This window comes from Pteropus medius, unplaced genomic scaffold (genome assembly GCF_902729225.1).
Source record: "Pteropus medius unplaced genomic scaffold, Ma_sr-lr_union100, whole genome shotgun sequence".
Lineage (NCBI taxonomy): Eukaryota > Metazoa > Chordata > Mammalia > Chiroptera > Pteropodidae > Pteropus > Pteropus medius.
Genome location: NW_024341894.1, coordinates 4,024,665 through 4,096,753, shown reverse-complemented (window position 1 = coordinate 4,096,753; position 72,089 = coordinate 4,024,665). Strand labels below are relative to the sequence as shown.

Sequence of the window (72,089 nt, the reverse complement as noted above, 5' to 3'; positions counted from 1 at the left end):
TAGTTTAAAAAAAAAAACAAAAAACAAAAAAAAAACCTCATTTGCTTGTGACTACCTCTTACAAGACTGACCACATTCCACAGGAACCTGTGGTCCGGGGATGGCCATTATGAGCTGGCTGTCCAAGGAAGTCTTTGGAACGGACAGGGTCTGGTGACAGAACACCTGGCCATTTTACAAATGGAGACAATGTGGCCCAGAGAGGGAATGGGACTTGTCCAAAGTCACCCAGCCATGAAATCTCAAGGTTCGATTCATCCAGAGCAGCTACAGAGTTCCAGGTTCCAAGCTGGGAGCTGTGGGGGTAAATTAAAAATGAGTATATGTCCTCTAGGAGCTGAGTGAGTCTCTGGCATCCAAAAAGATGGTAATGTCAAAACATACACACACACGGAGGTTTGACAGGTGTTGGCCATGTCTCCTGGCCTGAAAAACGTACAGTATCTTCCTTGCAGAGGGTTACCAGGAGGTGATGTACCTAAAGCACCCAGCAGAGTATAGCATACAATGGATGCTCAATAAAAAGTAGCTCATACTCACGTGTGAGGGCGAGATATTTTCTAGTGGCAATATTCCATTATCCTTACTCACATATGCACACTTACACATACACCCTTCCATATAGAAGGAGATTCTTCAAGACAGCAAGGCTTCACTGGGCACCTGTCATGTGCAAGGTGCATTCTGCCTGCTTCCTACAGGGAAGTTAACAGAGAGGAAAAACTGCAAGCTGCCTATGGAGCAGCCAAATTCTCAGCCTGAGGGAACAGTCCCCTCTCCTCCTGACTAACTCCTTTATCAGAACCAAGAAATAGAAGCAGATGAAAAGCAGGTTGCTCTGGCTTTTGGAGGCAGCCAGGATAGATTTCTTCCAAAGAGACAAGGGAAAATCCCCACACCTTCCGGGAATAAGGCCAGTAAAGCCCTCCACACTCTGGCCTTTCTCCTTTCATGGAATAAGCAAACGTGCCAGTGGGAGTTCAATGAGAGGGCGTGAGTTGCGTCTTCCTGTGCCTGGCTGCGCAGTTCCGATAATAGGTCCCTGCCTCAGCTAAGGCTGTGACAGACAGATGATCTCCTGACCAAGTACCAAGGGCCAGAGCTGGCACCGATGAGCAAGCCTGGTGAGCTTATATAACAAAGGGCTTGTCACCACTTCCTGTGATCCTCATCACCCACATTCCAACACAATGAGACACTCCCTCTAGCCCTGGCTTTGAAGTTCAATAACTCATCTGCATGGCAGGGCAGAGCTCAGCTGGGAGGCAGAATGCCTGCACTGGCTCACCTTCTCATTCCCCTTTGCACTTAACATATCACTAGTTTGTTAAAAAAAAAAAAAAGAAAAGAAAAAGAAAAAAAGCACCTTTTTGTGATTACAGAATGTTTGTTTTTAAAAACAGAAAAATCCACTTTCCAGTGACAACCTACTGTTCACATGGGTCTATTTACTTCCAGCCTTTTTTCTGTATATGTATATGTGGGAATGGGGTAGGAAGACAATATGAACATTCGTGGTTTTTTATATCCTACTTTTTGAAAGAATTGCCTTCTCCCTCTTGACTATTCTGCAGTTGAGTTACTCAATTCAGCTTTGGTTGGCTGCTTGCTTTTTTATCATATGCATGTGCCACACATTAAACATTTCCCATGGCTGGACATTTAGGTGATTTCCAGTTTTTTGTTTTTCCAAATGCTATAAGGTTACCAGTAACTAAATCATTGTGACTCTCTTCCCTTTATCCTTAGGATAAATTCCTGGTAGGGGAACCACTGGGTCACAGAGCAACAGCTTTTAAGCTTCTCAGTGCTGTTCCCTCACTGTTTCCTGTACTCGTTCTGACCTGGAAATGAGTCTATAACATTTTTAGGGCAACTTTGATTTATAAAGTCCTTTCAAAGTGGCCTTATTGGCTCACCTAGTGCTCAGACAGCTATGATGAACACCCTCATTGTAAAAAATGGGAAAACAGGCTCAGAGGGGTTAAGTGACTTGTCCAAGGTCACAGATGCTCAACTTGAACCTGGACTAAGCCTGAGCAGTGTCCCTTTCATTGTCCCATACCGCTTCTCTCATAGGCCGCTAAGCCAGGGTTTGAGCAGGTACTGTGCGGGTATTTTGAAATCGAGTGCAGGATGATCTACAACACACACAGCTTGCTACAAATCCCTAAGACATATCCTGTGATTTTGGGTCCACCTGTTAATGCGTGTCAGTGTTTTGAACCATCCAACCACAGACAAATGCAGGGAAATGCCACAGTCCTTCAACAAAAGGACTCCAGTAGTCCTTTTATTCAGCAAGGGGGATGGTTCTTTTACCCCTAAAGAACTAAGAAGTAGAAAATGTCATGCTCCAGTGGCTAAAGCAATAGACTTTATAACAGACAAACAACCTAACTCACTTGTTTCAGATTTTTAGACTGAATGCAAGATGACCTTAGGTTTCACATTCAAACTAGCCTTTGAAATTCAAACATTCCGATCTTCCAAGGAAGCCAGGCCTCTCTTCCTACAAGGAAGGCCTTAATTTTCCATTCTGAATTAAAAAAAAAAAAGTTTGGGTAAGATAAGAACAAATAAACTTGTTTCATTTTGGTACCCTTCACAGATGTAAAGTCCCTTTCCCATCCATAACTATAAGGTGGCCATCAAAAATGTCCAAGATAAAATGACTCCCTTAAGGAAAGTGTAAAATTGAAACTTATTTTCAGAATAAGAAATATTTGAGGACAACAGAACTACAAACCTCTGAACTTGAAGGAATCCAATACTGAGAAGTGCTTGCAAGGTTGTAGAGAATAGGTAAAACCAGAAGAAGCCATCAAAAGCAAAGGGGTATGATATTTTCTGGGATAACCATTCCCCCAAAGGATCAGATAGGTATTAAAAAAAAAAAAAAAAGAAAGAAAGAAAAGAAAAGAAAGAAAAGAAAAAAGCATTTCTAATTTAGGGGGAAAGAAATTGAATAGCATAAAAAATAATCAAGGATGTGCGCCCTTCCTCCATCCACTGAATACAACTTCTTATTTCTAAACTGCCAGCAATTTCAGCTTCTTCTGGAAGCTCCATGTCTAATAAAAATCCTTAAGGACTCCTTCAAAGCAAAGTGTTTGCCTGGATAGAGAAATTTCTTCCATTTCTGCAAAACCAGGCCTCCTTCTGCCCTAGTCTGCAGGTGATAAAGAATCAAAACCAAGGGTGCAGACAAAAATTGAGGAGGGGTGGGACATGGGGAAGGAAGGCAAGACCCCAGATGCATGCCCACGTTTGGTGTCTGCACTTTGACAACGTTTAAGCCAAGGCCTGCACATGTGATCTGGGCCTTGATGACAGCGACATCCACCACTTTGCAGTCACACCACAGATGTCTTTCAGACCTATCCCAACCCCCACAGAAGCTAGGCAAGGAGCAATCCGACAGCAAATTCCCCAGCATGTGTCCCAAGCATGGGGCAAGAGCCCCCTGAGCTGCACTGATGGCACATTATTCCTGGATCTTTATTTACGAAACACTCTGATGGCCAGAGAGGCCTGTCTGATCAGCAATGAATGTGGAAGAAATTGGCCAAGGAGCCTCAGGGGGCCCTTCGATTGAGCCCAGCAAACATCTCTTCATCAAGGCTAATGTTTCTTTCCCTCTGGGGACCTGAAGTTTCCTGAGCACTTAGTGCTTCTTACAGAGCTTGTCCCTGTAAAGGAAAGGACATCCTCTAAAGGTCAGCATCCCAGCATCTGCCACAGCCCCACTGGTCCCTTCTCCCTTCTGCGTTCCCTTGTAAAAGCTCCAGCTACACTATCAGCGGCTTTACTATACCTTTCTTCTACCTCCCTGGACATCAGTCTGCCTGGACATCCTGGAATGCCTACAGCTGAACCATCAAATGGCAGAGCTGAGCCCTGGTCTCAAAATCAGATGACTAGCTAGCTCTGTTGGCCCCCAGAACAAACACTGCCTGTTCCCCCATCTTCTTCCCATGTAGCTTTCCCTCACGGATAGGCTGCTTGGTGGCTTTGCCCTATCCTGCTGTGTTTCTGAAGAAACAAGTAGCTGAGGTGCTGTCTGGTTCATACAAGGCATCCTCCTGACCAAATAGCCAAACCACTGGTGGAGACATATCTCCGTTCTTGACTCAGAATCTGGGACCCCAGGGACACGATCCGTTTGACTCTGAAGAATGTGGACAAATGCTCTGATGGCCTGGATAACTTACAAACTCCCAAAGAGGGCATCTCAGCTATTGACAACAGCCATCCAGAAAAATCTATCCCCTTGACAAGTGCTCAGTCAATTTCTCTCCATTGACCAGTGCTGTCTGAAAGCTGCCTGAGCAGTCAGTTGCAGTATTTCATTGCTTAAGGATGCAGACTGGGGTCAAGCCCTCACTGCCTCTGTCTAAAGCATATGCTGTCCTCCTACCTGGGGTTCCCGCCTCTGGATTCAGCTTAGGCCTCCCCTACCCTCTCCAACCCATTCTCTTAGGCTGCAAACAGGCCTGACCCTGTCACTCCCTTGCTCTGCCATCTTTCATTACCCACAGAAAAAAGATCAAACTTTGTGGCCTGGCCCTTCGGGCCTTCCGACACCTGGCCTCATCTTTCATTACAGCATTTCTTCCTGAGTGTCTTTTCACAGACTGTCCCTTCAGTTACATGGGACCATTCGCAGGGCCCCTTCCTAGGATGCCCTCTTCACATTCACCAATCTCTAAATATCTAAATCCTTCCTATCCATGAAGGCTCAGCTCCTGTGCCACCTCCTCCATCAAGCCTTCCTGATGTTCTTCCGGCGGAATTGTCCTAAGAATACATATAGAGTACCTGGCTCAAACCAGATGCTTTCTCAACAGTAGAGAACTGTAGTTTTCAAATGGCTTTGGCCTCACGGTTTGGGGACCACCAGGTGATACAGAACTAACCTCTGTCACTGTTCCCTATAGCTGTGTAGCATAGGGGTTAATGGCAGACAGAGGTCAGACCGACTGCCTGGGCCCAACCCCCTCTATCTACAGCTCTGCCCATTATCAGCCATGTCACTCACAAGGGACCAAATACAAAACAAAACAAAAAAACCCTGTTTGCCTGTTTCCTCATCTGTAAAATGGGTTTCTTCATAGAGCATACTTCCTATAGAGTGTTGTGGGGTTCTGTGAATTAATATTCATAAAGCCCTTAGAACAGAACAGTGTTCCAGGTAGAGTTTTTACGTCCACTCTCCAGCTGCAGGGAATCATGGGTGAATTACAAACTGACTATTAAGATAAGGACAGTCACTTTTTGAGGATGACCTCACTGGGCCAGAAAGGACAGCCCCACTGGCTTGATTGTGGCTATAGAAAGCCCAGAGATCTAGGCTAGGCTGAGGCCCAAGACAGACTGTGGCCAAAAGAATATTAAAAATTTCATAAAGCTCTTCCTAGATGCCAGGCTTTGTGCTCACCCATTTAAACATATTGTTTTATGGCATCCTCACAATGACCCTCTGTACTGCCCCTGAACCTCACCTCTGAATGTTTCATCATCTGTTAAAGCGGGATTCTAACAGGACCACCTCAAAGACCTGCCATAGGATCATACAAGAAAAGTGTCATGTAGATTCAGGCACAGAGTAAGCGGTCAGGGAATGCTACCTATTATTATTTCACCCACTTTAGGACAGACGGGGCATTCCAGGCCCAGAAGTTAATCACTTGCCCCAAGTTACTACCTATTCCAAGCACCAGGGCCAGGTCTGAGTCCAGACTTCTGACTCCCAATCTAGTGCTCATTTGACATCACTACAATGGATACCAGTAAGGTCTGGTTATGTTGAATCAACAGCTCTGGGCACCTGTGGCACATGGCCTTGCTGACTGTCCCCCACAAAAGGCAAAGAACCAGGAGAGTGAATTCCTCGCCCCCAACATCATGCCACTCTCAGCTGGGTAAATTCTGTTCTACTTGCTACCTGCTCAGGGATAAAGATCCCACCTGCTCCCTTGGAATCTACTCCTGACTACTCCCCTACTCTCTTGGCCCTGAGACCCCCAAAAGCCACCTGGGAATCCGACCTTGCTCTTCACCTAGTCTCATATTGGTACAGTTAACTCCTCAGTGCCAACCTTAGCCAACCCACTCAGAACCTGTTCAGGCCTACCACCTCCTGTCCAGGAAGCTCCTGGACTGGGGGTCCGTCAACGCCCTCCACTCTGGTGATATTAGAGGGTCCTTGACCTTAGCAGTTGGTGTCCTGGCTGGGAATCTGGCTCCATCAGGAAATGTTACAGCCTGCAGCTTCTCTCTGCCTTTGAAGATGTGATCACATATCTGAGGGTCGTTATGTGCAACAAGTAAGGTTAGACTGGTTCTACTTGACCTAAAAGAGTCCAGCTAAAATAGTAGAAGCTACAGAGAAATACGTCAGCCAGCAGAGCTCCTGTAAACACCAGGCACTCAACAAACCTATGCTGAATTGGAGCGAACAGCAGAAAAAACTTGCAAGCCCAGCTATACAAAGAAGGGTTATGAAGGGTTATGAAGCCTGGGATGTGGTGACAAATCAAGGGTTATGAAGCCTGGGAGGTGGTGACAAATCAAGACTGGAAGTTTTCAAACACTGATGCAGGAGAGTTGGACTGGGAGATTCCCAGGCTCCCCTGAAGCCCTAACTAAGGCCCCAGACAGCAGCTTTCAACCTTGGCTATGTATCAGAATCATCTGGGGACCTCCTAAAAATGCTGATGTCCAGGTTTTACCCCCATAAACCATGATGTGACTAGTCTGGGGTACAGCCCAGGTAACTGAAAATTTTGAAAAATGCTCTCCAGGTGATTCTAATGTACTACCAGGGCTGGTCTAGGATTCAATGACATGGTGTGTCATACAGCATACTGAATTAGGTAGACACGCTCAGTCTCTTAGAACCATAGAAATGTCCATCAGTGTTCAAAAATCTGCATTTTTTTTTTCTTGATTTATTCCATATGAATACTCCTAGGCTTAATCTGTTCCATTAACACCAATTCATCAGTGTTAGAAACCTCGCAGCAGACACTGCAGGATGAATTATCCTGATACTGGCCTGAGCCAGAAAAAGAACACAGAACAAGGGTTCAGAAAGGGTCTCTCATTGATTGAAGACACAGGACACCTGGGTTGAAGGGGGCAGAAGAGGTTGGGGGCAGGGGAAGAATTCCGTGAATTCATATCACTTGGACTTTGGTGGGTGTGAAGAGAATTTAAGTGACCAAATTAATGTAGTCCCCATATGCCACACTTTCAAGTCTTACCCGTCCTTTAAGTCTGAACTCTCCAACCCACCAGTCTGCTTCACTGATGCCCGTATCCACCTCAGGCTCCTTCTCTTCTCTTCTCTACTCAGTCATTTACCTGCCTCTCTCTAACCTGGAGTCGAACTCTTTCTGTCTTGTGTTAGAGATACTACAGGTCCTAGAATAACCTCCTTTTGTTCAACATGGTTTCATTGTAACAATGAAATGCCTAGAAACTTAACTCTTCACCTAAAGTCCACTGTACTACATTCCTGGGCCTTTCCGATATCCCCACCTAGGTGCTGAGTTTGAGTGTGGGGGCTCACTCACCTTGATAGCCCGATAGTCTGCAAGATTTAACTAGTGCGGGAACATGATAGGTTTCTAAAAAATGTTTGCTGCACAGATGAATGAATGTTGTATCCCTTTTCCCCACAAAAGTCACTGTATGAAAGCTGAAACTGACATACCCAGATAGGGCCACACAGTGAGGGCAGACCAGTTTAGTGGTAGCCCCATATATATCTAGACAGCTGGCCCCTGGTCTGGGATGGGGAAGCCAACCCCACCAGAAGTGAGCAGAGGCTTTCCTGGCCTCATCCCGCCCACAGCCTCGGGTCTGGCATCCAAAGATGAAGCGCTAATACCTTGTTACTTCCCTCAGGTATTACATGTTAAACGTGTAATAAGCACATGGGTATCTGCAGACGAAAGGTTTCATTTTATAATGACAAGGAGAAGTCATCATTATCATAATATCTGATAAGACCTAAACGCAGTCAGGACAAGACGGAGTCAAAATATTTAAGTCTAAAAAGGCACCTGAAGAAATACAGACAGATCATACATTGAACAAGCAAGGAGGGGAGAGTGTCCAGACAGACTGGTCATCCAGAAAAATAAAATTAAAACCCTACCTCATACCCTGAAAAAATCAAACTCCAGACACTAACATTTCAATGTTAAAAAAAAAAAGAAAGAAACCATCAAAGTATTAGAAGGAAGGAAAATATTGGAGTAAGGATGACTTTTTTAAGCAGCACATTCAAAAAATCATAAAAAACATTGAGACTGATTTGACAGCAGAAAACAATTCACTGTGAGCAACAGCAGTCACCTGACACAAAATCTAAAGGCAAATTGCAAACTTGTAAAAAATATTCTGCAACCCAAATGGCAGGCAAAGGGCAGCCATCCTAAATCCACAAAGAGCTCTTACAAATGAACAAGATTTGTAAGAAGATTCCTGCAGTAGGAAGGGTGGAAAGATAAAAGTACAGAATTTTAGAAAAGAAACACAAATGGTCAATATACGTAGTCACTAGTAACTCAAGATTTTGCAAATTAAACTAAACTGCTCTAGAGTAACGCAGGAATAAACTTGTGAAGTCTTTCTAAAGTATGATTTGAAAGTCTATCAAAATTTTTACCTTCAGTACCCAACAATTCTCTCTCTGGGAATCAATCCAAGGGAAGTCATCACAGACTTATGCAAAGAATTAAGTTACAAAGATGTTCATTACAGCACTGTTCAATTAGTGGAAATTAGAGGAACCTAAATATGCGAAAAAGAATGATACACAGACATTAAATTACTGTTGTTGAATGCTTAAGATAATGTAGATATCTTTCCATGTCTTTAAGCAAAAAGAAAATAGGCACAATATTAGTTAATTTTTGTGGGGAAACACACACACACACACACACACACACACACACAGAAACTAGAAAAAGGCTAGGAGTGGACAGTGAAGGAAGCAGTAGGGTAGTTTCTTTGTTCACTCAAATTCAGGGTTGATTCTGCCATAGTTTGCTTATCTGCATTTTCTGCAACCCTGTCTTGATTTTCCAAAAGGAAAAGTTAAACACAGAGAAACTGAAATGCATTCAGCTTGCAGTTTTCACGAGGCCTCAGCCGCCACTGCCCACATGGAGAGGCAGGGTAGGAATCTGCATTCAGAAATGCCGCACCGGACTTCGTCGTGTCGGCGGCTTTGAATTCCTTTGAGGAGGGGATATAATGGGTGCAATCTGGCTTTCTGCAAGGTGCATAACTACCTCAAAACAGTGAAGTTCACTGTGAAAAACTTTCTTCATGTTTTCATTTTAAATTTATCAGGACTGGAGAACCAGAAAGTTCCACTCTCCTTCTGTGTTGCCTCCATCCCGTGTGCCCATCTTGATGGGAGCCCCATATAAGGAGAACTTTCCCAACAGTCTACAGAAATTAACAATGTGGAACCTTCCTGCTTAACAGAGCAAGGCAGCTAGCCCTGTCCTAGAGACTTAACTTGTGGCACTCATGTCTTCACCTAATGAAAAGCCCCAGGTCAAGATCATGCTGGCAACATGCAAGCTCAGAAAGTGGCACATCTTTTGAGCCTGGAGGGGTAATTTCAGAATCAGGAGGCTTCCTTCATCAATCACCTGCCCTCATCACTTTGAGTTAAGGCCGGGCTCCCGGCTGATCATTGTTGATTATGGACCGGTGGGTCCAGCGTCTGGGTGCTTACATTCTCCACGTCTTCCTCCCATACTGTTCTTCCCTTCTGGTTGTTTTCTCTAACTGAACTACGAGACCACCGGCGCACACCTCAAGACTCCGGGACTCCCCAGCCTGGGCGAGCCTTTCTGAATTCAGAACCGGTTCTTTGAATCAGCCGCTAAACTGCTCCTTTGGAGTCCTCTCCATCTCAGCTAATGGCCACTCATTGACTCCACTGCGAAGGCCAAAACCTTGGAGTCATCCTTGACTCTCTTCCTGCTCTCACACCTCACATTTCATCTGTCAGGAAGTCCTGCAGCTCTACCTTCACATCCTGAATCCAATCTCATCTCATTATCCACCTCCAAGTTTGTGACTGCAGGTCCCCCAGGCCAGTCTCTCTGCTTGTCCCCTCCAATCCATTCTCCACTAGGCAGCCAGAGTGATCTTCTCAAAACCCAAGTCAGATCACCTCAGAACCCTCCACTGACTTCCCATCTCACCCTGGGTTTAAAGTGAGAGACTCTTTTATGCCTCCAGGGCTTGACACACTCAGCCTGCCCGTACCTCCTCCCCACCAGCTTGGCTCAGTCATGCTGCAGATCGCAGATCTCCCTGAAGCACCCTGAAGGCATGCTCTTGCCTCAGGCTTTTGCCCTGACTGTTCCCTCTGCCTGGAATGCTCTTCTCTGGGAGAGGCTGTGAATCACACCACAACATCCTTCAGCAAAACACCCATCTAATAATACAGCAACCCACCCCAAACTCTGGCCCACCTAGCCTCTTAATCCTGCTTTACTTTTCTCCACACTCTCTATCCGACATGTTATATTTGCTCGACTCCTCTCCAGAGAGAGCAAACTCAGGGAGCAGGAATTTTTATCTGTTTTGTTCACTGCTGTATCCTCAGCACATAGCAAGCTCTCGACAATGTCTGTTGAATGAATGAATGAGGAGAAAAAAACTTGGTATTGCACTCTCATGGCCCGGCTGAGGACTCGGGGTCCAGCCTTTAGGTGAAGGCCCAGAAGTGGGCCAGCAATATCCACCTTCCCCCACCCTGCCCACCTGTCAAGTCACTTCTCCCCTCATGGGCCTCGGGAAGCCCCTTTCTGACCCTTAGTCTTAGGTAGTGCCTGGAAAACACAGGGCCTGAGTCATCCCTCAGGCCATGACTAATTCTCTCTCCATCCCTTGGCCTCAGCTCCGAGATCCTTCCTCTGTGGCATGATGGGAAATCCAGGGAGCACCTCATGGAGAAAATGGAAAGGAACTGAATGATTTAAAGGAAAATTCAATTCTTCCTGGCTCAGCAGTTGAGAAAGCACAAACTCTCAGGAAGCTAGTGCCTCTGAAAGTGAAACATTAATAGAAATATTACTGGAAAATACCAAACAGGAAGAGAAAAAAAATTCCATTGTGAGAGCAAGGTCCTCTGTCGATCCTCCTTAATGGTCTTGGTAAAGCTTTTCAGAATCAAAACATGGAAAGAACCGGGAATCAATCAGGCTGTCACCCTTCCTGTGGACTAGAGTTTTGGCCAAGCCATCTCCACATCACCCTGACACAAAGGGCACTGGGCTCAAAACACAAGGTCAAGAGCCTGGCCACTGGCTCAGCTGATACCCGCTGTGAGGCAGGGAAGGCTCCACTCCTTCCCCGAGCCTCGGTTTCTCCGTCTATAAAATGGGGATTACAGCACCTTTCTCACAGAGTGACTCTGAGAATCAAACTAATTATGGGTGGGAAATGCCGTTTAAGCTATGGAATACTTACATAAATGTAGGAATCAGTCACTCCTACAATGCTAACAGGGGGATTCATATAAAGAGTAGATCTGGCCACAAATCAAGCATGAGATTGTGTAAACTGAGGTGCAGCGGCACAGTGGTTAAGGACAAAGACTGGATCTTCAGATCTCATCTCTGCCACTTACTGGTGGTGTGACCTTAGGCAAGTTACTTAACCTGTCTATGCCTCAGTTTTCTCATATGTAAAATGTGAATGACAGACAGTAGCACCTAAGTCTGGTAAGGTGTAAGAGTTAAGGCATATAAAGCACATAGAACAATGCCTGTCTCACAGTATGTGAGTACCACGGAAGTACTGGCTAATATTACTACTGTGGAAAGCTCCCTCAATTCGAGTGATACTCTTTCTTTACTCAAATGCCTCCTCCAAGGAGCCTTCCCTGATTCCCTCCAATGAAATAAATCTCCTCCTCACCCTGCTTCCCTTTTGGTTCCATGGAATCAAGGCTCCGCCTAGAACAGCCTCTGTGCAAGGGTGGCTCTTAGCTCACTCACACCACTTTGCTTATTGATAAATTTAAATTCTGCCATACAGATCTGTTCCAATCTTGGTTCTTGTATCCTCACCAGAAGATAACCTCCTTATGGACAGGCACTACCTAACCCCTAGCTCATCCTTATAGTCACACAGCTCCTGATAGTGCCCTGCATATGGCAATTCCTCAGTCAACACAGATCAAACGGAAGTTATGAGGCCGAGGTGGCAGAGACCACGGCAGCCTCTGTCTCCATCCTGCAGGAAACCCACCACTGCCTCCACCCAACCTCAGAAAGCCGGCGGGTACTGCCATCAGCCAGCCAGCATCCCAGCTCTCTGCTTCAAAGCCACACATTCCCATTTATTTTCCATGGCCAAGCCTGACCTACCTCCTCTTCCCCACAGGCCACTACCTTTTGGCTCTCCCAGCACAAGATATGAAAGTCAGCTCCAAGCGAAACTGCCCAGGGGAGCACTTGACCACAGACAAGTTCAGCTTTGTTAAATGACCAGAGGAAGCCACACCTGTTTCAGATTTGCTATTTAATGCCTATTTTATGGGTCAGCAATGCTTTGGGGGCAGGGAGAGGATGGGGTCAAGCCTGGGGGGTCAAGTCGGGGGAAATCAGTCATGTTCTGAGAGTGTCAGATTAGAAAATGGTCCTCTGATCTCCTTTAAGGAAACATAGGTTCCTTGTTGATAAGGGCCAAGGTACCACTAGTTTTTGTCTTAAAACAGCACACACAGATTCGTCAATCTTTGGAGAGAGGGAATGCTTGGTGTTAGAATAAGAAGACATGACAGTTACATGTTTTTTGTGGCTGTCCCTTGAGAACCACCAACTCTGTGCACAGAATTTCCTATAAAATAACTCAAGTACTGCATTAACATTTCATTTACAGAACTCAGAGGCAGATAGGGGAGGGAGAGAAAAAAGCCAGATCTTGGGACTCTTCTGGGGACCACCAAAGCCCAGACGGAATAGGATGGGAATTATGGCAGAGGGGTTGTACAAGAGGAGCATTAAGTAAAGGGGAAGAGGGGACACATACCACACATTTCAGTAAATATCAGACTTATTATCTCCATTTAAATTGTGGAAAATAGTGGAACGAATTGATAAAAAGCATAGAGGCTTTGAATTCAGACTGCACAGGTGTGATCCTGGTTCCATCACTTGGTAGCTGTGTGACATTAGGCAAGTCATTACCCTCTAAGCTTAAGTTTCTTATCCATAAAATGGGGGTGATACTACTTGTGGTAGATAAATGGCATTGAAGGCCCTGATTGATGGCTTGCCTGTATCCCTGCCCTTTCCCGTGGGACTTTGCGGCTCCTCCTCTGACTTGCTTTGGTCAACAGAATGCAGACAGGACAGTGTGCCAGTTTCCAACCTCAAGAAACTTTATAGGCTTCTGTTCTTCTTTGGAACCCAGCCACCATCATATGAATAAGACTAGCCTGCTGGAGGATGAGAGACCACATGGAACAGAGCTGAACTGTCACAGCCAAGGCCGTCCTAAACCAGTCGACCCTCAAACATGTATGTAAGAGTCCAGCTAGGATCTGCAGGGCTGCACACCCACTCCACAGATGCCTGAGCGAGCCCAGCTGAGACCAGAAACACTACTCGTTGACATGTGGGCTCATGGACAATAATAAAAGCTTATTATGGTTTAAAGCAGGGGTTGGAAACTACAGACCACCGGCCGGCTGCCTATTTTTATAAATAAAGTTTTATTGGAACACAGCTATGCCCTTTAACTTATATATTGTCGATGGCTGCTTTCAAGCTACAACGGCAGAGCTGAATAGTTGTGATGGCGACTGACTGGCCTGCAAGCCTAAAAATATTTACTATCTAGCCCTTTATGAAAAGTTTGCTAACCCTTGGTTTAAATCCACTGAGTTTGGGGTGATTTGTTATGCAGCAATAGCTAACTGACACAGTACTTAAACCTCTTCCAGGGTGATCGTGAGGATTAAATCATCAATTAAGTGGTTAGAATGAAGCCTGGAGAATATATTTCTCTCCTGGGAAATCAACGGGAAAAAATGGAGTTGATATGCAGCATTTCTCTTACTCTGTTTTCAAGAAATGGGACTTCAAAGGAGACAGTGTCACAAGCCAAACCATAGGTACCAAATGTGGCCCTTACCTTTTTAAATCAATTACTTAACTGGAGAATGTTAACCAAATGCAAATGACTGACAATACACGTTTGACCTGAGGATCAATCAAGCTACATATCAATGATTTTATGTTTAAAGGACAAAAAGACAAGTCACAACTCCCCAGCAAGGCACATGAGACATTCTCTTCACTTTGTGGTTCCAACCCCCCTCTACCATCCCCTACCACACCTGCCCTGCTGAGCCTCCAACAATTCTCTCCCCAGCCTCCAGACCATGGCACAGCTGTTCTAGCCCTTCTTCATGGAGAGATCTCCTTCCCATTTCCCGCCTGGAGAATTCCCACTCATCCTTCCAGAGTCAGCTCAAATGACACCTCCTCCTCTGTGACTTTCCAGAAGGAGGTGAGGCCCTCCCAGCTCTTTGCATACACTTACATTCTGGCATCCATCAGGTCGCAATATTGTCTCATTAGCTGTTATCTGTCTCTCAGATTGGACCTTGAGAAGCTGGTATTCAACTGCAAACTAAGAAGCTTCCTTCTTGGAAAGCTGGCCATCACTTATTCTTTCTGAATTCCCCCTGCCTAGCAGGCTGCTCAGAAATTGTTCGCTAAATGTTTTTTCAAAGAAAAAAAGAGTTAGACATATTATTTATTCCTTAGAAAACATGTTATTTAATCCAAGTCTGTGGATGCTGACAAAATATAAAGTGTTGGTACACATTAGCATGTATTTAAAACTTGGGAAACTGATGTCATGATGCATCTTGACTTTCTCAGCTGTGGTGGAAACATTTACTTAACGATAAAAGAAACAAGACTTCAGCAGAAACCATAACTGGATGAGACTTGTTTGGCTGCACCAGAGGAGAACTACCAAGCCATTGGCCTCTTTTGACAACATTATTTTTTTTATAAAGACGGCCTGAGGGATACTATTTCTACTCTGAAAATTTCATTCTCTTCCCAGCTCAGGCTCTCACAGTCTCTGCCTTGTACTACACTTCTAGGGTGATCGTGAGGATTAAATCATTAAAGCAGTTGTCCCCTAACTCTGATCCCATCTCCCCAAAATGTGGCAGCTGTTTATAGCCTGGGATGCTCCTCATCCCTGGCTCTGAGTCCATTCTTCTCCTGGCTCAACAGTCTTCAAGGACTCCCTGGGGTGGTGGTGGGGGGGGGATGGTCCAAACACAGGCCCCTACCTATCTCACGCTGTCATCTCTCATTCCCCAAGTGAGACCCACTACAAGAAAGCTCTGGTTTTCAAGAACACACTCCATGTTGAAATTTCATATACACACATATACCCACACGCATACATATGGACACACATATTCACGTGTACACACACAGCACTGACACATAAGTGCTCCTACAGTCCCTTTTTTTGCATCGAAATTCCATTTCCATCTCTAGATCCAGCTCAAAGCCACCACCTAGGTGAAGACCTCATTAAATTCCTCAAGACAAAAAACACTAGGAGACAAATGATGAACAGGCAATGTATGTCGGTCTCCTCCAGCGGCTTAGGCCAGAGATTACCGACAAGTCTTCTGCAGCTTTTCTTCCCTCCTCTCCTGGCTCACCCTGGTACTAAGGAAATCACTGAGCACAAAATAAGTACTGAGTAAAAGCTGGCCACAATGAAAACACAGTCCCTCTTACACATGATTCAAAATGGGAAAATGCCCAAGACTGGATGTGAGCAGTGGCAGGGGAAATGTGACCAGGTGTGTATATGCCCCAGGACTCACCTGGGAGAACAGGAAGATGTCAAAGCATATGACAGTTACTGAAGGAGGCAAGAGGGAGGTTCCCAAAGATAAACCATGGTGTGGGGGGGTGCTGGAGGCATTGAAAGGATCTGTGGACCAACAGTTTCTACTCTATGCCACACTCTCAACTCAGGGCCAATGTTAAAAATAAACACAGGGCCTGGCAGACAGTGGGGAATTCAATGGCCCTGTGGGGTTCTTGTCCTATCCCCTAACAACTGATAAAAGGAAGCTGGGCCTGAGATTAAGTGGGATGCTAGAAGTGGGTGTTCCTGGATCCACGGGGGAGGGGCAGAAAGAAGGCTTCGGTGTTGGGAGCTGGATCTACAGCATGCCTGGCCTTCCAAAAGCTGTCTGGCTGGAAATAATGTGAAAACCAGGCTGCCTCCTGACGGACTGCCTGATCAGGAAGCGGGGAGCGGGGGCAGGTGCTGGCCCCGGATTAGGAGGCAACCCCACACTGAGGGTCTCCGGAGTCTCTGCATCCCAAAAACAGCTCCGAACAGAAGATCCAGAGGGAGGGTTATGGAGAGGCCACTGTTGCATTAGTGGTTCTCAAAGTATGGTCCTAGGATCAGCAGCAAAAGATCACCTGAGAACGTGCCAAAAAAGCACATTCTCAGGCCCCACACCAGGCTTGGTGACCCTGGCACTGTTGGGGGTGGGTCCCTGCAATCTGTGTTTTAACCAGCCCTCCAAATGTTGGTTTGAGGACTGAGGCCTAGTGTGACCCTCCCTAACTGCCTCCCCTCCTCCCCCTTAGAAAGAACATGTGGTAGTGGCAATCCCTCAGTCTCTGGAATGGAAACAACTTCTCAAAATATCAAAGGGCTCAAAGTCACAACCTAGTTAAGTGAAATACAGCCCAGAGGCCTTTTCCAAAAAATCATATCTGTTCATATCACTTAGCAGCTAAATCTCTTTATTTGGCCCTCACTGTGCTTAGCTTACAAGGTCCTCCCTGACCCAAAACCTGCTGCTCCTCTGGGGCCCTTCCCAAATCTCACCTCTCAACTTCAGCCACAGGGAATTCACCTACAGCCCCCTAAAGTACCAGGCTCTCTTCTGCAGCCATCCACAATCAGCACCCCTCCTGGACAACGGCCCTCCCTGGCAATGGCCTTCCCCGACTCGCCTCTCCCTCTGCCCTCCTATAACACAAGGCTCCATCATGCATCTGCGTCCTGGGCCACAGCATTTGACAAGGGGCCGGTCCAGCACCCAGCAGGGAAGGGCACAGAGAAGACCAATAAGAAATACTCAATGGCAGAACAAAGCCAAGTCTTAAACACACTTGGCATTCCAGCTATAAAACATTATTCCTCAGTATCTGGAGTAGTCTTAATTATAATTAGAAGAAATGTTTACTAAAGTTTCGAAAGCCATAAACGACTTTAGTGAGCAGATAGAACCACAGGTGATGGGAGAGAAAGATTTGCCCACCTGGGAGCTGATCATGGAGTAACTGTTGGCTGTGACTCTCTCCGGATAGCTAGGCAGGGCTTTCCTTACACCTCTATACCCAGGAACTTCAGGTTCTCCCAGGCCAGCACCTAGCCAAGCCTGGGCCATGCAGTAAGGTGCAGGGAGTCTCTTTGGTGTTCCCTTCACAGATCAATCATAAGCCCATGATTGGGGCGGGCGCTTCCAGAGAAATCTCCCCCTCCCCAAGGCAGCACCCAGGTGTGGCACCCTGGGTGCTTAGGAAAAGCCTAGAAGTCCATGCTTTCAAGGTGTGCCCCAAATTGGCCCAAAGGGAAGGTGGGATCTGCCATGGACTGTTCCTGCTGCTTTTAGAGACTCAGCAAGGAGGGGATACTTGGGCGACTTGGGCAGAAAAATTAAAGGAGGGGCATCCCCTTACTCCTCCTGCCAGAAAAAAAAAAAAAAAGATTCCTTTCCCAGCACCAGCTGGCAGGTAGGAGCTCGTCTCCCACCTGTTTGGACATACAGTCCTAAAAAGAACTCAAACTCCATCAGTCTTCCCCTGCCCACGCAAAAGTTTACCTTTGGGAGGGAAGGGGGAAGAACAAGAGACAGCAGCAGCCTGACAGCCATTGCAGTGCACTGGGCCTCAGATATAATCAAAACACTGCCTTCCATCAGAAGTAGACAGGATAAGTATTATTTTATGGAGAAAGGGAGGGTGTCACAGGAGTGTGAAGGGGGAGGAGAGGGCCCAGCCTGGCTGTAATTAACTGGCCGGCTTCAAAGGGAATCAGATGGCCTGATATGTAGGGAGAGGGGTTGACAAGTCGTCCCCCTCATCCCTGAGACAGTATGGGGGTGGGGGTGAGGTCAGGAAGAAAGGTGAGGATTGGAGAGGTGAGTCTCCTTTCAGACTGGCCGATTGGCGGACCCCCGCCCGCGCGTCGCAGGGGGAATTGACTGGTAGATGTGGAGCGCTCTCAGTGGCAGCGCATTTCAACCGGAAAAGCACGCGTGAACGTTCCAGGGGCAGCTCCAGTACAAAAGGCCGCCCGGATTTGGAAACCTGGTGCGGAGGGGTGGGGCAACGAAAGGCGTTTAGAAGGATTTACATATGCACATTTAGGTACAGCCGATCTAGATTTGCCACCCAGAATGCTGTGTAATATGGGGCGAGTCCCTCCCCAGCTCTTGACCTCAGTTTCCCATCTATCGAGTGGGGGGAGTGGGAGAAGAGGGGTAGACAAGAGTAAACGCTTTCAGGTCCGTGACAGCTGACTCTGACTTTACTCCTCGGGGGCCGGAAGGGCTGGCTAGGTGTCTTGGGCAAGGCTGGGGCGCTCTCATCAGGCTACTTCCGAAGCGGGCACCTGGATGTGGGCTCAGAGAGGGGACGTTTGCGGTGCAGCAGATTAAGACACTGTGCCAGGAGGTCGACGATCCGGGGGAAAGAGCATGTGAGGGAGGTAGAATCCGGAAGGAGCGTGGGAGCCCTGACTCCAAGGTCTTAGCAAAAAGTTGATATAGGGACTTGGAATGGAGGCGATGCCTGTTTCCCTGTGCGAAGTAGCTCTGTAACCTCGGGTGAGGCTACGGAGCGCCGCCTTACCTTGTCCTTCTTGCCGACCCCGGTCTCCTCCGCGGCCGAGCCAGTACACTTGTTGAGCAGTTTCTTGCTTCCGCAGGCCGTGGGGCTCCAGGTGCGGCCGCCGGAGCAGGCGCCCCCCGGGAGCTCTCCTGCACCGCCCGCGGCGCTCTCCACCTTGATCAGGCGGTGTTTGGGGGAGATGTAGCGCACCTCCGCCGGCGTGGCGGGGCGCCGCTCGCTGCTGCTGCGGTAGAGGTGCGGGGAGCCCGAGGACGAGGACGAAGACGCGGCTGCACCCGCGCCGGAGGAGGCGCAGCAGCAGCCCGCAGCGCCCGACGCGGACGAGGCGGAGAAGGCGCGCTGGCCTCCGCCGGGCTCTCCGCCACCGCCGCAGTAGTCTAGGCGGCACATGGCACGCAGTTTGCGCAGCGACGAGCCCGGCCCGTTGTAGGGGTCCTCGAAGTCGCGCTCCTTCTGTGCGCGGTAGGCGCGGATGAGGTCGCTCGTGCTGCCACTGTCGTCGGGCAGGGACCCCGACGAAGCTGAGAAGCAGGAGGCGGCGGCCGGACCGCAAGACGCCGAGGCGGCCGCGGGGGCCTGCGGTACGGCCTGGGGGGGCTGCGAGGGCCGCTCTCCCCGGCGCCGCTGCTCACGGTAGTCCGGCCGCGGCGGTTGCGGGGGGCTCTTGGTCTTGCTGTTGCCCAAGCTGAAGTACTTGTTCAGCCACTTGGCCATGGCGAGAGGCCGCCTACGGCCGCGGCGCGGGAGCCAGGTCCGCCGCCGCAGCCATTCGGGGGGCAGCGCTGCCGCCCAGGTCCCTCGGCGCCCCGGCCCCGGCGGGGGGCGTCCGGGGCGCCTGCTCCCGACGCCAAGTTCAAGTTCTCTCCGCCGCCTCCTGCCGGCCGCTCCCCGGCTCCGGCAGCTGCAGCACCGCCCTCCGCCTCCGCCGCGCGCCGCCTGGGCTTCGGATCTCGCGCCCCTCACGGGCGCGTCTCATGGGATCCCGGCCCACGGCCTGGCCGAGAGCAAAAGGCCCGGGCGACCCCGCCTCGGACGCTCTGGCCGTGCGCTCCGCAGCGCAGCGCGCTGCTGCCCCGTCGGAGCCGCAACCTCCGCCTTGGCGGGGATCTGCGGCTGCTGAGAGAACTTGTCGGCGTCCTCCGGCCCCCGTCTTCCTTTCCGAGAGCGCTGGGGCGATCCTGGCGAGGCAGCGAGCGAGCAAGCGACAGAGGGAGGCAGCCGGCGCCCGCCCGAGCCCGCGCGCCCGTGCCCGTCCCGGCGGCGCCTGCCTCTACAGATGCCGCCGCCTCCCGAACCGCCGCGTGTGTGACTCTGTGGCCGCCAGAGCCCGCCCCGCGCCACGGCCCCGCCCTCCTCGGGCCCGCGCCCGCGCCCCGCCCCCAGCCCGCCCCAGAAGGCCCCGCCCCGCCCACCCCCACGAGCGGTGCCGCTAGACCTCTCCTCAAGCCCCGCCCTCCTTGCGCCCCGATCTTCCGCAGGCGCACCTCTCCCCATCAGCACGCGCCACCTCCCGCGGCCGCCTCGGCGCCAGCCCGCGAGTAGTGCCTGAGGGCGCCGGTGTCCCGCGGCGCAGCCAGCCCCGCCTCTCGCAGCCCGTCGCCGCCTAAGGCGAGAGGTTGCCAGCCTGAGCCTGCAGCGCGCAGAAACCAAACCCATCCGCATCCCTAGGGACCCGCGCGCTGTGCACCCCAGATATCCCCACTGTTGGGTGGGGTGCTGAGGTGGATTTACAGGGTATGTTTCTAGTTTACAACGTGACCCGAGCGGAGGAAAAGCGGTGCAGAGACCCCTTAGGGACATGATGCCTGTCTCCTTCTTAAAGGGACGGGGACTCCGGTTCAGCCCCGGTTTGCCAGATCTTCGGAGGAATCTTTCTGCGAATGAGTGTATTAGCCATCCAGATGACGGATGCAGCCAGGATTGGTGGCAGGGCCCCTGACCTGCACCAATCCGAGAGCCAGGTTAAGGGGAGGTTGGAATGTTTACCTACCTTTTCACCTCTGAGGAAGTCGTGGGTTTAACCTCGTTCATGGCCAACCTGAAGAGCAAGCTGTGGAAAAGCTTAATGCCAAAGATTGTAGGAGCTGGCGAGACTCGGTTTAATCCAGAGCCCTCATTTTGCAGATGGAGAAACTGAGGCCCAGAGAAATTCACCAACCTGCGCCTGGGTGCCAGTTCTCCGGTCTGGTGGGCCCAAAATGATGTCATTTACACTAGTCTCTATTTTTCAACTTAAGATCGTCTTTTGATTATTAACCAAAAAGAGGAAATTGAGGCCGAAGGAAGGGTACAACATGCTTTTCCTAGCAGTGACATGCTCCCGGTAGAGTCAGAAGAGCTGCCTGGAGATGACTTAACTGCCACAGAGCTGTCGCTCCTCTGCATGTGGCCGGGCAAGCCCAAGAACGTGACTTACCTTAAAGTGTAAGAATTGAGGCCTGAGAAATTCTCTAAGAATGCCGATTTACTAGGACGATAGCCCCAAATTTTAATAATTTCCATTTGCTACCTGTATATTATAGATGGGCTTTGGGGGAGTCTATTTTTCCTATATCCTGTAGGAAAAGTGAGACCTGTTAAGGCAGGCAGCAAGTCCAGAGGCTCTTTTGGCCAGGGTGAGACAGCTGTTGCCTCTTCCTCTGCCTGAGGCCACAGTTGCCAAGTGGCAGAATCATGACTCCAAACTGGGTCTTACTCTAAAGCCTGTGCTCTGTCCACCCAACCACACAGCGATGTCATGGAATTGACTGCAAGTTGTCCCTTAAGGATCAAGTTATTTGCTCTTTCTCTCTTTGATCAGACAGGACTGTCATCCTCTATGAGCCAGTTAAATTTTCCAGACCCACTATATAACCCCACACTCACAGACACCATCACCGAATTCGCAGCTCCTTCATTGCCTGAAATATGTTTATTTAACATTTCACAGGGAAAAAAAACGTGTGTGTGTGTGTGTGTGTGTGTGTGTGTGTGATGTGGCTAGGGGACAGTGGGAGGACCCAGAAGTCGACCTGGGCTAAGATGTTTATTTTGGGTATCCCTAGACTTAAATATCTCAAATTACCCTTTAAGTCATTCATTTGCTCTGTAAGCACTTAATTGGTCTGCAAGTAAAGGAGGCCCAAATAGAAAAACTGAAAAGCAAGGACATCCTCATTGTAAGCCCCACCTTTCAACCAACCACCAATCCTGTCAGGCTACCTTACCTCCCTTCCCATCTCTGCTTCTAGGCTCAGGAAGAAGGATCAGCCAGATCCTGGCAGCAGGCCAGGTGACCTAGGACAAGAAAATCCTCTCCAGGATCTGAAAATTTGTTCCCTACATGTGGGTTGCACATGGAAGAATTATCTCTGCCTTTTTCAAAGGTTTAGGAAGAGAAGTTATATTTCACAACTTATTTTTTCCATTTTCAGCAGGCCATGGGGTCAGACCCACTTTTCCATGTGATACCTCTGCTGGGCTATAATTTGCAAGCCAAAATTATTGTAATGCTATACTATTATGCCAAGAACTTCCAGAGCACTTGTATATCTGCTCAACCCCTACATGGTCTGTATATAATTAACCCTATTCAATTCCAGCAATCGTGTCATTCCCAGTTTACAGATGGGGTAACTGGCTTAAGGTGGTATTTACTTCAAGCAGGCAGAAAACACACGGGTATTTTCCTTTGGGAACTAGTAGAAACATATCTTACAAGACTCAGAGTCAGAAATTATCATTCTGAAAGGAAATAGAAAAGTTTCCTAAGGTCGATGTTGGAGAAACAGCGTGTCAAATGATTTGAGGAGACAGGGACTTGCAGGAAAAGGATCAGAACACTGTAAGAGTTAGAGAAGCAGCCTCCCCATTTCCCAGAGGGAAAACTGGCACCAGTGAAGGGAAGAGATTGAGTCAAGAGGCACAGCTGGGATTGGTACCCAGTCTCTTGACATCAAAACTCAACACTATGCCCATCGTTCTTGGCATTTTTTACTTTTGTGTGCCCCTCCTGCCCTCCCCTCATCCCCTCCCCAATTTTCTTGTTGCAAAGATTAGGTGTGGCTCTGTTTCTGTTTCTGCCCTCTCTCAACTGCTCACTCTAGACCAAAGTGGGGACATGGCAGCTCTTTTTTCTATACCTCCTTCCAGTATCTCAAGGTAGACTATATCATTGGTAGAGGAGGCCTGGAAAAATGATGCCACCAACCCAACAGACTCATCTACTTCTTTTGTTTTGATCCTTCATATGTTCACAGTCAGTCCCCTGCTGTGTGCCAGGCCCAGGGCAGGAGTCTGGGCCAGAAGCATAGATTGGGAGTTATTAGTGCTCGGTGAAGATCTAAAACAAAACTCTCGGTCATCATTTACACCTTCTTTTATTCCTACTCTATCCTACCCATCAGCAAGGAATATGAAGAATCTTACTAATTCTCATACCTCCACTGCTTCCACCCCATCTAACAATCATTACAGTACTCTCTTACCCATTCTCCTGCTTCTGTCTCAACACAGCAGCCAGTGATCAAAAAAATAAATGATCTGTTTAGGCCCTCTGCTCAAATACCCCAATAGGTCCCTATTTCTCTAATAGTACATGAGAAAATCCTTACAGTGGTCCATAAGGCCTTACTTACATGATCTAGTTCCCTTAAATTCCTGCCCTCATCTTCTTCTGTCCTCACTCCTGCTCCAGCCAGGCTGCCTCTTCCTGTTTCTTGAACACTCACCTTGGGGCCTTTGTACTACATCACGGAATGCTTTCCTCCACCTGTCTCCATGGCTCACCCTTCACTCCTCTCAGGTCTTATTTAAATGTCACTACTCAGTGAGGCCCCTCCTTGGGCAACATATCTAGAATTGTTGACCCCACTCAACACTTCCTATCCATCTTCCCTGCTTCTGTTTCCCGAGTATCACTCAACTCCATTATACACACAGCATATATTACTTATTTTTCTTGTTTATTCTTTGTGTTGCCCCACAATGAGAAAGGGATCTTTCCTCTTTGTTCACGGCATATCTCCAGAGTCCAGAGCAGTGGCTGACACCTGGTAGGCACGCAATAAATATTTGTTGAATGAATGAGTGAATGTGAGTGGTTGATCATGGGGTAGGATGGCAGAGGGCTAAAGCCTGACATTTCTGTCTGCCTCGGAACTGGTGCTAGTGGCTATTAGTTTTGGTCTAGAGGTAGGCATGTCAGATTTGCTGTATTCTGGGGTTCTATTCCCAGACTGTAGTCTCTTAAGTCTGGGAAAGCAGAATGAGATTCATCCCCATCTTCGCAGCATCGGGAGGGGGCTCCAGGAAGGTCATAGCTTCCAGGTACCACACAAGTCTCAGTCATGCTGACATGCAAGCCTGTCCGTGGTATTGCTGAGCCAGCTGTTGTTCTCTCCTCCTCAAGTACAACTAATCTTAGGAATCTCATTACTGGTCAAAAGATAATCCTCTGTATCTAGATTAAAGGCTTTGTTTTGACCATTACTGCTCATTGAGCATTGAGCCGACAGTTTAATTGAGCTGTTTATGCTGCTGCCTTGATCTCTTCCCAGAGAATTTACAACTAATTCCTAGTGTCTCTGTGAATTAAGTGGGCCTCTCCCAACATGCTTTGCCTATAGTTTGCCTGTGCCAAATCCCACTTGTTCTTGTGTTACCCAATTATGGGCTCTCGCTCACAGCTGTCTCTGGCTGGTACCACTTCCAGTCCACTTCCTCCTTGAGGTGGCCTTAGGATATGGCCCTGAGAATAGCCATACCTCAGGACAGCCTCTGTGATACCTGCAGCAGTAGAAAGGTGAGTGGAGGTGAGGACTGGGGAGGGACCAGAGGACACATAAATTGTACTGACCCCTTTGAAGTCACCTCCAGGTAACTGACAATAATAGCCCCCTAACAAGAGGAGGGTACAAGTGTCATTAGCACAGTTAAGTGTGACAGAAGGAAAAAAGTTCTGGACTGAGGTCAAGGCTCCTGAGTTCCTATCCTGGCTCTCTTCTAACTTTCTATGTGACCTTTGGGGCCTCGGTGTTACTATTTATAAAATGGGACCTGGCAGATCATTTCTCATTCTGGGTTATGGAAATGTCTAAGGCCAGGGTTGCCAGGACATCCATGAGATATCTGAGACATATTTACAGTAAAATGTTATTTGTTGTTTATTGAAATTCAAATTTAATTGCCTCTCTATTTTATCTAGGGATCTCACTCGAAGGTCTCTGTGGGAGATAAAGAGGGGTCCCCGTCCCTAGCCTAGCCCTCTGCTGATGAAATGAGCAAGAGCAGATGTTCTCAATCCCTGCTGAACATTAGAATCACCTACAGAGCTTATACAAAGTCCAATGACCAGTCTGTATTCCAGATCAATGAAATCAGAATTTCCGAGAGTGGATTCAGGCATTGTATTAAAACAAACAAACACCTCCCCAGGTGAGTTCAACATGCAGCCAAGTTTGAAAACCACTGGATCTGTCTATGGCATGCTACCCTGAACAAGCCAGATCCCGGCTGATCTCGGAAGCTAAGCAGGGTTGGGCCTGGTTAGTACTTGGATGGGAGACCATCTAGGAAGACCAGGTGCTGTAGGCATAAAAAATAAATACATAAGTAAATAAATATAAATAAAGGATTGTAAGCTGACAAGGTCCTTGCAATTTGTGAGGTCAACCAAGGGTTGCCTCACCTAAAAAAAAGAAAGAAAAAGAAAACCACTGGACCAGAGCAGAGATATTCAAGATTTTCAAAGTGAGGTCTCTGGGCCAGAGCATCAGCCTGTTAGAAATACAAATTGTCTTTCTGACTGGGGGGTTGTGGCTCAGAAAGCCCTCCAGATGATTCTGCTGTAGCTAAAGTTCTAGAGCCAGTTTGAAAGTCCCTTTGATGACAATAGGGCTCTGTCTTTTGGGGCCTGAGGCTCTGTCTTTTGGGGCCTGATCTGCAACTGGGTACTAGGAAAGACAATTGGTTGAATTGCTTTGCAGTGATGCATCTTAATGGTCAAGTTGCCTGTCCTCTGGCAATTGCAGCATCAATTATGGAGGTTGCAAACTGAGTGCGATGGCTTTTTCAGTGCCATACATCAGTCTGATGGCACTCTTGAAAGTCACCATTGGCACCTAGAGTTTATTGGCAGGAGAAGTCAGGCCAGGAAGAAACAGAAGTAGACCAGAGGGATCTGAGGGCATAAAGTTCTCTCTGGTCAGGAGGCCTGAAGGCCCGGTAGAAAGGGCTTGGAGCTCATACGTATGGTGGAGTGGAAAGTGTGGCAGAAAGGGACCAGACAGGGTCAGGGCAGCTGTAGGTCATCCCAAGTCCCAGAGAGGCTGAGGCTATGAGAATCCCAGATCTCGCCAGAGCTGGTTAGGTAGAGTCAGATACTGCCTCTGGAGGAGGCAGGCTAGAGCTGAGACAGACTAGAAGAGGCAGGTATCAGAGGCAGGAAAGGGAAGCTGTGCTTATTTTGCTATGCTTTGTTTTGTGTTAAGAAACAAGTGGTGATTAAGAATAGAGCAGCATATTTTCTGCAGCCCAGGAGGACTTAAATACAAGCCCACTAGCACCAGCAGGTTTTCTTCTACGGGAGTCCCACAATCACAGGTTGATTAGTTTCACGGATGCCAGGTGCCCAGGATGTGTGACTCTCCTGTCCTTGAGAGACATCTGGAGGGCAGGCAGTAGGGGCTGTGCATTATTCATTTCAGTCCAGCCCCAGGATTTGCTCGGTGCCTGCCAAATGCTAGGCCCTGAGTTACCGTGTGTGTGGAATTGAATCCAGAAGAGATCCAACAAATCATAGCTCTTAAATATGAGTTATCACCTCAAGCCTTAATGAACCACATTACTGAGAAACCAGAGACGTTCCCCACGCAAAAGGGCACTTGTCACCCTTGTAGAATCATTGCAGACTCTTTTTCTTGCTGCCCCCCTTCCTCCCTTCCTGCCACTGAGCACTTCTCCTGTGCAAAGTTAGATGTTAGACCGGCCCAGCTCCGTCACGAGGGCTTTGCACATTGCAGGGAACAATCAAAAAAGAAGGCATAAAGGCAGCAAATATTGACACCTCCAAAATTACACTTACCTGGGTTCCAATGTGAATGACTTTATGTGTGTGCTAGGGTATAAAATTATAAATCTAAAGACTTTAATCTGATTCTCCTCATCTCCAAAATAAACTTAAGAGTTTCTGAAAAGGTGAAATGTTACTTTAAGTCCTACAGTTGGGAAATGATTTATTTATTCAATGTTAAACCACACAAAAAAATGTTCTTCTGATGCAATTTCCATACTTTCATTTTGGCTGTAATACTTAAAGACGATTTTTAAAAGTTGCTTTTCATGCATAATTTTTTCCTGATATACTTTGTTATTTTTTTTTTTTTCTTGCATTGAAATGGTTGCCATGCTGCCATCTGAGTTTCTTCTAAGTAGGATGCGTTGGTCTTAGCCAGAGCCAAGAAAGAGTTAAAGTTGCAAATGGCTTTCAGTTTTTTATTCAGTTTGAGGGTGGACTGGGGGTGGAGACTGCCCAATTGTCTGTCCTGCTGCTTCCCCTCTGTAAGGCTGAGTGTAGGACAATTGAGTCTCTCAGAATAATTCAGACCCTGTGGGTAAATACCTGCAGAGAAGGAGCTGGTTTGGCATAGAGGATTCTCAGGATCAGAGGGGAACTTGCCTGGCCAAATGATCTGATATCCTGTTTGGAAGAGAGAATCCCAGCCACCTTCTAAACCAAACATCCACTGACAAGCCCTCAGTGGGTTACAGGGAAACCAGGTGAACATTGTCAGCTCCTTTCACCCAGGTGGCATCCAACACAGTGACCTTTTCCAAAGAGAGTCCTGTAAGGCCAGTGGGCATGGCTTGGAAGGCTCGGCAGATCTGGGCAGAATCTAAGTGGGCCTCTCAGTCATTAGAATTTCTGGAGCTCTTGGAGTTTGTGAAATGCTTTATAGAATCAACACTTACTGCTCACATCCAGAGGAGGAAACTGTTGGTTTTTTCGGCTCCCCAGAGTCATGGCAAGTGGAGGGGCTCTTTCTGACTGGGCCTCAGAACCAACACTGATCCCTTTAGTACCAATGTGCAGATCATGATGGATTTGGGGGCTCTAGACTGCAGATTCCCCTCATCTCCAAGGCTGGGCAGCATTTTATGCATATGCATTGAGTGTGGAGCTAGCAAAACCCAGAGAGAAACATTATTTTCTTCCTAAATCTCCCACTTTTATCTCTGTATACGACATGATTCGTATTTCCGTTTGTTCCCATTTGTGGACATTTCTGTGGTGGTTAATACTTTTTTATGTTCTATTCAGTTCTAACTACAAGAATTCACTTCTCCAGTGGACCAATTTTGCTATAAAGTAGCACATGCACGATGGCCACAGTGTGGCTCAGAGGCACTCAAACTTGAGTGTGCCTCAGAATCGCCTGGATAACGGTGTTAGAATGTACACGCCCAACACCACTGCTGAGAAGCCAACTCAGATCCTAGTAGGGCCCAGGAATCTGAAGTTTTACATGAGCCACAGCTGATTCTGCTCAGATGGGCCAATGACCCCACTTTGAAAAGCTCTGGCTAGTCTCGAGCTCCAATCCATAGCACAAGCCAGGATGTCGTGGGTGGATGCATTTCTGACTTTTGTCTCTGTGGTCCCATATTCAGAGGGTCAGCCAGCCTGCATTCTAGGGTCCTTGCAGGGTGTCATGTTGCGTCAACTATACACTCTACATAATTGTTCTTATTTATCCTGAGAAAATCTTCCTCAGTGGCCAGTTTAATGAACTCTGAGATGAAATGGGGATGAGGCAGGAGGAAGGGAGGAGAACAAATGTGAACACTGAGAACATAAGAGAACAATGTGCTGGCCACTGTGCTCCAGGTGTCACATCAATGATATCCACCATTGTCGATAAGCATTAACAAAGCCATTTTCCAGCTGGGCAAATGAGGCTCAGAGGTCACACAGCTAGTAAGTGGAAAATTCAGGTATGTTCGACCTGAAAGCCTTCCTCTTTTTTTTTTTCCTTGTCTTTTTTTGGGCGGGTGGGGCAGATGGGGATGGATGCACTTAAAATTTTTTCCCTCAACTTGTTATTTTGAAAATTTCTAACTGGAGAAAAATTGCAAGAATAATACAATTAATCCCACAGATCCTTTAATTATTAGCATTTTGCCACATCTGTGCCCTATCTATCTATCATCTATCTAATTTTGCTAATTTATTTGAGAATTACTTGGAAACATTGTAGTGAACTACTCCTAAATATTTCAACTCCAAAGAACAGGGCATTCTTCCACAAAACCACAATAAAATTGTCACACTTAAGAAGTATAACGCTAACACATTACAATTTAATATCTGGTTTACTTTATCAATTGTTAATAAAATGTCTTTGCTAGCATTTTTTTTTTTTTGATTCAGCATCCAATCCAGGATTACTCATTACACTTAGTTGTCATATATCTTTAGTCTCTTTTATCTAGAATGGTATTTCATCTTTATTTTTTTGTCTTTCATAAGTGACATTTTTTTTAAGAAACCAGGACAGTTGTTTTGCAGAATATCCCTCAATTTGCATTTGTCAGATGATTTCCTTATAATGGTATTCTTCCCAGGGCTTCATGTCAGAGAGATAAAGGTTTTGCCCTTTTGGTTGTCCTCCACTGGCTCTTGCCAAGTGAGGATCAAGAGTGACCCTTAGAATTGCTAAAAGGACCAGTAATAGGAAGAAAAGCAGCACAGCTTGGCAGAATGAGTTCAGGCCTTGAAGAGCAATATAGGCTAGTGCAAGTCTTGGCCTTGATCTCTAGCTGACTGACCTTGAGCATATTAACTAACATCCCTAAAATTTGTAAACATAGATGATTTTTGCTTTGCAGGATTACGACTAACATAAGAACATAGCAGCTTATCTGATGTATAATTAATTGTAACTTCATAAATGGCAGCTATTACTATTAAGTCCATTACAATATACAAAAATATCCTATTTATTCTTCTAACACATCTCTCAGATGCACCCGTTTCTGTGTTTTCACATCTTTCTCATTCTAGAGCAATGCTGTTGTCACTGCCTCCTTCCTGTTGCCCACACAGTAATCTGTCCCAAATATACTGCTTGCCCTAAAATGTGGCTCTTGCCATCATATTCACCTGGCTTCCTTCTTCCTCAGTACATCAAGTCCAAATGCCTGGCATTTAACAGCTTCCATAGTCTTATCTCATCCCACCTACCTGAATGTACTTGCCACTATTCTCTAGGAGGACTTGTGATTGCTCTTAATTTGGCTGCTAGCACCTTCTTCTTCCTCTTTCCTCGTGTTAGAGTGACAGACCCTTCCCCCTCCTCCACCACTGGGATGTATGCATGTATTGGTTAGGGTATGGTCACAAACAAGAACTGCTTGAGTTGTTTCTAGTAGGAAGGAATTTAATAAAGGGAATACGTTTCTTACAAAAACATTGGAAAGTCTGGACAGGTAAAGGTCAAGGAAGACCACCAGTTTTGCCAACAGCTTCATAGGAATTTGAAGGAACTTTAGAAACCAGAAGGGTTGATCACAGCTGCCTCCAATCTTGAGGCCCGAGATTTTTAGGAAAATCCTTAGACAGCAAAGTGTCTCTGTCTGCCTAAACCTAAAAGTTTGACATTGCCAGAGAAGCAAAATTTGGCTTCTGTCTTTCTCCTGCCTTTCACATCCTGGCAAGTGCTTCTCATTGATGTATTTTACTCTAGGTCTGTAGGGAGGGATTTGAGACATATATTTCCCAGACTTCCAGCCCCTGTGACATAGGGAAGAGCATAAAAGGGGTGCTGAGCCAATGAAGTTCTTCTGCTGGGACTCTTCTGATGAAACTAGTGGGGAAGACTTTTTTTGGCTTCTTGAGTCACAGCTGGAAGTACAAGAAACTGGTTACCTTGGAGGCCATCTTCCCTGATTTCTGGAGGAAGCCCAGCTGTAGGAGAGAATGTGGTCCTCAAAGGCTGAAAACTGAAAAACAGAGTTAGGTGATGTTATGTCATCCCTGGATTTGGTCACATCTTTTGCCAGTGCTATCCGTGCCCTTCTCAATTATTTCAATCCATAAATTTATTTTTTGCCTAAGCTAATTTAGGTTGGATTTCTGTTCATTGCAACTAAAAAGGTCCTAATGAATGGAATGGAGACATGCAAACATTGCAGAATCAGAGTGTGTTAAGTGCTATCAAGAGGACTCACAAAGTGGTATGAGCACCCAGAGAAGATAATAAGAAAGGAGTTCATCTCCATTTTATCTTTTATCTTGGAAAAATTATCTTAGCCATAATTTTTATCTTACTTGTTATTTCTCATGGCCTTTGCTTCCTTCTAGACTACTCTCTTCCTTTCCTTCTTGTGATATTGTGATTTATGATAAATATATATTTGGTCTTCATCTTGTTGCTTGTTTACAGCTCCTAAAACTCTTGGACTTTCTTAAGTATTAAAAGCATAAAAGTGAATTGGGTGTCTTTTGTTATTCATAACAAGCCCCTTTCAACCATATATGAGTTTATGTTAATGAGGTGACTTTTGGAAAACCCTTAAGGAAGGGGGGTTGGTTGCCAGGGGAAGCAACCTTGTGATTAAAGGGTTGAAACTTTTAGCCACCTCTCACTCTCCTCACTCCAAGAAGGGGAAAGGGGCTGGAGGTTGAACTAATCACCAACGACCAATGATTTAATCAATCATATCTAAATAATGAAGCCCCACAAGATGGAGTTCAAAGAACTTCCCAGTTGGTGAACATGTAGAGATGTGGGAAGAATGACCCACCTGGAAACAGCATGGAAGCTCTGCACCCATTCCCACAGACTTTGCCCTATGCATCTCTTCCATCTGGCTGTTCCTGAGTTACATCCTTTTATAATAAATAAGTAGTCTAGTAAGTTAAGTTTTCCTGAGTTCTGTGAGCTACTCTTGCAAATTAGTCAAACTTGAGGAGGGACTTTTGAGAAGCTCTAAGTTATAACTGGTCAGTCAGAAGCACAGGTAACTTGGATCTGCAATTGGCATCTGAAGTGGGGGGCAGTCTGGTGGGATCGACCCCTTAACCTGTGGGATCTGATGCTATCTCCAGGCAGACAGTGTCACAATTGAGTTAAATTGCAGGAGACCCAGGTAGTGTGGCAGAAGTGCTTGATGTGTGGAAAACCCCACATCTGGTGTCAGAAGTAGTGAGTCAGTAGTGTGAAAGTAAAAGAGACTCATAAGGGTATTTTTACTTTACTTCTGTTTTCAAAATACTTCTTATCTTCCAAACATCAGTTCAAATCTCTCTCTCAAGGAGCCTCCCTAACTACTTCACCCCATTTCTGAATTCTTGAAGTTCTTGGCACAGAACATCAAATTGTTTTTTAATTTTTGGTGTGTTTTTACTCCCCTTATTGACTGGGAACTCCTCAAGGTCATGGACTACATCTTACATCCTCTTTGTACTGCTCCCCATCTCCCCCCCGCCCCGCCCCATTGCCAGATTTATCACTATTGACTGGTACTCAATGAATATTTGAGAGCTGATGGGCTGATTGCTAAGTGGGGAGGCAGATGTTGCCATGGACAATTGATTGGAAGAGTGAGTGAAGGAGAGGAATTCTGTCCAGGTAACAGCCATTCAGGAATAAGGAGCCTTTCCAGAAAGAGTAATTAAGCTGGCCCAAATATGCTTGGCACACAGGGACCCTGAGTCCCAAACAGTAAACCTCTCCTAGTGGCCACAAGGGGGCGGCAGAGGGCATGGTCCAAGTATCTAGTTGTCCACGTGGCGGCTGCATTGGCCAGTCAGCTAACTAAGCCCCCTGCTAGAAAGGAGATCTTGGATAAAGGTGATTTGCATAAGATAAGATGGGCCTCCAGTTAGAAGGCCTGGAAAACAGGGTAACTGGACCAAGGTTGGAAAGCCACGGGATAAACAAGTGGTGGTGGACATCAACAGGCATTTAAGACTATGAGCTGAACCCTCCAAAATTGGAACAGTAAGTGAACTTAAGAGATCTAGATGTTTTGCTAAAGACCTTAGTGCCTGTGCAAAGGAAACAGAACATACAGGCATGGAATCATGGCCAGGGAAGGCAGGAGTCTTGGAGTTCCACCTCTAAGCTTTTAGGTTCTCAGCCCTTTGTCTCTGGCATTTGATAAATGTTTTTGCTGTGTGACCTGGGGAACGACCTTCCCCTCTCTGAGCCTCAAGTGTCTTGTCCTATACAAGGAGAATTGGCATCTGGAGACTCAGAGAGCAGCCATATCTTTGTACTGGGATACATAATGACCAGGGATCCTTCTAGCTTTAATGATTATGTGAACAAGCAGTTCAGTTGTCTACAAAGACATTTCTTCATTACTCCTGCCTGTGTATACCTGGTTTCTTTAAAATTTTTGATGGGCCCTGACCCACAGAACCAGGGTTGGAGCTAAGCAGTCTAACTTTTAGATGCACTGTACACACCAAAATGCCCCTATATCTCACTATAAATGGAATTATTTTTGTTTTAAAATAGTCTCGAGGGCATTTTTATAATTTTGCTTTGAAGATTATTTTGCTAATTTAATTTTTAGTGGCTATGGTTTCTCAGAAAGCATCATACATAGGAATTCCTTGAAGTGAAAGAATCCACTAATCGTTTTCAAATATAAGATGGATACAAAATTGAACAATTTAGGGAGTTGATATTATACTGTATTATACTGTATTTTGTAGACAGACAAATTTTGATTTTGGATTTTTTTTTTATTGGTATCTTGGAATCAACAAGAATGTTCGTGGTGTGCAGTTTTTGAGGCTTTTGAAAAGATTCTATGTCCTCGGTTCTGTGTCTATGGCACCTGATGAATAAAATCTTCCTGCCCGAGGCAGATGAGACAGGGTTGGGGTGGGGGCATCATTTCTTTCAGTTATTACAGTTTGTCTCTTGTCTTCTGGCCTGGGAGCTGGAGCTGGCTTCGAGTGCATAAACAAGAAAAGGAACCCGTCTCCCATTTCCTTTTAATCTCGGAGACTTCATCATAACCGTCTTTCAGCCCAGTCACATAGGCAGGTACCCAGGTGGCAGAATTCCCCTGCTCTGGGATTTTTGTAACAACAGGTTCCTCCCAGGTCTCAGGCACATTCTAGCCAGACATCATCCCCATTGTCAGTGTTTCCACAGAAATTGATATCGCACAAAGGGCAATCCCTCACCAGAGAATTTGTTTTCTCTCGCTGATAATTTCTCTCCACAAACATTTTTGAGAGAGATGAATAGGTGTACCTTTCCGGAACAGCAGGCAGATGCTGGAGTGTGAAATGACTTTGTGTGGCATGTTTTATGGATGAGAGGAGGGTCTCGAGGACTGCCTTTCATTTCCCCAGCCTCCGACTAGTTGAAGATCACCAGGTTCCTCTTCTGCAGGTGATGGCGAGGCAGCTGCTTTGCTCACTGCTGCTCACCTGAAGTTTTAAAGGCCCATCTTGGGTGGAAGCTCCAGAGAGGCTCCCAGAGTTGGTGCAAAATGCCAGCCTGTAACACGCAAGGTCCAACGTCAAGTCTTCGGTCCCTTCGGTCACAGTGTCATAGTCTTCAGATACTTCATTGGACTGATATTTTTTTATTTCCCTCTCTCTGTTTATAACAGCAATGAAGGGAATAAATTTCTTCCCATCCTGGTGTTAATGAATCTCAAAGGAAAAAAAAAAAGAGATGTGATCTCAGAAAAATAAAGAAGCTAACATAAAAATGGCAGACACAGTGACCTTCAACAAAATGAACAAATAAAGGATTTTCCCATTCATCTCTCTCTGGGGGATGAGGAGGGTGATGTTAATAACAAAGCGGGATGGAATAATTTGCAGACAGTTCATCAGGGTCTCTCTGAAGCACAGAGTCAACAAAACTAAATGACTCCTGAAGGTGACAAACCACAAATGGGTGGGTGGGGACACAAGCTCAAGGCCCCCCCCCACCCCCCACCCCCCCGCTTCAAAAAGAGTTTATTCTTACTCCAGGGTAGGGATGCCAAATTTAGCAAATAAAAACACAGGATGCCCAGTTATACAGTTGACTCCTGACAACAGGGCTTTGAACTGTGTGGGTCCACTTACAGGTGGATTTTTTTTCCAATAAATACAGTTGGCCTTTCGATATTGGCTGGTTTCGCATCTGGGGGTTCAACATCGCCTATCAAAAACAGTATTTTTCCATTCCGAACCCCGGATTCCCAGTCAGGAATGGAAAATACTGTTTTCCATTGGCAGGTGGTTGAATCTGCCTCAGGAAGCTCCATCTGTAGAATCAATTGTTATACGCAGATTTTTGACTGAGTGGGGTGTTGGCACCCCTAAATCTGCTCCCCTGTGTTGAGGGTCAACTGTAATTGTACTTCAGGTAAGCAGTGAATAATTTTTTAGTATATTTGAGACATGTACTGAAAATGTATATGTTGTTTATTTGAAACTCCAATTCATCTGGGAGTCCTGTAGTTTCTCCGGCAAGCCGACCTCAGAAACACATCTCTTCTCTTCATTTCCCACGTTCTTACACAGTTCTAGGTTCAAGGCCCAGTCTCAGCTTCTTGAATTTTATACTGTCTTACAGGAGCAGCTTGAGTGCTACATTTTTTTGTGAAGAATCCCCCCTAAATCAGTTTCTCCTTCCTCTCTGTCACTTTCCCCACAGCATTTCATTTTCCTGTATTTCAGTCATATTTAGTTGTTTGTAAGTCTGTTGCCTCCACTAAACTGGGAGCAACTCAAGGGCAAAGACTATATCTAGATTCTTTTCCCCATTGTCTCCAGTTTAGATTCACCTGTGCCTGATGTGTAGTAGAAACTCCGAATGTTTGCTAAATGAATGAATGAATGAATGATCATAGTTAACATACTTTTGAGTGCTATGTGCCAGGCATGGTTCTAAGCATTTTACATGAATTTAAGTCCTTTAATCTTTGAGTAACTCTTTGAGGTAGGCACTGTTTTTATTTCCATTTTAGAGATGGTGAAATAGAAGCACAGAGAAGCTCAGTAACTTGCCCACAGTCACACAGCTAGTAAGAGGCAAAGCTGGCATTTGAACCCAGGCACCATGGCTCCAGAGTTTTTGCTCTAGGCTTCTGTAACATACTGAATGAATGGATGAACAGAAGAAAGAGTGAAAGAACGAATGAAGGAATGCACAAGCACGGGCAGCCAACAGGTATTGAGATCAGAACACAAGAGGTGGAGCCAAGGTTGGTGTTAGGTGTTAGGAGAGCGGAGGCTGGAGGAGTCAGGGAGACTCAAGACAAGCTGAGGGACGAACTTCGGTGAAGCAGAAGGGACTGATCTGGTTTCTGCTTTGGAAGTCAATCCTCGTGTCCCAAACCCTCTATATCTCAGCAGGGCCCTGGCTGTAACTTTCTTCCTAGCTTCCCGCCCCCACAGCCCTCCTCTTCCTGGAGCATAAGCCACCATCTTTCTTTAGAGGCTCAGGCCAGCGGAGCTGTGAGGCTCGTTCTGTCTTTCCCTGGGTTCTTCTTGGCTAGGAGTCAACAGGCTTGGAGCCAGCGCCCTCTTTTCTTGGGATCCAGTCCCCCTGTGTCTCATGCACCTTTGCCTGGCTTCTGCCCGGGTGTTACACAAAGGAACGGAGAGTGATGGTGGATTCCAGTCAGAGCACCGCCCTGGTAATTATAGCTATGTCATAATAACCCCTTCTCTAAGCTTATGGAAGCAATAGACAGTGGATGGCGCATGCTTAGCTTTCTCTATTTTTAAAAAAGTATGGTAAAAAAGCACATAACATGAAATTTACCATCTTAGCCATTTTTAAGTGTATACATTTCAGTAGTATTAAGTATATTTACATTGTTGTGAAACAGATCTCCAGAACTTTGCATCTTGTACAACTGAAACTCCATATCCATTAAACAACAATTCCTCTTCCTCTCTCACCCCTAGGCCCTGGTAACCACCATTCTACTTTCTATGTCTATGAATTTGACTACTCAAGGTATCATATAAATGGGATCATACAGCATTTATCTTTTTGTGACTGGCTTATTTCACTTAACATAATGTCTACGAGGTTCATCCATGTTGTAGTAGGTCAGAATTTCCTTCCTTTTTAAGGCTGAAGAATATTTTGTTGTATGTATATACCACATCTTGTTTAATGCATTCATCTGTTGGTGGAGATTTAGGTTGTTTCCATATTTTAGCTTTTGTGAATAATGTGGCCATGAACATGGTTATACAAATGTCTCTTCAAATCCCTGCGTTCAGTTCTTTTAGATATATATCCAGAAGTGGAATTGCTGGATCATATGGTAGTTCTGTTTTTAATTTTTTGAGGAACCTCCATACTATTGTCTATATCCATTGCCTCATTTTGCATTCCCACCAGCAGTGCACAAGGGCTCCAATTTTAACATGTCCTTGTCCACACTTATTTTCTGTTTTGTTTTGTTTTGTTTTGTTTCATTTTGTTTTTGTCTTTATAGTAGCCATCCTAATGGGTGTAAGGTTGCCTTGAACCTATTCTTTATTAAGAGGCTGTATTTCTGGAATGGATTAGAGCGATCTCTAGTTATTCACTGGAACTGAGCAATGGGGAAAATATAGCGCCTTGCTGTGGGCCGGTAACCTGATAACCTAGACAAAGAACCATCCTAATTCTGTCCATGACTTTGTGACTCTGGGCAAGTTGTGCAACTTCTGAGTTTCCATCTGCTCACTGGGGACCAGGCTTTCTTGATGATAATCTCCTCCCTCCTCTGCCCTAATGTTTCCTCCAGGAAAAGACAGGAAGTGCGAGATGGGAAATGACTTGTTAGGTATGCATCTTAATCTCAGCAGCCATCACCCTGAGTGCATTTTTTCCCTTCTTTTTTGTTATAAAAATAATTCATCCTAATTTTTTAAAATTAGAAAGCTCAGAAAAGCATTAGAAGCAAGGAAGTGTTTATCATTTCATCGCTTGGAGGTAACCACTGATAACATTTTGGTATGTTTCTTGTAGTTTTTTCCCCCCTAAGTGAGGCAAAGTTCTTTATTTCTTGAGAATCCTACTTCTTCTTAAGAAGAACTACTCTTTTTCATGACAATCAGTAACAAAGTTAACTGAGCTCTCAATTTCTTAAACATATCTTCCTTTGTGCTAGTTTGCTTCTTAAATGTGTCACTTTGAGTGAAGAGCAATTAATTACAGTGGAAACACTGCTTGGAGACATCTTATGAAATTATGATAGTACGTATTGAGAGAGAGAAAGAAAGGAGAAAGGGAGCTGATGGGCAAAATAACCAGTCTATTTAAATAGATAATTTCCTTTCCTTTCAAGTTTCAGAGTCGAGGGTCGCTATATTTCTGAAAAGACTAGAAAGCTGTTATTGTAGTTTCAATTTGTCAAAATCAGTAAAACTCAACTGAAAAGCAAAGTTGATAAACTGAGCAATGAGAATGACTATGGTAAATGTAATTTTTTTTTTAAACTGCTGTATCAGTTCAGGAAAGAAAAATCTACATGATAATGTGAAGATTAAAAGGTGGAATGTGGAGAGTTCTAAATGTAAAAGGCACCCTCTCAGGAATTTCCGGCCTCAGGAAATGTGCTTGGGGATCTCTGGGGCTTGTGTTGTCTAAAGGGATTGACTGGGCTTTGATGTTGAGGGAGACCCAAAGCTTTCTCTTTATAGCCTGGCTGGGACCCCTGAGGATGGCCTGACCTAGCTTTTGGGCTGGTGGAATAATGAATGCATGAAAGATGTTTAGCACAGCACCTAGTAGAGAGGAAGTGCTCAATAATTTTTAGGTATAATTGCTATTATCCGGGGTGGAGGAGGGAGTGGGATTCTGGGTCTTCTTGGTAGTGTGGTGGGAGGTGAGAAAGAGTCACACTTGGAAAGAGGGAGGTGATGGGAAGTAGATTGGTCCTTTTATCTACTTTCTAATTCCTTAATCTAGGTTTCCAGGGCCCTGGTTGAGAAGAGTGGGTGTGAGAAGCCTGTTAAAGGCATGCGCATGCATGTGTGTGTGTGTGTGTGTGTGTGTGTTGGGGTATATAGAGTGAAGAAGACTCAGGGAAGAGGAAGAGAACTAATATTTATTAAGTGCTTGCTATATACCAGAAACCATGCTAAGCATTAAACAAACAAAAGAACAATCGAACAAACAAAAAACGATCTTGCAAGAGAGTTTAGGTAGCTTGACTGAACATTTGGACCAGGCTTGTTTGCCTGACCCTAAATCTCGAGCAGAGATAGTCCCTTCATTTTCTGGACCTACATAGAGATTTTTTCCCATTAAGTTTCAAGAGTTCAAGTCTATCTTTGTCTCAGGTAAGGTTTCAAGAGGCAGAGTTTCCCCAATTTGTGAAAACCCAGAGATTCTCCTTTTTGGTATATTAAGGTATTTTCTGTCAGTGGTTCCCAGTCAGCAGTCAGGGCCTCTCCTCGAAGGGACAGAGAGTGGTGACCTGAAGGGGTTGGCATGGGCTTGCTGAAAACGTTCTTCCAGGCCACATGGGAACCAGGAGGCCACATGGGAACCAGGAGGCCCCATGGTCCCTGTCTGGTGTGACCCAAGCCTTGGGTAGAAGAGAAGCAAGCTTCAACCTGCAGGGCAAGCCTGACACACAGTGGGGCAGTGGGCAGACTGCCATCCTTGGCACCACTGGGGCCAAATTTCTTGCCTAACAAGCTTCAGTTTCAACACGTTGGGAGAGCACAGGAGGCTGGGAGCATAACTTTGCTGTGGTCCGTGAAGCTGAGCCATAGAAGACCCTAGAGAGTCAGGCAGCACAGCAGCTGGAAGGGGATGGGCAGGGAGGGCACTAAGCTCCCAGGTCCTCCGCCCTCTCAAGGGGAATGTGTGGTGCTATCTAACCCCAAGGGACTGGGCTATGATAGGATTGTGTCACAAACCATCCAAAAATGGAGGTGAGCTTTCTTCAGATATTTTACCTGTGAGATCTTAGAAATTAGACCAGAAAGGTTTTTAGAAATAACCTAGTTTACAGTGACCTCTCATTCTTGTTGAGCCTGAGTCAGGAGAAAAGGTGAACAATGTATGATTGATAGTTACTGTTTAAGAAAGCAAGACATTCATCGTGTGTTTTAGAAAGATTTATATTAAATAATGATTGTGGCTCTTAATTTATGTCCAAAGTAATTATAGTTTTTAACATTTTGGCCAAGGGAAAGCTTCAGCTATCAGTAGATTTTATTTAAGTGGAATGGAGAGTATCAGATTTTGCTGGATAATGATAAGAATAACACTGAACATTTACCATATTTCAGGTCTTATTCTAAGTTTTTTATTTATATTAACTCCTTTGATCCACATAAAAACTCTATGCAATAGTACCAATATTATTCTTGTTTTAATATTCTTAAACACAGAAGGGTTTAATAGCTTATAAAGGTCACATAGCTAACAAGTGGCAAACTTGGATTTGGACCGAGGGGGTTCGGCTTCTAAGAATGCTCTTAAGCACGATGTTCTAAGGTGCCCCAGATAATGAGGACTTAATTTCTTTGGATTCATTCTTCCTTTTTTTCTTCTTCTTTCCTTCCTCCCTTCCTTCCTTCTTCCTTCCTTCCTTCCTTCTTCTTCCTTCCTTCCTTCCTTCCTTCCTTCCTTCCTTCCTCTCTCTCTTTCTGTTTCTTTCTTTCAGTTTTTCAATTTATTTATTTATTTATTTTATGGTGACTTTGGTTAACGAAATCCGGTTTCAGCTATACATTTTAATAGTAAGACATATATATATTTACATTGTGTGTTCACCTCCCATAGTTACATTTCTTTCTGTTACCACATATTTGGCTACTTTTACCCCATCTATCTTCCCCCTCCCCACTCCCCTCTAGTAACCACTAGTCTATCGTCCGTGTCCATGGGTCTCTGTCCTATTCGTTTGTTGCTTCTAGGTTTATATCCCACATATAAGTGATATGTGATTTTCAACTTTTTCTATCTGGCTTATTTTGCTTAGCATGCTTATCTCGAGGTCCATCCATGTTGTCACAAATGGCAGCATTTCATCTCTTCTTATGGCTGAGTTATGTTCCATTGTATATATGCACCACAGCTTCTTTAGCCAGTCATCTATCATAGGACACTTCGGTTGCTTCTATGTCCTAGCCACCATGAATAATGCTGCGGTGAATATCAGTGTGTCTTTAGATACTTTCTAAGTGATCGTTCATGTAAGGTACTTGTGGGAACTGTCACAGTGACAGTTTGGGGGGCAGTCAAAACAAATTGGGAAGACTGGAGCTTGACATCTTGACACCTCCCCACCACCCCCCACCCAGTGCAATATTACGAATATAAAAGTTAAAGCCCTGAAAGGTATAGTGGCTTCCCTAAGGTTACACTGTTAAAATCTGACTATAAGTCAGAATTTAACACCCAAGCTGGTCTTTTCCCAGTATATCATTCTTTGTTCTTAATGAACTCTACAGTAGACTCTTAAAGTTCTGAATTCTCTCCCTCTCTCCCTCTCTTCCTCTCCTTCCATAGACCGAAATCTTCTTCACCAGAAAGTGCTTGCACTTGCCTCTCCAGTACATGTAATCCTGGGTCCTGATTTTATCAAAAAACACTCTCTGGGCTTCCCTGTCCCTGTCCTGCCTGCTTAGCAGGGGCTGTGCATGGAGGGAGAATACAGGATCTGTTTTGCTCTTAATCAGTGTCAGTATTAGAGCAGAGGGGCTAGGAAAGGAATGTGAGCCATGAGATTGAGACCACGAGATTGAGACCACGAGACCAGATCATGTGATAGGGCTGATGGAAACCAGGGCCTAGAGACAGCCAGAGTCATAGGGAGCCAGACCCATCACCCCATCAGCTCCTTTCTCAGCCATTTTTCAAATCACTAACAAGTGCTATAAGACACAAAGAAAGATTTGAGTGTCGTGGTTGGATGTTACAAATACTGAAGGAGCCGTGGATTAGGAATCAGGAGGCCTGGCTTCCAGGCTTGGCTCTTCTACTGACCTGTGGCCTTGGTCAAAATGACACACTTCTCTGGGCCTCTTGTTTCTCACACGTTACATGGGTTAATCAGCTGCTTGCCTATGCTCACAGGATTTCTGTGAGGCTAAAAATAACAAAAGTGAACAAGCTTTGAAAATGACAATGCAATTGTAAAGATGTAAGAGATGACTGTTGTTGCACTGAGCTAGATCCAAACAGACAGCAGCTCTGGGTCCATGCTCTGGTGATAAATGGCAGCATGAAAGACTTTATTCACTTCCTTCTCCCATATCAAGGCTTGTCCCCTGGAAAGGATTTGGGCACTGGGAAAGCAGAGCCCATCCTGGGGTTGCTGCCAACCCCGCTGTGTTGGCGCTTTGGAGTACTATGCTGAGAGTCAGGAGCCTGGGCCCCAGACCCCATCTTACCACAGACAAGCTGTGTGCCCTGGACACCTCTTAGCCTCTCTGCACCTTGGCTGGCTCTAAAATTCTGATGCCACATCATCAGCTTGAATGCAGGGAGTTGGATCAGCTCTGGGATCTGGGGAAAGAGGGAAATAGGAAAAAATGCCTACTAAGTGCCAGGTCCTTTCCATGTCATCTATCCCTTTTCGTTTATTCAGCCCACGATTGTACCAAGCTCTGCGCCAGTTGCTGGGTCCAGCCATAATAGACAGACGTGACTTTCTGGGGAGTCTAGAGAAGCAGGAGAGATAAGCATAAAGCAAATGTTTTCATAAATATAGAATGACGATTGTGGAAAAAGGTAAGAAGGAAAGGAAGAAAGAGCGAGAGAGGGGATACAAAGCCAGCTTATTATGGAGTTGAACTTGACAGATAACAAGATGATGTCTGGCTGGAAGAGGATGAATCTTCCATGCAAAGAAAAACAGGTGGGAAGGTCCTGAGGTTGGAAGGAGAAGGGCATGGCCCAGAGACCAAGAGTGACATCAAGTGCATACAAGGAACGGTGAGCCAGGGAGGACTGTTGGTTCACTGTGCAGAGGTTGGCTGAGCCCTTTCTTACAAGTCATGGTTAGAAGCAGAGGTCTTTTTTTTTCTTTTTAATTTTATTTTATTAGTTTCAAGTAGACAGTACATTGGTTAGACATTTATATAGTTTCTAAAACGATCCCCCTAATTTCTCTTTCCCTCCTCTGGCTCTCCACCTAGCCATTACATTAACGCTAATTGCATTCTCTAGAAGCAGAGGTCTTGATCCTAATCTTGGCATCTTTTTATCTTAGAATATGAGCTCCATTGACCTAGATCTTCAGAATACAATAGAATTTCTTATTTTCTGGACAATCTGATTGATCACGTTCAACAAATTAAATAAGCATTCACTGTACTCAGCCCCAGAAAAACAGAACAAAAAAAAAAAAAGAGAGAGAGAGACTTTGACCCTGCCCTTCTGGTTCTCATCTGGAGGACAGGCTGGGGAGCGGGCAGCAGGTGGGCACTTTATTAAGTAACTCTAAAGCAAAACAGACTGAGACGGTGCTGCAAAAGAAAGTGCAAAGGCTAAAGTTCAATGACCAGATCTGACAGTTTCAGGAACTTGTCACATTAATGGCTACATCTTTTGAAACGCTTGTCACATCCGTTACAAGGGTTTCCAGGAAAAAGTGCAATCTAAGCTGAGCTTTGGACAATGATAGGACTTTTTTTTTTTTTAATATGTTTTTTCCAATTTAAAAGTAATATATGCTCCTAATGGGAAATTTGGGAAATACAGAAAAGGCTAAAGAAGAGAATTATAACCACACGTAATCCAGAGACGCTACTGTAAACCTTTAGTGACTAACCTTTCAGACTTCTTACCTGTGTTTGACAATGTTGAAATCGTTGTATACGTACAATTTGGCAGCACTCTCCTCATTCATTTCATATGTCAAGAGTCTTTCCCCGTGTCATACGATACTCTTCAAAAACATGATATAGCATGGCTGTTAGTATTCTGTTCTTTGAATTTGCGTAAGCTCTTCACTATCATCAGATATTTTGGTTGTTTCCAAATTTGTTGCTACTATGAATAATGCTAAAGTGAGTATCTTAGTGCATAAAACCTATGTCGGCATCTGGCTAGTTAGTCCCTTAGAGTGGATTCCAAGGAGTAGAATTCCTGGGATATAAGAGTGTAAACATTTGCTATGGTTTTGGATACTTGCTGACCCACCAGCAACATAGGAGCACCCCTATCTCACTGCACACTGGCCAACACCATTTTCTTTTTAAAAATCTTGGCCATTTTGATGGGGGAGAGCAGAGCTCTCTTGGTACTTAAGGCTTTTCTTTGATTAAGGATGAGCCCAACTTTGACAAGCAGAACTGAGAGCATGGGGTGGTGGGGAAAGACACAGAGAGAACAGTTTGAGGAAAGGCCTGGCATGGCTTCTCCGCAGGCAGCTCTGTGGGAATGTCTGGAATGTTTAAAGGGCTCGCAGAAAGGCTGTCTCATGTCGTTGGTAACTTCTCCTCTGCTGTCTTGGGCACTTGGGGCAGCCATGACTCTGGGCACTTCCACCTGGAGGGAGGGTGGCCATCTGACACTTGGTTCTGTTTGCCCAAGGGGTACCCAGGATTCGAGAACCCTTCTTGGCCTCATCCGCTCTGCTCCCCTACAGGACAGGCCTCCCTGCCACCAAATTTCCTTAGTGAGAGAGGGAGTCTACTTCCAATCTCCGTGAAAAGTGAAATGTGGTGCAGTAGGATTTGAGAATAAAAAGTTCTTGGGAAATGCTTTCAAAAAACAGGACTTTATATACTGCTTTGGGAGCATAGGTTGGTTCAGTCTTTTTGGAGGGCAACTGAGTAATATGTCTGCGGCTGTAAAGTATGTATATTCTTGAACTCAGTAATTTCACTTTTAAAAAATGTACCTGAGGAAATAAACAGATAAGAATGCAAATGTGTGTGCACAGGGATGTGTATAGAAGGAAGTATTGGCCTTAGTGAAAATAATGGAAACAATCTAAGTGAGCATCTTTTACATGTCTGAGAAATAGAGACATTTGCATGAGAAATTGCATAGAAGTCTGGCTTGAGGAAGGGGCTGATACTAGCTAAGAAAAAACTGTCTATAGAATATCTGGAAGGATCCCCTGACCAACACCCAAGAGGAGCCCTTCCTCCTAGTTTATGTTCGGCAAAGCATGACTTACAGCTAACTTGGGCAGTCACATAATGGGGGGAGGGTGTCAGCCAGGCTCACTTTAGTCGTCCCCAAATAAGGAAAATAAGTCATTCTGCCTGGAAGGTGAGGGCCTTGTCAGGTGGCAGTCTCTCCTGGTGCCTCTTCAGCTACTAAACGTGGCCAGTAGGAGAGCAGATATTTCATCTGGTCGGAGATGTTCCAATAGGGAATTGTTTTCCCATCATCAGACAAGTATCATATCCCCAGCCCTCAACTTCATCGTATATCTTTCACGCAATTCAAGAAATTCTAATCAAGTCTATGGCCATGCCACCCCGAACGTGCCCGATCTCCTCTGATCTTGGAAGCTAAGCAGAGTCGGGCCTTGTTAGTACTTGGATGGGAGACTGCCTAGGAATACCAGGTGCTGTAGGTGGTTAAAAAAAAAATTCTAAGCAAGGGACCAATCAGACTAAATGATGTATTGCAAGGAATAGAATGAAATATTAGAAAGTATTTAATTCTGAATGAAAACAGGCTTTGAGAGGACATGTCACTTATTATTATCAAAAGCATGTGGTGAGTACTCACCCTGCGCTGTGGTGAACAAGGAAGGCAAAATCCCTGTCCTCGTGGAGTTTATCCTCCAGAGAAGGATAACACACAAGGAAGCAAATCGTAAATGGTGGATGTACACTGAACAGAGTGCCGTGGAGTTGATGAACGGGCTGGTAAGGCAGTGACAAGGAGGGAAGGTCTCTCAGAGTAGGAGATTGTGAGCTGAGACTTGGTGGTTGAGAATGTGCAGCCCAGACAGAGGGCACCAACACCGGAACAGAATCCGAGCCAATGTGGCTTCAGTGCACAGCAGGGAGACTGGTGTGGTTGAGGGTCTCCGCAGGCTCCAATTCAATCTAATAACAAGCAGGAATTATTGAAGAATTTTAAACAGGAGAGGAACATATATAGTTTATGTTTTATGCTATTGTTGCTTTTTAGTTTTTGTTGTTTTTATTTTTAGTTTACAGGGTATTTTAAAAAACTGAGATATAATTGATATCCTGTAAAATTCACCTTTCAAATGTATACAAGTTGTTTTGTATTATATTTACAAGGTTATTATGTTTACAAGGTTGTGCGGCCATCACCATTATCTATTTCCAGCAAATTTTCATCACCTTGAAAAGAAACTCTATATCCATTTGCATTAATCCCCATTTCCCACTCCTCTCAGGTCCTAGCAACCACTAATCTACTTTTTGTTCCTATTAATTTGCCTATTTTGGATATTTCATAGAAACGGAATCATACAGTATGTGTCCTTTACGACTGGCTTCCTCGGCTTAACGTGTTTTCCAGTTCACTCATGTCGTAATATGCATAAGCACTTCATTCCTTTTTATGGCCAAATAACATTCCAGTATACGGATTTACCACATTCTATTTATCTTTACACCTGTTAATGGGCATTTGTGTTGTTTTTGTGATTGGGCTTATTATGAAGAATGTTGCTATGTGCCTTCGTGGGCGAGTTTTTAAGGGACATAAGCTTTCTTGAATAAATGTTCTCTGGATTGTTGCAAGCTTTTGATTAATATCCAGAGTTCAGAAAAAGTTGATTCTGACCATTTTTGCTACCGTTTTCATTGCTTGTATGGAAAGGGTTTTTGGAGATCCTTTCTCTGCCATTTTGCCAAAGTCACTTTTGATCACTTCATCTTAAACCCTATATTAGCGTTTGATGAATCAAAACAAATTGAATTTTAAAGGTAAGTGACCCTGAGGTTTGTCTTCTAGATCATTGCTGTGGTCAGCAACATCACCTGCCTAAATTTAAATTTGTTGTTTCCAGTGGACCAAATATTGAATGAAATAAGGGGCCAACTAAGCAAGTTAGACCTTTAATCAGCTTCAAGATATGGCTTTGGGCTGAGAACAGCACAGTGGTGTTTCTTGGAGAGATGGCAAGGTTCCCACGGGGCAAGGATGCGGGATGACTTTGAGGTGCTGAGAGCCCTTGGCTGGTGGGAGGAGGCGGGCTTGTTGCCCTGACTGGCTTTGAGAACTTCTTCCAGGCCTCAAATGCCCAGCTTTATAATTCCTCATGGCCAAGGGTCACTAGTAGCCGCCAGAATGCTCTGCCCTAGGAAGGTTGTGTGTCACCAAGTGATGGAGATGCTTGCTTGCACATCACAGCTTTTCGTGGGATTTTCTGTTCAGATAGATTGGGGATTCTGTTACCCAGCAGCAGAGGGAGGTATGAGTTGACCTCTCAGAGCCTGGGACTTCTAGGGGATGGGGTTTATTCACTTGGGTATGGTCACTTCTCCTGGGTTGGCAGAAAGCAGATGTTATTCATGCCTATGTGAAAGATGGAGGAGCTAAGGCCAGAGCAGGGCTTCGACCATCTCGGCTGCCCCACACCCACTTTTAAGTTCTCAAAAGGGTTTGGCTGGAGCTCTCAATGTTCCAGTTTCCGACTGGCTTGTCCTGTAGGCGGCTCTATAGCAAGGCGGACTTTATCCAGGATTAATATCAAGTCCTGTTCTTGGACCTGAAAAGCCAACTGCAGAATTCTGGCTCAAGAGAAATAAATGAGAGAAGGGCTCAGGTGATGGAGCTGATGGAGGTGGCCGGGAAATATGAGGGGCCACCTCAGGGGCTAAGAGGATCTCAGGCTGCGCTAGTGGTGGAATAATGTCTAGAGGGAAGGAGGTGAGTTTTTTACGAACTCTGGGCTGTACCAGACCCTCTTGGGTTTTGTGTCCTGGAGTACGTCTAGCGTGGGGAGGGCGACCTTGAAACTGTATTATGCTAGAACAAGTGAAGGATTTGGGGCTGTTCAGATGAGGAAAGACAGACAGACTCAAGAGATATGAGCATCGTCTACAGATCCCTGGGGCTGTCCTAGGGCAGGGAGAGCAGGTCCCCTATGAGATCCCCGAGGGCAGAGTGGGTCCAGTGAGGGAAGCAACAGGGAGGGAACCCTCAGCTCAGCATTGGAAAGACCTCTGTAACAGGCTGAGTGTCCATGCAGGCATGCTTAGGCCCGTGTCTGTAGGTAGTGAGCCCCTCAGTTGGTCCTAACGGGCCAGATCAAGAGAATTCCACAAAGTGTTTTGCACAACATCTGAAATGATGGTCTTTCAAAACTGTGTGGGAGCTGGCCAGGTCCTTTTATCTTTAGACGTACCTCTTCTTCATTCCAGATCTCTGAAGGAAAGACTCTGCCTCCCCCACCCCATCTAGCATAAACCGGAACCCAGGCATTCTCCCAGACGTCTCCCCTTCTCTTACTCCCATCAATCAGTCAGTCAGTCCATCAATCACCAGGTCGGGCGTGTACAAGACAGGCTCAGGATATTCCTCACATCTGGCTCCTTTTCTCCACCCCACTGCTCCTGTTTTAACTCAGATCGTCATCATTTCTTGTTCTGCCCTTTGTTACAGCTTCAGGTCTGTCTAGTGGCCATCTTAAGTCATCATCCTTAAGTGCAGACTGAGCATGTTGGCACCTTGTTTGAAATCTTTGCCATCCATCCGTAGTCTCAGGATGAAGCATAGACACCTTAACATGGTATTTAACCTACCTCTCTGGCTCACTGTTCTCCCAGGTACTTCATGCTCCAGCCACATGTCACTGCCACCTGGCCTTTGTGTATACTGGTCTTTTTGTCTAGTATTCTCTTTTCTGGCTTATTTTTTTGTTTGTTCGTTTGTTTGTTTTAGAGCAGTTTTAGGTTTACTTGATCAGAAAATTGATCAGAAAGAAAATACAGAATTACCACATACACCTCGGCTCCCCAGTGTCCCCTATTATTTATATCTTGTGTTAGTGTGGTATGTTTGTTATGACCAATATCAATACATTATTATTAAATCCATATTTCACATTAGAGTTTACTCTTTGTTTTGTACATTCTGTGGGTTTTGAGAAATGCATAATGACATGTATCTACTATTACAGTATTTACAGAAGAACTTCCCTGCCCTAAAAAGCCCTGTACTTCACCTTTTTATCCCTTCTGTTAACTCCTAACAACCACTTTTCCTGGCTCCTTATATGTCAAAATCTACCCATCTTTTAGGGTCTTATGTAGATGCTATCTTCCCCAGGAAGCCTTCACTGAATCTTTCAGTTGGAAATATTTACTCTTAATAATCAGTAGCATGTATGGCACATCTTTTCTGTCCTGAGTACTGTGCCAATCATTTTTTTCTTTCATACACAACTGTGCTGTATAGATTTGTACTTAAAGATGAAGAAATAGAAGCTTATTTATTAAAATGACTTGCCTAAAGCCACACAACTAGCAAGCACGAGATGTGAACCCAGATTTCTCTGCCTCCAAACCTGTCCAGAGCCTTTTTTATTAAGTCCTTGACTTCATTTGCTGTCTGCTTTCCCCTCTAGACTGAGAAGTTGAGATCAGGGGCCATTTCCAATTCACCTCTGTATCCTTAGAACCCCACGCAGGACCTAAAACAGATCAGGAGTTCAAGATAAACATGAATGGATTGAAAAATATTTTGTTCATTAGAATTCTAATAAACTACGAGTTGGAAGCACTGAAAACAAATCAGGATTCTTTGAGCAGTCTACCAAAAAAAGATATTTGCCCCATACACTCCATCAATCCTCTGGCCCGAGCCTCTGGAGTAAATTTGTTAATACCAGTAACAATGACCAGCTAGTGTGTGTATACCAGCTAGTGCAGGAGATCCCTCTCCCCCACATCTAGGGCACTCTTAAAAGGGAAATGGGCTCCTTTCTCTCAGCCTGAAGAGGGTTGGAGAGGCCCCGCCTCCCAGTTGGGCTCTGCTGGGGATGGGCCAAGGCCAGAGTGCGTGTGCTCGTGTGTGCACTTGAGCTCCAGTGCCTTCTCTTCTTCAGCAATCACACCACCAGACGCATAGTTCTCCTCTCCTCTAATGCAATTTATATGTCTGAGCATGAACAGAGGATTTGTGAGCCTTCGAGGCTGGGGCTTTGGAAATTACCTGGTAGACTGGGGCTGCTGAGTAGAGATCTGGGGTTTTAGGAGACTTCGAGGGAATTATTTTCAAAGGTCTTGGCAGGAGGAAGAGCCATCCCCATCCCACATCCTCCTCTAGGCCCCTTCCTAAGGTCTCTTTTAAAACGCACCCAGTAAGACTTTCTGTTTTAACAATGAACTTAAAGGGAGCTACACAACAAGGCAGAACAAAGGCTCATTGAACAGCTCAGCTGGGTGAGGAGGTGAAGGGGAAGGACAGCAGGTTAGGTTTGCATTCAAGTCCAGAAGTGGGCACTCACCAGTGTCAACAAAATTTTAAATCTCAACCTCAGCTCCTACCTGATAAAGTTGAGACGGGATAAATAATGTACACCAGGAGGTGGTGTCTCATATTGAAAAGGACACAGGCTTTTGTGTCCAAAAGACCTGTGTGGCCTCAGGCAAGCTACCTAACCTCTCTGAGCCTCCTTTCTGTCATTTGTAAATTTGGAAATAATAACAGCTACTCCGCAGGATTGTTTTGAGGGACTAAATGAGAAAGTGTAGCAAGTGCCCAGAGTGGCACCTGGCACTTTCAATCTTCTTTGGCTACTTTCTCTTTCTTAGTATGTGCCAGTCGCTCTCTCCTGTCCCATTGCAAGGCCTCAGCTACCACCTCTGTTTTAATGGCTTCTTACTCACTTCACACCGAAATCCGCATTGTCTCTCTTGACTGACAATCCTGAGATGGCTGACTTTTTCCCTACGTGCAGGGACCTTATTGCCTTCCACGCCAGCCTAGAAAAAGGCTCTTTCTGAACCATTCTGACTAGTCTTTTCCTGCTTAAAAAAATTCTTATGACTCTCCTTTGTCTACGAGATAAAACCTAAACTCCTTATCGTCTTCCACTTTTCCTGTCTTACTTCCTCTTCCTTTGAGCAGGAATTATGTATGCTGCAGTATCAGATCCAATGACTGTGGCTCCCTGTTTTGTTGTCCATATTTTCTTGTGTATCATTATTGATCTTTCTCCTGCCTTAGAGGAGGATGATTTTCATAACAAATTTGAAAATAATGGTTTCTTCATCTATTTTAAGAAATAATTCTGTGAAAAAATAAAATAGCATTTTTTTTCTTTATACCTTGAAAGCCACCTGATTTTTGCCACAGATTTATTCACTGTTTTTCTCTGAGCCAACTGTAGTAATGGAATGATCAGAACATTCTATTTCTTTGTAATTTCCCTGTGCTGGGCTGCAGGCCTGGAAAATGATAGATGCCTAAAATTGATCAGGGTAATCGATGCTACGTGAAGTATTTACACATGATGGATGTATCGTCTGCCAGATGTGAGTGTTGGCAATGGCTTGCTTGTTTATAAAACCCCTGAGATCCCATTTATATCAGTGACTAATGTTTGCACACGGGGCTGTTTGCAATGTTTCAGAAATGACTATTTATTCGACATGACCACCTTTCTCCTTTAATTCCCCATTTATCACAAGCTTTGCTGCTCTTTCTTACATAACAAAATCAGGGTTTTATTCAATCTTTTCTCCTTGACCTCTGTGATATATGGAGGTGGTTTTATTTTGCATTGCCAGCTGGCCTCCCATCTTGCCTCTCCCTGTAATTCAAAACTTAAATGTTGCTGCTGTTCTCTCATGAGGCTCTGACGCCCCATCACTGCACCTACAGCATAAACTCCAAAGCCCCTCGTATGGCATTTAAAAGCCTGCCAACCTGGCCTTTTCTGATCTTTTCAGCTCTATGTCTTTACTGAGGACCTCAGCGTTGGACAGGGACATTCTTTTAAATGATGGAAACCCAACCTAACTAGCCTATACCCGCAAGGGTATTTATTGAAAGGTTCCAGCTTAGGATACCTAACAAAGAAAGACCTGCCTGAACCAACGCAGCTCTGGGGATCTCAAGGACTGGAACCAGGGTTTCCAAAATCATCAATAACTCCCATCATACCATTTCTGCTTTCCTCTCATTTCTATTTGTCATATGTGATGGCTTCATTTTCTCCTGCAGACAGGTTTTCTCTGCATGGCGAAGAACATGGCCACTGTCCGTTTATCTCCTCAATGGAAAGTGTGCCTCCTCCCAGCTGCCCTGGAGGAGGGGCTCTGATTGGCCTGCCTTGGGCTACCTGCATCCCTGGACCAATTAAGGGATATGGTGCCATGACTGGCCCCACTGGGGTTGCTGGCCCAACTCTGTGGCCAGGAGGGCAGGGTTGAAGAAGGGAGTAGGGGAGCATGCTGGGCACACACAGCTATGGCTACCATCTCTACTCCCCAGACTAGCCACAGTACGTGTCCCATTCAGTTAAGGCTTACTGCACGCCAGTGCTCTGTGCTGGGCTCCCAGCCCCTCCTCTACCTGAGCCCACAATCTGACAGAGGGAACGAATACCCAGCAGATCATTACAATGCAGGGCGTAGAGTGTGACAGTAGTGACAGACTCAGAATGCTGTCAGAGCACAGGCCGGAGGCCTTGAACTCAATCCACTCAGTCAAGGGGAATTCTTGGAAGAGTGACAAGAGCCTGAGTCTCATAGAACAGCAGGAGTTAGTGAGGTGACGAGAGGGAAAGGCATTCCAGGTGAACAACAGCATGCAGGTGTGAAATGTGCATGTCTGTGCCCAGAAGTATGAGCAGCCCAGGAAGCCTAGGCCCCCTAATGTGAGGCCAGAGGAGCAGGAAAGGTGGGCAGGGCTAAGGAGTGCCTTTGCTTTTGCTCTGGCCCCTCCCTCCTTCCTTCCACATAGTGAAATCTAACTCAGCCTCCAGACCAAACTCTAAAGCTGTCCTGTCTTTTTTAATCCATTGGTGGCAAATCACAGCTTCCTCGGGGACTCTAAAGCGTCTGTCAGGTGCCTCTATGCTAGACTTCTGTTCTGCCTTGCTCTCAGTTATTTATTTACACATCTGAGATCCTTTACTACATCAAAAGATGCTTGATTGCAAGAGCCATGCCCTAAACGTCCTTCTCTCTCACACACAGCTTGGCTTAACACAGGGCCTTGTTCAGTGTTCAAAAAATAATTGTTGAATTGTGATCATTTGGCTAATTGGACATTTTTCCCCCCTTGGGAGTGACTAGCAAAATGATGTTGGTTTCATGTAAGTAGAAAGAATTTTAAAAATTATCTATCAACATTTTCTCAACACAGCCAAGTTTTTTTTTTTCTAAAACAAAAAGCTTTATGGATTTTACTGATTATGAAGTTGGTAAATATGAATATAGAAACTGTAAGAGATACATAAAAAATACATAAGAATAAATTTAAAACCATACAAGATACCATCCCTATCTCCCAGAGGAAACCATCGTTAACATTTCAGAAACAACCTTCCAGACATTTCTCTGTAAGTCCAGCTATAATTAATATATAACTTCATAAGACAATAATACAAAAATGCAACATAAGCTAGCCTTCAGAGTTATATGTTCAAAAGAATTTAACAGTCAAGTAAAATCTATTTTTTTTCTAGATAATCTAAATGAGTTTTTGATGTTCCCTGAGGGATTAAAGAACCACTCAGTATTTGCTGTAGAAAGTTCTACTTGTGTTCTCTCTCTGTCTCTCTCTGTCTCTCTCTCTCCTTCTCATTGAGATTTAATTTACATACCATAAAAATCACCCTTTTAAAGTGTATGACTCAGTGGTTTTTAGTATAGTTATAGATTGTGCACCTATCACCACCACATAATTGCATCAGTTTGCTAGTATTTTGTTGATTATTGTTGCATCTGTATTCGTAAGAGATATGGTGTGTAGTTTTTTTTTTTTCTTGTAATATTTTTGCCTTGGTTTAGAATTCTTAATTGACAGGTTATTTTTCTTTCAGCATTTCATCCGCTGGCTGCTGGCCTCCATACTTTCCAATGAGAAATTAGCTAGTAATCTCACTGAGGCTCATTTGTACATGAGTCGCTTCTCTCTTGCTGCTTTTAAGATTCTCCATTAGTCTTTGGATTCTGGTATTTTGGTTATGAAATGTCCATGTCCGAATCTCTTTGTGTTTATCATACTTAAAACTTGTTGAGCTTCTTGGGTGAGTAGAATCATGTTTTTCATCAAATTTGGGAAGTTTTTGATCCTATTTCTTCAAATATTCTTTCTGCCTTTCCTCTCTCTTCTCTCTTCTTGGGACTTCCATTATGTGAATGTTGGTATGTTTGATAGTGTCCCACAGGTCTCTGTTTATTTTCTTCATTCTTTTAAAATTCCCCTTCCTCATTTGGATGAGCCCATTGACCTATCTGCAAGTTTGCTAATTTTTTCTTCTGCCTGGTCAATTTTGCTGTTGAGCCTCTCTAGTCAAATTTGGTTTAGCTTTATAATTTCTATCTATTGTTATTCTATATTTGCTGAGACATCATTCTCATACTTTTCTTTAGTTCTTTATGCATGATTTTTTTGAGTTCTTTGAATGTATTTAAAATAGCTGATTTAAAATATCTGGGTTTCCTCAGGTACAGTTTCTATGATTACTTTTTCCCCCTGTGTAGTACATATACTTTCTTTTTTCTTTGCATGTCTTGTTTTCTTTTGTTGTTGTTGAAAACTGGGCATATTTAATAATGTAAAAGGCAACTCTGTAAATCAGATTATCTCTCCATCCCGAGTTTGTTGTTGCTATTCCCTGGAATGTGTTGTGACATGTTTCCTGATATACCCTGATAGATTTGATTATTCTAATCCTGCGCCAACAAGACCTCTCAAGTTCACTCTGACTCTCCCTCCTAAGCTTTCTGGGAAGCCTGGGCACCTGCAAACACTGGGATTTCCGGTTACCCAAGGTTCTTCTGTGTTTACTATGATCAGCACGTCTTTACCATATAAGAAACTTTGGATTGGTTTCATGACTCATCTTGATATTTGGCTTGAAACTTTCTCCAACTTTGGCTTCTGTGACAAAGACTCTATTCTCCCTCTGACTCCATCTGTTCCTCTCTGAATCCTTACTGGGCTCATCATCTCGCTCAGGGTTTGCCATACTTTTACTTTTCTCTCTTTCCTTTCTACTTTCAAGAGTTTATCTATTCTTATTTCTTTAACCATCTCCTCTCTGTAGCTCCTTGGTGATAGAATAAGAGCACAGTAATAATGAGAGTGGGCTTTGGAGTTAGGTAGGCCTGGGTTTGACATCTGGCTTCGACATATACAAGCTGGGGAACCTTGGACACATTACTTACAGCTCCATTCCTCAGTTTCTCATCTATCCAACAAAGAATAATAGTGCAGTCTTAAGGAGTTTTTGTGAGGCTTAAACAAGATAACACAGATACTCTGTGCCTGTGATAGCATAAGCGCTCAACGAGATTAGCTTTGGGGTTCCACTATCACTTCAAACTCAACCTATTCAAACTGAGCTCATAATTCCACCCCCAAATAAACCCTCTGTCTTCTGCCTCCTCTGGCCCTCAAGACTGTTTACTTTGAGGGCCACCTCTGACCTGGTCTTGTTCACTAACGATGCTGACATCTCACATGGATTCAACATCACCAGAGATTTTAAACGCCCAGGTTGTTGTTTTCTTTTATCTTGGAGTATCATTCACTTGATCCTTATAACTTTTCTTTCAAAATGTCTTTTTCTCCATCTTTTAATTCTACCTTCACTGACTCTGCCCTAACTCTACCTTCACCGAAGTGGAGTGACAACCTCTGATACTATTACTGCCTGCCTACCTCACAGGAGCTAGGAATACAGGCACCTTTCTGTGGTTCCTGTGGCTCTTGTTCTTTTTCCTGGCAAGGAAGAGCCATGCACTAACCGGGAAAAAATGTGGGGAAGGCATTAAACTGTGGGATTTGGAGGCAAGAGTTCTTGATTCTAGACCCAAGCAAGCCCTTCATGTCTTCTGGATCTTGATTTCCTCATCCATGCAGTGGAGATGAAGAACTGAACAGTCTTGGAGGCCCCTGCCACCTCAGAGGTATAGTGTTTTATCACCTGTAGTTTCTCTCAAATACAAAGCTTATTCATCGGGCTTCTGAGATGTTCTTCCTTTTCTCTCTCCGTACCTCGACACATTTGTCTTCTAAGGCGAGTTTGCCAAGTCCTACTCAGACCTCATTTCCTGTCCCTGACTCACTTCGGTTGGCTTCTTTCCCTCCCCTACAGCCTAGGATATGTGTGCTGATGTACAAATTTATTTTGATTGTTGGCACAGCTTCTGCTTCTGTGTTCTCTTGGTCTTTTCAGAGAGTCTCTGTTTTCTGTCTATCCTATTCTATCCAGCCCCTACATTGATGACCAGTGGGATCTTTTTAAAGCATAAATCTGAGCTTGTCACTCTTCTGATGAAAAACCTTCAATGGCTCCTCAGATCCCCAGGGTAAAGTTTATTTCTTCAGCTTTCCTTTTCCCACACCCTTCTACAGTCAGATCTCAACTCAGTTTTTCTAGTCAGCTGTTTCTGAAGGGATGGTCCATCTATTCTGTTGCTTATTCTGTTCTTCCTGTTTGGAGTTGCACCTTTCCTCAGACTGCTCTGTCCTTGAAATCCTACTTTCCCACCAGGCCCCAGATCAACCATCACCTTCTTGGGAAGCCTTTCTTGATCTCCTCACTCAAAGCAAAACTGTGTTGTTTCTGGACTCCCACAGAATGTTATTCATTCCGCAGAGAATCATTTTCTTTCTTCATATTATAATAAAGGCAATGATTTCGGTCAGGTGCTTGGCACATAGGTGGTGTTCAGTAAACATTTGTTGAAAAGGGAATGCCTTCTCTCTCTGGGTTTCTGGCTTTTGACTCCCTCTCCCACCAGGCTACTTGATAGGTCCCCTCCCATTCACCTATTGTGGATTGATCTTCCTGAAGGGCAGTTGGGTTCATCTGTAGCTAAACTCGACTCATGTTCGTCCACATTTAAACAAAGGAGCAGGAAGAAGCAAGGATTAGTGCAAGATCCTAATCACTGAACATAGAGATGCCTGCTGGCATGGGGATCTCTGGTGGAATTCCCAGCCAGTATCCATGAATGCAAATGGTTGATGATGCCCACAGGAAAGATTCACACTGGTTGAGCTGAGGAATCAGAGCATATGGATCCTTCCAGATTCTGGGTTGTCAGGGCTGGAACCAGGGCTCAAGATCAATGTGTCCCAACCCCCTCATTTTATAGATGTAAGAAAGTATCCTAAGATGACACAGCAAGTCAGGGCAGGGCCAGGAAAGAAACTCAAGGCTCTCACTCTCAGGCCTGGGCATCTCCTTCTCCACTAGATTGTAGAGTTTTGTAAGAATTATTGTAATTCCTACATGTTTTATTTCATGAACAGTGATTTGTCCTAGAGCTGGATTAATAAGATCTTGAAATTGACACTTATCTTTTAAATTCCAAGAGCAAAACCACTAGTGGGTAGAGAATGAGAGAGGAGAGTGAGAAGGGGGAGGAGAAGAGAGATGAGATGAGAGAAGATGGAGACAGAGAAACAAAGAGAGAATGAGACAGTTATGAAGAAAGAGACAGAGGGACAAAAAGAAATAGAGGTGAAAATTTTTCAAAGACCAACAGAGAGACCAAGAGGGAGTCAGAAAGAGACAGATAGTAAGAGACAGGAAGCATAGATGGAAGAAGCCTACAAGAACAGACCCTCTGTCTATACTGCCCATCTCCTTCCTCTGATCCAGCGCTGGGAAATGCTTCAAAGGTGAGTGTGACTGTTGCTCCCTTTGGGTTCTCTGAGGCTCATCAGATGCCATAACCCCAGAGGACTTTGTCCCAAGACTTCTTTAATGGGGGCTGGAGCTGCAGCAGTATTGTAGGTATGAGGTGGGATTTTGAGAAAAGTGTTGGGGGTTGATCCAGTAGCTTCTTCCAGGTTTTCTGAGGCTACAGAAAATGCTCATTGGTGCAGGAACATCAGGAACTCTGGCCCTGGTTCGGAAGGGGTCTGGTGCTGCCTGGCTGGGGACTTGGGAAGGTTTTTACCCCAGGGTTTGGTCCAACTGGTCCCTGAGTCCCTTCCAGCTTTAAATTTCATGACTGACTGAGCCTTTGGACCTAAAGATAAGGGGTTCCTTCTGTCCCTTCTTCTCGTACATTCACGCCAAATACTACTTTGGTATTATATCTGCCATGAAGGATATGAACAAAGAAGAATCATCCATCTAAGGAGACTAACCCCATTCATTGATTCCTCCAGCAAAGAAATCTTCTTAGTAGAAGTGTTAGGTCACCGACCATAAGAGCTGGGGGTGGGCGCCAGACATATCTTTCCTAATTTCCTCATTGCTCAGACAGAGACCCAGAAAGTCATTGTCAGGGCAGGAGCTAGAAGTTAGAACTTAGATCTGCTGACTCCCAGATCAGGCTGCATGCTGAGTGTCAGGGAGAGAGGTTTCAAGGACAAGACTAGGGTTTCTTAGGCAATGGGAATAACTCAGGCCCCAGAAACATCAGCAGAATTCGGGGTTGGGTGGCACTGTTTCTTCCTTCCCCTTCCCCACTTTAAATGAGGTTGTTATATAGAGCTCCTTGGACAGCCCCACCTCATAGCCCCAGGAGTTGAGAGGCAACTGACACACTTCCCCTTTGTTCACCAGAAACTCAGACTTTTAGCAACTCTGTATCTCAAAGCCTTGGAAGCCATCTGAGTGCTGTTTTAGAGGAGGTTGCGCCTTGATTGGGCATTGGAGGGTGCTGGACAGTGGTTGAAGAAGGCAGGAGGTGGGTGTAAGTTGGGAAGATGGAAGAGATGTTAAAAAGACGAAACTCACACAGCCCTGGGGGCCCACCCACATTACTTCTACTTAGTGCAGTCTCTGGGACTCAGCATGTTGTGAAGGGTGTTCTCTCCTGCCTAGGGAGAGCCTCAGCAGGTGTATCGAAATGGATGTTTTTCAGCTCTGACCCTGGAATATAAGAGGGAGTAGTTCTGCTCCTACCTTAAAATCCTCACCCACCTGTGAAATGCAGTCGAGTCCTTACATGGGCTCAAGGCCCTACACAAACCAGATCCCTGCTTCTCTCATCGCTCTTCACCCATCGGGATCACACCACTCCACCCACACTAGCTTCCCAGCTCCGCTCAAACCCCAAGCACAATCCGGCCTTAACACCTGCCTTTGCACCTGCTGGAATGTGCACTCCTAGATATCTAAATGGGCTGTTTCTTCATTTCATTCAGTCCCTGCTTAAATGTCTCCTCCCCAGAAAGGCCTCCCCTCATCTGCCTAGCTTAAATTGCACATTGTTGCTGTCTCCTCACTCCGCTTCAGGTTTCTTCATAGCACCCACCGATTATTACCTAATGTCAAATTTCCAAAGAGTCAAAAACATGACTCTCACACAAGCATCCAGTGGGGTGTGTCAGTGATTTATTTAACTCACTATTGTGGGAATCAGCAGAATGACAAAGCTGGGTCAGAGGGGATACGAGAAACTAATCTATGAAGTCAATGGGAAAAGAATGCTGGAATGAGATTGCAAAGTTAGGTACTAAATTAGTTAATGTCCTAAAGCACAATAAAACCATAGCCTTTGGGGTTATCTTTCCAGACAGAGATCATTTGCATCTCTGCTGGACAAAAGTCATTTGCAGCTTATCAATCTTCTTTAAGTTAACATTTCACTTCTTAGAGTCTGGGCCCAGATCAATAGTAAATAGTAAGTCAAACAAAAATTACTTTCCTAGAACAGCGGTGTCCAAAAGAACTTTCTACAATGAAGAAAATGTTTTATATCTGTGCCCTGCACTGTGATAGCCTCGAGGTTCATATAGCTAGTGAGCCCTGGAAATGTGGTAGCTGTGACTGAGAAACATAATTTTAATATGTACTTATTTAAATGAAATTAAATTTCAATAAATTTAATTGATATATTAAATACATATACTTATGTACATAATAATATAACATATAGCTTAATATAAGTATAATGTAATACAAATGACTTAATATGATACAAATGTAAATAATATGTAAATGTGTAACTTATTATATTAAATATATTTCATTAATTTAATTAATAATAAGTTAATAATTTAAAGAGCCACATGTGGCTAGTGACTTCCCTATTAGACAGTGCAGGCCCAAGAAGTCAGATGACAAGTAGGCAGACAGCTTGGTAGTAGAAACGCTATAGTTGAAAGGGCCTTATTTTCATGTTTTGAATAATTTTTCTGAACCCTGACATCATACTATATGTTTGTTTTTTGTTTGTTGTCTTTTGTCCTGACTAGAAAGTAAGCCTTGAAATAGCAGGGACTTTGTGTTGTTCTCTGCTTGTCCCCAGCACTTAGGAGGGGTGCCCAGGGTATGGCCGGTACACAGTCAGTAACTGTGAGTGAATAGATAAGTACAAGGAAGCTGGAGTCTCACCAGAAACCGAAGCAATAACAGTCTTCCCCTGGAAAGTTTGCCTGATGAGCTTCAGCAAAAGTGATGCTTGATGTTTCATTTTAAGTGGTTTTCTTATTCTGTAAGTAATTCCTTGCTGTGAACTTCAGACCTTTGGTGAACATATGTGGCTCTGATGGATGGTTCTGGAGCAGTGGGGTGAAGGGTTGTGGGGAGAAAGCCAGGCCTGGAGGATGGTGATGAAGTGCTGGGGGTGCAGGAGGATTGAGCTGGGTGCAGACATATAGAGCCAGAGTGGATAGAGGACTCCCCAGAGGAACAGGAGTGCTTCCAGGGGATCCTCAACTTACCAGGGAGAACCTTAGGTACCTCGCAGTTAAGGAAAGATAGATCGTTATTTATTTTGGAGAGCGCATTAGTCAGGGTAGATGACTTGTAGTAACAAACAGTCCTATAATCTCAGTGGTTAAACATAGCACGGTCCCAGTCAGGGCTCTGGCTTTAGAGGACAGGGTCTGGTGGGGATAGATCCAATTCTTTGTCTATTTACATGCAGTGAAGGGGAGGTTGTGACAGATCCACAGATCTTTTGTTTATGCATTTGAGCTGTACTGGGGCTTACAGTTAAACATTGGGAGTGGTTACGTGGGGTCCACCAGGGAGCTCTGATGCTCTAGGTGCAGAGGAATCAGGAGACCACGAGGCCAGACTCCCCTTCTCTATGCTTTCCCCTACCTGACCCCTTAATTCCTCTATCCTTCGGTGGCCTGAGAACACACAGCTGCCTCTTATATCCTAGTGTCTCACCCCTTGTTGTGCAAAGGACAGAGCTGGCCTGGAGAGGAGAAGGGACGCCTGGAGCACACGGCAGATGGTGGCAGAGCTGGGCCTTGAACCAGGGTCTCTGACTCCCAGTTAAGGATTCCCAACCCCTCTCCTACTCCCAAAGCCTCCTTCTAAGGTGCCTGTGCTTCAGACTTGTCCCCTGGTCCTCCTCCTGCCCTTTTTCCTGCCATCAAAGGGGCAAAGATGAAGTGGGAGGAGGAGAGATGGTAGGATACAAAGAGATGACTTTTTAGGCTGCAGGGACCTCTATTCTGGGGCTTGAGCCAAAGAACTTGTCCATGAGATCCCCTTTTCTGGGTGTGAGATCCCCATGTCACTCTGCTGTCTGAAGTGAGGGGGCTTGGGCAGGGTGGCAATCACTGGTCTCTGGTTATGGATGGGACTGGGGTCCCAGGCTGCCATTCAGCTGAACACCCCTGATATATACGCTGCACTCTCTCCTCCCACTGCTGGAAATTCCCTGTTCCCTCTCCCTTTTCATCTAGTGGGAATCCACCAACATCAGAGTTGGAAGGGCCGTTAGAAACCATCCGGCCCCCTCATTTTACAGCTGAAGAAAGAGGTCTGAGAGGGGAAAGGGCTTGTGTGTGCTTGGCCACATGGCCAGTTGGGGCAGAACTGGGACTAGAGCCCTAGGTTTCTGAACCAGCCAGGGGTTTTCCAGTGCTTCAGGCTGTCTCCTGTCTATTATCTTATCTCGTTTCATCTTGTCTCATCCCATTAAGGATGAGGGGCTGGAGAGGCAGCACTGAGATGGGATCTTCAAATCGACTTTAGAACACTCTTGGCTCGTGCAGTGTATCATCTGAGACAAACCCTTCCCCGTTCCCTCGCCCAAGCCTGAGAGTGGAAACCTCAACCCCAGGCCTCCCTCTCAGTCGCCCCTCTGCTGGCCAGGCTGTCCGTGTGGGGTTCCAGGAAGAAGTCTGGGCAGGGAAGGAGAGAGCAATAGGGAGTACACCACTCCTTTGGGCATGTGCTCCTGGAACAAAGGAGGATGGACAGGCAGCACCCTGTTAGGATAGTCTTTTGGGATTTAATGGAATTCTCTAGAGGGAAAGGTAGAGGGAGATTGGAACAGGTGAAGAAGGAGCAGAGGCAATGGCTGAGGACTCTTATTTTCCCAGGTGGTTAAGGGAGTATAATGGGGCCTCTTCTTACAGGGAGTCTTCCAAGCTTGATCAGGATTCCTTACAACAGAGGCAAAACTCAGAATGTACTTGGTTCACTCAGTCAGGGTGTTTTTAGTTATAGAAACCCAGCTCACACATGTTAGGCCAAGGGGAAGAAGAGGTTATTGGGAAGACACTGGGCTTTCCCATGTCACTAAATCATGGAAAGGCCTTTCAAATATCAGCAAATCATGTCTCTGTTGACTTTGGGGGCACGGGAACTCTAAGGCAGATCCTCCTCCCATCTCTCATCTCTGCTTATCTACGTGTCAGCCCCATTCTCTAATGGCTTCTTCCACATTAGGGGACAGGGTGCTGACCACAGCTCAGAGCTTTGCCCCAAGAGATGGAGGGTTCCTCTTTGCCCAGCTCCAGTTGGGGAAATTCCTAGAAAGACTTAAATCATCCTGGTTAGGTCAGATGTCCGCCCATGGCCAGAACCACAGGGTATTGGTAACTGGCGCCAGGGAACAAAAAACCACAGGGAAGTGGGGAGCCTCCTTCCAAGAGCCCACTTTGGCTGATTTTTTTGAGAATGCTTGTTGATGTCTCCTACATGCCACAGGCTGTAGAGGCTGAGCTGTGAGCAGCCTCAAATTTAGGGCTGTCACAATGGAACATGGGAGCCAAGCACAAGGCAGGATGTGCTCTAGGCCTGAGAGATAGAGATGGTGCTCTGGGATGAGAGTGGTTAAAAATCAGCTAAAGAGAGCAAAAGCTTGGAGGGAGCTGTAAACCTCTAGGGTAGGTAGAGGGTGATGAGGCTATGAGCAAGGCTACAGAGCTTCAGATTTGTCCTAGAGGCAATGGGGGGGCCACAGGGGACAGGGAAGTGACCGGATCAGACTTGGCTGACTCTGTCCTATATGACCTCATGCTGTGTCTGGCATGGTGTCAGTGACATGTGGAGAGGAGGGGCTGAGATTGAAGTCAGAAGACAGTGTGGGGGTGAAGCTTATCCTAGGGTGGCCTCAGCACTCTGTGCACAATTATGGAAAAACTATTATTAGCATAATTGAGCTCCTTTGTTCTGTGCTATTTCTCCATGGGAGCCAGGAGAGAGACAGCACAACTCTAAGGAAAGGGAAAAGGGATTGTTCGGTGAAACCTAATTCATTAGCCAGAAAAGCTGCTTTTGGTCGAATTCTAACATCTCACTTAGCTTGTCTTCCCTGATTCCTAGTCCTTGAGTAGGCTGCTCCGCCATTAGCTCAGGTGAGGCAGGCAGAACTAGGTCTTGCCCTTTGGATCCTGGGATGATCCGAAGCTTCAGACAGCCACTGAGGTGAAGAAGAAGCTTTGGCAGCATGGCTGGTGACAAGAGAGCACCTGAGGCCCTGGAGGAAGAAGGGCAGAGAAGGGGATTCTGATGTCTGGGCTTCCTTCCTGGGGTCAGGATAAACAAAATATCTTCCTGAAGCATCAGTTGTTAGCAAACCTTTTGCAAGAGAAAAATCATGTATCTTTTTTATATTAAAATCAGATGGATATATTATGGAATAGAATGCACATTTTGCATTCTTAAACATTTTTTCGATAAAATACACTGAACATAAAGTTTATCATCTTAACCAGTTTTAGGTGTACAGTGCAGTAGTGTTTAGTACATTCACAATGTTGTGCAACCAATCTCCAGAACTCTTTTCATCTTGCAAAACTGAACTCTGTTCCCTTTAAACAATAACTCCCCATCCTTCCTCCCTCTAGCCCCTGGCAACCACCATTCATTCTACTTTCCGTCTCTATGAATCTGACTACTCTAGGTACCTCATGTAAGTGAAATCATACAGTATTTGACTTTTTATGTCTGGCTTATTTCACTGAGCATAATGTCCTCGAGGTTTATCCATGTCGGTAGCATGGGACAGGATTTCCTTCTTTTTTAAGGCTGAATAATATCCCATTGTATGTATAGGCCACATTTTGCTTATCTATTCATCCATCTAAGGACACTTGGGTTGCTTCCACCGTTTGGCTATTGTGAATAATGCTGCTATGAACACGAGTGTACAAATATCTCTTAGAAACCCTGCTTTCCATTCTTTTGGGTATAGCCAAAGGTGGAACTGGATCATATAGCAGTTCTATTTTTAATTTTTGAGGAACTGCCATACTGTTTTCCATAGCAGCTGCACCATTTTACATGCACCACCAATAGTACACAAGGTTCCAGTTTCTCTGCATCCTCACCAACACTTGTTATTTTCTGTTTCTTTCATAGTAGCCATCCTAATGAGTGTGAGGTAGCTAGCACCTCATTGTGGTTTTGTGCATACATTTTTAAAAGAGAAACATCTGACCTCTGATGGCTGTTTTGAACCTCATCCTCAGAGCCTGGCTTCTCAGCCCTCAGGTAGCAGAAGCAGGGAGAGCGTCCAAGTGTGGACTCAGCACACAGTAGGTCTGCAGGAGTCTCTGCCCTTTCTCCTCCTCTGCTTCTTTTCATCTTATGCTCACGGCCTAGAGGGCAGGATACACGACATATAATTGTGACAAGCAGCAAGATGAACCCCTTAAGTCAAGAGTCAGAGCACTCGGCTCAGAGGATGGAGCAACCCCTCCTACCTGGGGACACCCAGAGGGCAGCTTTGTGGAAGGGTGTTATCACGCTGGGCAGTGAAGGTAGAGAGGACTTAGCAGGGACAAGGAAATGACGTTAGAGAAGAAGGCCGTACCTGAGCAAAGGCGGTTTGTTTGAAGGAGCCATTTTTTTGAGGAAATGGAAGAGAGTTTCTTCTCTTATCAGTACATGAGCAGGTCGGAGGGATTCCAGTGGCTCAGGACTTACCCCTGACTCTCCCCATCCGGCCAGCCAAGTTGCACCTCATTTAGGCACCTTGTGGCAGTTGGCCTTGCAAGCCACCCCCTTTTCTTGAAACTCTTTCTTTGACTTTTTGACGCATGCCTCTTTTGATTTTTCTCCTTTTCTCAGACTGTTCCTTCTTGTCGTCTCTGATTCTTCCTTCAGCTCCTGAAGTGTGTCTAAGGAAGAGGGCTTGGCAGCTTTCAGTGTGATGTCCTCATGTAAACCTGCCATTTGGATCCCAGGGAAGGGGCTGTCAATCTTGATTGCTGGATCCCCCAGAGGGGTCCCACTCTGTCCTCTCACCTCCCTTGCTCTAGATGAAGCAGCAACTGCTTCTTTCTGGCCATGCTCAAGTGATTCAAGCTCCCTTAGGCACCTGGGCATTGGGATAAGGAGACAGTACCTGACAGCATCAGGCAAAAGTGTCAGGGGTTCTTCTTGCATCTATCTGGTATTGTGGTAGAGGTAGAGATGAGTCTGCCTGACCTTTGCAAACCAAGAGGAGAGTCACAGGTGGGAAGAGGTGTCATAGTCACTGTGATGAGCAGTGTGGGGGAAATGGTCCTGTTGCTATGAGAGCTCAAGGAGGAAGGCATCAATCCAACATCAAGGTGAGGCTTCAAGTAGACTTGACAACCTCGCTAGGGAAATGAACTGTGTCAACACACATGGGCCAGAAGCATCAGAGATAAAAACAAGTGCTTTAGGTATTGGCAGAACAGGACATTTTTTCCTACTTGGGGATGAAGGTGGCATGAAGGCATCCTGGATAAAGCAGAATTTGAGCCATACCCTGGGAGGATGGAAGCAGAAATGAAGTGACAAGGGTGAGTGGAGCCCCAGGGGCAGGAACCTGTGCATGATGTCTGCGGAATGGCATGGATCGAAGATGGCTGGAGCCTTTCGGTGATGGGGAGTCACAGAAGATTCTGGAGGAGTGGAGTGACGTGATGGGAGGTAGGCAGTGATTGGCAAGTTCCTCCTAATGGCAATGTTGGCAAGGCCATTAACTAGAAGTATTAGGTTTGGAGAAAGTGAAATCCAATCTGTGTGGACTCATTAAATGATTTCTGTGTCAGCAAAGTGGAAGTGAGTCTCACTTTTTGGAAAGCACTTGCCTGAGGCATCGATGCCCAGCTCATGCTCAGCTGCTTCTCAATCTTTCTAAAGATGTCATTTAACCCCAGTTTCCCGGGGCTTGTACAACTGAATATTTGATGCTTTAAAAATTGAATTGGAAAATCTCAAACCAGGTAGAAAGAGCTGTTATTTCAAGAGGAATGGATGAAATAACCTAGGGAGACTGTATGGGGAGATGAGGCTCAACCTCCCCAAGTTCAGGGTGGGAGGACAGGCCAGAAAGAGTCTGCCAGGAGCCAGGGGAGGCAGGATGGGTCCAGGCTAACCAAAGCCCCAGGAGGAGACATTTCAAGGAGGAAATGATGGTATGATGCACGACAGAGAGCGCCAATGAACTGCCAGTGGAAACATATCTGTGGTTTAGCAATTCAGTAAGTCTTGGAACTTGGAAAAAGTCAGTGGTGGGATGGAAGCCAGCCTGGAGGGACTGTAAAAGGAACCAGAGAGTCTAGCAGCCAGAAGGGTGGTTGAATTTTTGTTTTTGTCTTTATGAGGAAACACCTGATCATGTGTTAGTGCTTCAGAGAGAGGCTTCAGAGAGATGGGCAGGGGCGGGAATTAGGGACAGAGGCAATAGATTACCTTTGTCTCCAAAAGACCCTCTGCACACATCCACATTACATGCAGAGCGCACATTCTATCCTGTGCTTTGGTTTTGGTCACTTAATATTATGTCATATGCATTTCCCATTCACTACACAGTATTCATACTTATCTCTTAAAATTAGTTTTTAAGTTACAAAAATAACACATGTATATGGTAAAACAAAATGCAAATAATTCGGAAAGGAATAAAAGATGAAAAGTAAAGGTCTTCTCCATTTTCCTCCAGGCTGCCTTCTCTGAAGTAACTGTGTTTTTATAGTTTTCTTGAAAATTCTTCCAAAACCTTTTAATGAATGTATGTGTTTACATGCGTATATTTTAAAATAAACAAGTGGGATCCCATAGTGCATTCTGTTCTGTACCTTGCTTTTTTCACTTCGTGCTTTTTCATTAGCATATATGGAGATCGTTCATTCTGTTTCATTTCTCGTATTCGGTTGTGGAGATGGAGGAGGGTTTGCCCAACCGCTTCTCCACTGTGCTGACGTAGTGTTGTTTTTAGTCTATCACTGTTAGGAATAATGCTTCAGTGTGGTTTTTAAACATTCATCATTGTGCACAGTTGGAACTATTTTGTACATTAAATTCCTAGGAATAAAATTTTTGGAGTATACAACAGCATATACATTTAAAGGTGATCTATATTATTACATGGATTTGTTGGAGTATGTAAGAGCATATACATTTATAAGTATGATAGTTAATGACAAACTGCTCTTTCAAAGAAGTTCCACAAATATTAATATTTTGAAACTTGGGTAGGAGGTACACAGATGTTAATTATAGTACTGCCCATACTTTTCTGTATGCTTGCATAGTTTACACACATAAACAGTACATGAGCATGCCCACATCCCCAATTTTGCCAATGGGACAGTAACAAAGTTTTAAATCTTTGCCAGTCTGAGGGGGTAAAAAATTACGTATCCCTATTGCTTTAATTTTATTTATTTAATCATGAGGATAGCTGATCATTTTTACAGTGAATCTCTTTTTTCATTTCTATTGAGTCGCACTTCTTGAATGCTTACAGAATATTGCATTTTATGTATGTGCCCTCATTTACTTAAGTATGTTTTTGTGGGTTATTTATGCTGTTTCTAAATGACTATGAATATCTTTGTACATAAAGCTTTTTTTTTTTCCTCTTAGGCTTTTTACTTTAGTGTACCTTTTCAAAAGATGAATTGCTGTGTCAACAGTGTGGACATTTTTATGACTCAATAACTATTGTCAAATTGCTTTCTCAAAGGATAGTACAATATATAGTACTCCCAATTTTGTTATACTCTTATTAGCTTTGGGTATTGGTAATAAAAATGAATTTTTGCTAATTTCGTAGGTTAAAAAGTAATTCTTTGCTAATTTCGTAGGTTAAAAAGTAATTCTTGCTAAATTTTTATATATAAAAAATTTTGCTAATTTTATGGGCCTGGATTTCTTTATATTTTTTTTATTACCAATGAGGTTTAATGTTTTAATATGTTTGTCAGTTAACTGCATTTTCACTCTCTGAACTGCCTGTTCCTTTTCTCTGCTCATGACTGATAGCACATTCTTATACAAAGAATAAGATGATGTCTTATGGGGGAAACCCCTATTTCCTCAGGCCCTGTGAATTCCTTGGATGTTATTGACTGATATCAGATTATCAAAGTCAATCTCTTACAAGAGAATGTGAGGGTAGAAGTGGTTGAAAAGACTTAGAGAATAGTATAGATGGGAGAACTGAATGAATAAGATTCTAGGTTCTGATGAGAGAGGTGAGAAAGAATATGTGAGTCAGGATAAAAATTTATGGACAGCATAGCATCTGCGCTGGGCTCTTAGTTTCTCCGTCTCTGAACTTCCAGATGGAACTCTGGTGACCAGTGCAGCCACGACTGTATTTCACAATTCCAACCTGGGTGTCATCATTGCTTCTTCCAAGGCCAGTGCTGCAGAGGAGAAAAAGGTCGAGATGAGGGAGGATATTGTCTAACCCTGGATAAGTAATTATTGAGCACAGTTGCCCTTTTTTTTTAATCCAGATAGCCATTTAAAGTCATCATTATTGAAAAATCTTTGCTAATTAATTTGCTATCTAGAGTTATTGTTTTAATTTGTATTTCCGTTATTACTACTTTTCATATGTAAAAAATCTCATAATTTTTTCATATTTATGTATGTATATATTTTCTCACACACACACACACACACACACATACATGTACATTATATATCCATACCATTTTATTACTACTTTTCATATCTCTGTGTGTGTGTGTGCATGTGTGCATATGTGTTTGTATTCCCTCTTTTGAAGGGAATTGACTCACTTTAATTTTTTCTTTTGAGATGTTAATCTTTTTCCAAATAATCTTTCTATATTAAACTTAGAAGACTTTGTCATATTTTTCACAAGCATTGTTCCTAATTTGTCATTTATCTTCTAATTTTATTTTTCATTTTTTGTTATTGACATACACAGAATGTAAGTGTTAAGCTTGATGGGTTTTGTTCGACAAATGCCTATACCTGTGCAACCCACATTTCTATCAAAATATATAATATTTCTGTTACCCCAGAAAGTTTCCCCCTGTCTCTTTCCAGTCAGTCCCCATCCCTTCCCTGCTCTGCCAGAGGCAGTCACTGCTCTGATTTCTAACACTACAGATCCATGTTACTTGTTCCAGCATTTATGTGCAAATGGAATCATGAAACGTGTACTTTTCTATTTAGCTTCTTTTACTCAGCATAATGTATTTGGGCTTTAGCCATGCTGTTACTGTTAGTATACTTGGTTCCTTTTTATTGTTTAGTGATATTCCATTGTATGAATATAGCACGGTTTGTTTATTCATTCTTCTGTCCATTGGCATTTGGGTTGTTTCTTGTATGTGGCTCTTATGAATAATGCTCCAATGAACATTCTTATACCAGTCTTTTTGTAGACATGTTTTTATTTTTATTGAATAAATAATCTAAGAATAGAATTGTTGTATTATATGCTAAATGTATGTTTAACATTTTAGAAACTGCCAAACTATTTTAAAAAAATGATTGTACCATTTTGCATTCCCACTAGCTGTGTATGAGGTTCTAGTTTCTCCTTATCCTTGCCAACACCTGATGTAAGTTTAAAAAATTTTAGTCATTCTGTGGGTTGTAGTGGTATCTCATTGTAATAATAATTTTAATTTCCCTGATGACTTAGAATATTGAACACTTTTTCATGAGCTTATTGCCACTCATATAATAGTATATTTGACTTAGAGACTTTACATTTTATGTAGTCAAATTCATTTATCTTTTCTGTTATAAATTTTATTGCTTTTATACTGAAAAATTCTTATTAATCCCAAAGCTAGTAATGTTTTAAATTATCTTTCCTTCTATTATTTTATTAGTTAAACTCTTAAATATTACTGTCTTTAATCTATATGTAATTTATTTTGCTTTACGTTGTAAGGAAACTATTTATCCTCATGTAATTAACCAACTGAACTATATATTGAATAATTACTTCTTTCCCTGCTTATTTGATTTACCATATTTATCTTATATCAGCCTTTAACATATAATTGAATCTATTTCTATGCCACTGTGTAACTGCTAATGTTTCCACCAATAGTACACAGTTCCAATTATTACAGTTATGGAGTTTATTGATCAAGTAAGCAAGTTTACCTTCATTACACCTTTTTAAAAAATTTTTTTCTAAGAATTTATTTGAGCCAAACTGACATGCTGGGGAGCAAGATCTCAATTGCCACCACGGTGGCCCCCCTTCATTACTCTATTTCTTCAAAAATTTCTTAGCAATTCTAGTTTATTTATTTGCCTAACTTAAGTGTGGTAGGCTGAATAATATCCTTCCAAAGATATTGACATCCTAATCACTGGGACCTGTGAATGTCACCTTACATGACAAAAGGAATTTTGCAGATGTAATTAAGGATCTTGAGATGGGAAGATTAGCCTGGATTATCCAGAAGAGCTGCATGTAATTATAAGGGTTTTTACAAGAAGGAGGTAGGAATAGCAGAGAGAAGTTGATGGAAACAAAAGTTGGAGTCATGAGACCACAAGCCAAAGAATGCAGGCAGCCTCTAGAAACCAGAAGAGGCAAGGAGCAAATGATTTCCTGAAGCCTTCAGAAGGAATGAGCTCTGCCAACACTGTGACTTTAGTGCCTGAAGATTCATCTCAGACTTCTGACCCTCCAGAACTATAGGAGAGTAAATTCGTGTTATTTTAAGCCACTAGGTTTGTGGTAATTTGTTATAGCAGCAACAGGAAAGTGATCCACTGACTTAAAAATTCTTTTAAAAAATAAAAGTTCTAAATGTTGTTCCACTGTGCTTTTGATTGGATTTTATCGGAGAATTTAATTTGGGAACTGACATTTTTATATTACTCAGTCTTGCTATCTAGACTTGTCCACAAAGTGCCCCCTCTCACTTCTCTGACATTTCTCCCCATTGCCTGCCCTCTTAGTGTGGGTTCCCCAGAGGGAGACCTGAGGCAAAGATTTGAGTGTAAGTAGTTTATTTGGAAGGTGATCCTAGGAAACATAGGAGAGTGAGGAGGTGAGGCAGGGAATGGAAAGCAGCTAATAAAGTGTTTCTCCTCAGGGTTCCCCAGCTTCTCAAGGGAGCAAATGCATCCCCTCAGCACTGAGAATGGCAGGGCTTCTGGGTGGAGTAAGACCATCAGACCTGGTGATATCAGCGGATGGGTCCTGTCTCTGCAGCCGTTGGCTGCGAGGGCACTCACTTTCCTCCCTGGAGCTCAGTGTCCGCACACTCTCTGCCTCTCTGCAGGGAGGCAAGGTCACAAAAAGGAGGTAAAGCAGCCTAATTATCTTCAGAACGTGCAGGCTGGAACAGCTTCTCAGAGGAGTTGAGCTTCTGAGTAGCTGCCGCCTAGGACCGCTTGCTCTTCCCATTGCAGTGAATGCCTGGTTTCCAAGTGTTACATCTGCATCTTCTTGCCCAAGGGCTTAATCCTGCTGGCCAGAGCCCATGGCAGGCCAGAAATGCCAGACTACAGAAAGTGGCCTCCCCAGCAGCCTCTAGCTAATAACCGGCTGAGGCTGGTGTGTGTGCACCCCAGCAGCCTTGCCCCAGGAGGATAGGATAGAGAACTCTGACCCCCAGAGTTCCCCAGTGGGTTGAAGCT

General features: G+C 44.7%; 1 protein-coding gene and 2 pseudogenes across 1 annotated transcript in view; 2 read left to right on the top strand and 1 right to left on the bottom strand.

Annotated features, from left to right (window-relative positions):
- The window catches only part of SHB (SH2 domain containing adaptor protein B), a 128,264-nt gene extending 107,982 nt beyond the window's left edge, over window positions 1–20,282 (bottom strand). Inside the window, exon 1 of the mRNA XM_039856322.1 lies at window positions 18,975–20,282. Within this exon, the coding sequence (XP_039712256.1) occupies window positions 18,975–19,688 (714 nt within the window). The 5' untranslated portion in view covers window positions 19,689–20,282. The remainder of the gene's footprint in view (window positions 1–18,974) is intronic.
- A 5,147-nt stretch (window positions 20,283–25,429) lies between these two features.
- On the top strand, window positions 25,430–25,547 carry LOC120598343 (uncharacterized; annotated as a pseudogene).
- A 19,816-nt stretch (window positions 25,548–45,363) lies between these two features.
- On the top strand, window positions 45,364–45,482 carry LOC120598392 (uncharacterized; annotated as a pseudogene).
- Window positions 45,483–72,089: the final 26,607 nt, after the last annotated feature.